Here is a 72,089-nt window from a genome sequence, read left to right as displayed (position 1 = left end):
GTAAATAACTATTTAATAGCTATTGTACCTGGTTAAAATAAATACAAAGTTGCCTGTAAAATAAATATTAATCCTAAAATAGTTACAATATAATTATAATTTATATTGTAGCTATATTAGGGTTTATTTTACAGGTAAGTATTTAGCTTTAAATATGAATAATTTATTTAATAAGAGTTAATTTATTTAGTTAGATTTAAATTATATTTAAGTTAGGGGGGTGTTAGTGTTAGGGTTAGACTTAGCTTTAGGGGTTAATACATTTATTATAGTAGCGGTGTGGTCCGGTCGGCAGATTAGGGGTTAATCATTGTAGGTAGGTGGAGGCGACGTTGGGGGCGGCAGATTAGGGGTTAATAAATATTATGTAGGTGTCGGCGGTATTAGGGGCAGCAGATTAGGGGTACATAGGGATAATGTAGGTGGCGGCGGTGTGCGGTCGGCAGATTAGGGGTTAAAAAATTTTAATAGAGTGGCGGCGATGTGGGGGGGCCTCGGTTTAGGGGTACATAGGTAGTTTATGGGTGTTAGTGTACTTTAGAGCACAGTAGTTAAGAGCTTTATAAACCGGCGTTAGCCCAGAAAGCTCTTAACTACTGACTTTTTTCTGCGGCTGGAGTTTTGTCGTTAGATTTCTAACGCTCACTTCAGCCACGACTCTAAATACCGGCGTTAGAAAGATCCTATTGAAAAGATAGGAATACGCAATTGACGTAAGGGGATCTGCGGTATGGAAAAGTCGTGGCTGCAAAGTGAGCGTTAGACCCTTTCCTGACTGACTCTAAATACCAGCGGTAGCCCAAAACCAGCGTTAGGAGCCTCTAACGCTGGTTTTGACGGCTAACGCCAAACTCTAAATCTAGCCGTTAGTTTGCACTGATAATAACCTGTTTTCCAAGTCCACACAAAAAAAAAAAAAAAGAATTTCTATCCGATAAAATAACTCATAATTTCCCATGGCCTAGATTTAGAGCTGGGCGGTAGCCGTCAAAACCAGCGTTAGAGGCTCCTAACGCTGGTTTTTACCGCCCTCTGGTATTTGGAGCCAGTCATTAAAGGGTCTAACGCTCACTTTCCAGCCGCGACTTTTCCATACCGCAGATCCCCTTACGTCATTTGCGTATCCTATCTTTTCAATGGGATCTTTCTAACGCCGGTATTTAGAGTCGTGGCTGAAGTGAGCGTTAGAAATCTAACGACAAAACTCCAGCCGCAGAAACAAGTCAGTAGTTAAGAGCTTTCTGGGCTAACGCCGGTTTATAAAGCTCTTAACTACTGTGCTCTAAAGTTCACTAACACCCATAAACTACCTTTGTACCCCTAAACCGAGGTCCCCCCACATCGCCGCCACTCTATTAAAATTTTTTAACCCCTAATCTGCCGACCGCACACCGCCGCCAGCTAAATTATCCCTATGTACCCCTAATCTGCTGCCCCTAATACCGCCGACCCTATATTATATTTATTAACCCCTAATCTGCCCCCCTCAACGTCGCCTCCACCTACCTACACTTATTAACCCCTAATCTGCCGACCGGACCGCGCCGCTATTATAATAAAGTTATTAACCCCTAATCCGCCTCACTCCCGCCTCAATAACCCTATAATAAATAGTATTAACCCCTAATCTGCCTTCCCTAACATCGCCGACACCTAACTTCAAACATTAACCCCTAATCTGCCGACTGGAGCTCACCGCTATTCTAATAAATGTATTAACCCCTAAAGCTAATTCTAACCCTAACCCTAACACCCCCCTAAGTTAAATATAATTTTTATCTAATGAAATAAATTAACTCTTATTAAATAAATTATTCCTATTTAAAGCTAAATACTTACCTGTAAAATAAACCCTAATATAGCTACAATATAAATTATAATTATATTATAGCTATTTAAGGATTAATATTTATTTTACAGGCAACTTTGTATTTATTTTAACCAGGTACAATAGCTATTAAATAGTTAAGAACTATTTAATAGCTAAAATAGTTAAAATAATTACAAAATTACCTGTAAAATAAATCCTAACCTAAGTTACAATTAAACCTAACACTACACTATCAATAAATTAATTAAATACAATACCTACAATTATCTACAATTAAACCTAACACTACACTATCAATAAATTAATTAAATAAAATACCTACAATTATCTACAATTAAACCTAACACTACACTATCAATAAATTAATTAAATAAAATACCTACAATTATCTACAATTAAACCTAACACTACACTATCAATAAATTAATTAAATAAAATACCTACAAATAAATACAATTAAATAAACTATCTAAAGTACAAAAAATAAAAAAGAACTAAGTTACAAAAAATAAAAAAATATTTACAAACATTAGAAAAATATTACAACAATTTTAAACTAATTACACCTACTCTAAGCCCCTAATAAAATAACAAAGACCCCCAAAATAAAAAAATGCCCTACCCTATTCTAAATTAAAAAAGTTCAAAGCTCTTTTACCTTACCAGCCCTGAAAAGGGCCATTTGCGGGGCATGCCCCAAAGAATTCAGCTCTTTTGCCTGTAAAAAAAAACATACAATACCCCCCCAACATTACAACCCACCACCCACATACCCCTAATCTAACTCAAACCCCCCTTAAATAAACCTAACACTAAGCCCCTGAAGATCTCCCTACCTTGTCTTCACCTCACCGGGTCCCGATCTGTCCAGAAGAGGGTCCGAAGTCTTGATCCAAGCCCAAGCGGGGGGCTGAAGAGTGACGTCCATCCTCGGGCTGAAGTCTGGATCCAAGCGGCGGCTGAAGAAATACATCATCGGGAACAGCCAATAGAATGCGAGCTCAATCTGATTGGCTGATTGGATCAGCCAATCGGATTGAACTTGATTCTGATTGGCTGATTCCATCAGCCAATCAGAATTTTCCTACCTTAATTCCTATTGGCTGATAGAATCCTATCAGTCAATCGGAATTCGAGGGACGCCATCTTGGATGACGTCATTTAAAGGCACCGTCATTCGGCTAGTAGGCGTCGCTTGAAGAGGTTGGATCCGCGTCGGCTGGGAAGAAGATGGCTCCGCTCCGCTCCGGAAGAAAGTAGATTGAAGATGCGGCTTGATAGAAGACTTCATCCCGATGATGGACTTTCGACTTCAGCCCGATGATGGATTTCTTCAGCCGCCGCTTGGATCCAGACTTCAGCCCGAGGATGGACGTCACTCTTCAGCCCCCCGCTTGGGCTTGGATCAAGACTTCGGACCCTCTTCTGGACAGATCGGGACCCGGTGAGGTGAAGACAAGGTAGGGAGATCTTCAGGGGCTTAGTGTTAGGTTTATTTAAGGGGGGTTTGAGTTAGATTAGGGGTATGTGGGTGGTGGGGTTGTAATGTTGGGGGGGGGGTATTGTATGTTTTTTTTTACAGGCAAAAGAGCTGAATTCTTTGGGGCATGCCCCGCAAATGGCCCTTTTCAGGGCTGGTAAGGTAAAAGAGCTTTGAACTTTTTTAATTTAGAATAGGGTAGGGCATTTTTTTATTTTGGGGGTCTTTGTTATTTTATTAGGGGGCTTAGAGTAGGTGTAATTAGTTTAAAATTGTTGTAATATTTTTCTAATGTTTGTAAATATTTTTTTATTTTTTTGTAACTTAGTTAGTTTATTTAATTGTATTTATTTGTAGGTATTTTATTTAATTAATTTATTGATAGTGTAGTGTTAGGTTTAATTGTAGATAATTGTAGGCATTTTATTTAATTCATTTATTGATAGTGTAGTGTTAGGTTTAATTGTAGATAATTGTAGGTATTTTATTTAATTAATTTATTGATAGTGTAGTGTTAGGTTTAATTGTAGATAATTGTAGGTATTGTATTTAATTAATTTATTGATAGTGTAGTGTTAGGTTTAATTGTAACTTAGGTTAGGATTTATTTTACAGGTAGTTTTGTAATTATTTTAACTATTTTAGCTATTAAATAGTTCTTAACTATTTAATAGCTATTGTACCTGGTTAAAATAAATACAAAGTTGCCTGTAAAATAAATATTAATCCTAAAATAGCTATAATATAATTATAATTTATATTGTAGCTATATTAGGGTTTATTTTACAGGTAAATATTTAGCTTTAAATAGGAATAATTTATTTAATAAGAGTTAATTTATTTCGTTAGATAAAAATTATATTTAACTTAGGGGGGTGTTAGTGTTAGGGTTAGACTTAGCTTTAGGGGTTAATCCATTTATTACAGTAGCGGCGAGATTCGGTCGGCAGATTAGGGGTTAATAATTGAAGTTAGGTGTTGGCGATGTTAGGGAGGGCAGATTAGGGGTTAATACTATTTATTATAGGGTTATTGAGGCGGGAGTGAGGCGGATTAGGGGTTAATAACTTTATTATAGTAGCGGTGCGGTCCGCTCGGCAGATTAGGGGTTAATAAGTGTAGGCAGGTGGAGGCAACGTTGTGGGGGGCAGATTAGGGGTTAATAAATATAATATAGGGGTCGGCGGTGTTAGGGGCAGCAGATTAGGGGTACATAGGGATAATGTAGGTAGCGGCGGTTTACGGAGCGGCAGATTAGGGGTTAAAAAAAATATGCAGGTGTCAGCGATAGCGGGGGCGGCAGAATAGGGGTTAATAAGTGTAAGGTTAGGGGTGTTTAGACTCGGGATACATGTTAGAGTGTTAGGTGCAGACGTAGGAAGTGTTTCCCCATAGAAAACAATGGGGCTGCGTTAGGAGCTGAACGCTGCTTTTTTGCAGGTGTTAGGTTTTTTTTCAGCTCAAACTGCCCCATTGTTTTCTATGGGGATATCGTGCACGAGCACGTTTTTTAAGCTGACCGCGTCCGTAAGCACCGCTGGTATCTAGAGTTGCAGTGGCGTTAAATTATGCTCTACGCTCCCTTTTTGGAGCCTAACGCACTGAAAACCCAGCCATTCTGTGAACTCTAAATACCAGCGGTATTTAAAAGGTGCGGGAGAATAATAGATTTTATTAATTAAGATGTAAGAACGCTTATGTTACAATATCAACACCATAAAGTAATACTAGAAATGTACCAATTGTTTTCATGTTTTTCATTAAATTTAAAACAACAATATTATATTTTTAAGATTATGTTGATTAAAAAATAAATAAAAAATGTAATGATGTAATTTATGATTAAATAATTTAATATTTTTGTTGCATTCATTTGTTAAATTATTAAAACAGCTATAATGGGTGAAAGTATCTAATATAGAAAAGAATGCTCAAACATTAAAATCTGTAGCATGTCATAAATTATTTATTAAAGCTTGAAAAGGGATATTTGTGGCAACAACATTATTAATAACAACTAATTAAAACAATAATATGTTGATCTTGGCAATGTTACATAATTCCTGTATTCTTTCTCCCACTTCAGGTCTCTTCATCCTTCCTTTTCTTTCTCCTTCTCTTCCACCTTTACTCTCTGCTTATTAAATGCCTTATGCTTGTGGTATCACTGTTGGTGAGCTTTAATATTGTTTGGGCATCACAAAAGATATGATTTAATTCTTGTACTTTAGAGAATGATAGCTTATCTACCAACAGGGAGAATATTGTTGAATTCATGCAACCCTAATCCAGGAAGAAGTAGCTTAAAATGATGCACACTAGGGAGCGGAGCCGGAACGCCGTCTAAGATGGCCGCACCTCACTGAGCTCCTGATAGTGGTGAGACGTAAGGCACTAATTACATATGTTCAGATGAACATTGTGCTCCGGATGAGGTGAATTTTAACACAGCTACACCAGCTCTATCTATTGGTATAACCCGATCACACAAACTCACTGGCAAATCACTGCGACAGCTGCAGCCTACATCAAGTGAACATCTGCGATGTAATGGAGGCCTGAATCCCAACGCAGCTCGAAATCAAAGCCTAGAATTTCAGAGTCGGTAAGATCTACATATCAGCATAAAACTCCAACATTGCAGATATACACCCAACTTTGCAACAAAGCATCAATAACAGTTTATAAGTTGATAGCAGCGAAGAGACACTCATAAAACGAAAGCACACCAACATGACTGCAGTGCTTTTCTTTAAACAAATATTGCATTTTGCACAGCCAATTTAGTGAAACAAAAGTAAGAGAACCAAAAATAACAGCATAAGACATATGTGACGCAGCAAGATAACACTAAAAAGGGAATACAAGTAAGACCATATTACCCTCACAGGTTTCCTAGGCTACCTCTTACATAAATAAAATGTGTAACCAGGTTTATAAAACAAAACATAGAGGCTTAAAGGTGACAAAGCAAACTGTACTTGATGCAGTAAAAGAGTTTTACAAAAGAGGAACAAGATTTATCCATTCCTGCTGCAGAATGATGTAGATTCACATCTTTTAAGAAATACAACAGATATAACAATGCCTCCTTGTAACCTTTGTGCTGCATTTTAAATTAGCAAAGCGCCTATTACAGCCAGAATAAATGGGTTAAAACTAGAGGACCCAAGTGAAACAAAGCAAGATATATTATAAGAGAAAATAACGAAGCACACATTTTTGTGGGAGGGTGCAGCGGACCCACAATTCTATTATACAGGCTAACATTACACAATCATCACGTAACCTCTATGAGATGGCCTCTAGGAGACTGACAAAACAAGACAAAACTAATAAATCTGCTACAAACAACGTTAGCACCTTTTTTAAAATCTGTAGATAAGCAGAAAGCCATTGAAGAGCTCCTAGAGCCAGCCGCAGATAGAACACAAGCAGACAGTTGCACTATGTCACAAACCACAGAGAGTGAAATGGAATCAGACACGGGGGCCCTATTACATATAAAGCTATGGAAACACTCATAAACCAGGTAAAATCCTGTATAAAAGAAGAATGCGCAGAATTAAAGAAAGAAATCACAGACCTAGGTCACAGAGTAGAAACCCTTGAGGGAGACAGAGAAGACATTGACAGCAGAAATCTTGACCATGTCAAATAAAATGTGATCCCACAGAAGCAAATAACAGAAATGGAAACAAAACTAGATGAAATTGAAAACAGGACGCGACGCAACAACATAAGTATCAAAGGAATCCCAGAAACAGTACTGGGCTCACACCTAAGAAACTATTTAGATGGACTGTTTCGATCTCATATTGAAGAAGAACACCCAGATACTTCAACTATACAGTTAGAAAGAGCACACCACTCCCTAAAACCGAAACCTCCAGAAACAAGCCCGCCCAGGGATGTGATTATTTGTTTTACAAAATTCCAGGAGAAAGAACTCATTCTACAACAAGCACGTAAGCAACAGAACTTTAAATACCAAGGAGTCGCAATAAAATTCTTTGCAGCCTTATCCATTATGACAGAAGAGAATTTGCAAACCTCACACAACACCTGAGAACACTTAACATCCCCTACAGGTGGGGCTTTCCAGTACATATCCAAGTGATGAAGAATGGGAAAATATACAAATGCTCACATGTATTGGATATTAATTCCTTCTGTATCAAACTGGACATCTGCACTACCAACGAGTACGGCAATTCAATCTGAGAACGATGTCCTACAAGAGAAAAGACACTCTCCAGCCCACCAAACATAGATCATGGAGTGAGGTCACCAAAAACACCTCCATTCAAGAAAACATCAATAACTAGACCTTCAACGAGCAAACCATAAAAATCAAACCCTACAGGCATGAGAAGACATGGGGAAATCACCACATATGCTCCCTAATTTGACATGGGCCCAACATTCTATATCGGATAGAAAACCTCAAGACGTCTGACCTTCAAACCTACAAAGTACACCCAAGAGTGTTGGTAATTATATTCTTCCAGAATGTAAATTACTTGTGGGAACTTGAGAAAAACTTCTTGTACCTTATTGGTTTGTTTCAGATATGTTCCACTATTACACTCCTCAGCTTTGTAGAGTTCCTAACTTTGCATTCCACGCTGAATAGATTCAATTAGAAAGACTTTTGATTGCAGATTGTGATTTCGCAGGAGTAAAGAGGAACACTTAAAACAGAAATGAAAAGTTAAATGTTTGTATGTTTTGTTTATGTTTACAACAGTTTATTAGCCCACTGGTCTCCTCTGCTTTGTATGGTCCCTAACTTTACATTCCACGCAGATCAGTCTCAAACAGAAAGACTTGTGATCGCAGGCTGCGATCTGCAGGAGTACAAAGTAACGCTTAATACAGAAATGAAAAGAAAATTGTTTATATGTTTTGTTTATGTTTACAACAATTTATTAGTCCACTAGTTTACCCACAATACTCAACAGGTTCATGTATTGTTATTAAATAGAATGCTCATACGACTCAAGACAGGAACAATGGGAGAATAATCATTATAGAAAAGTTAAGTAATTTGTTTATTTGTCTTGTATGTGTTTACAATAATTAAAATGTCCATTAGGATTTCCGTAATCTATGTTAGTTTTGTTTATTTTTATTGAATAGAATGTTCAAACAATACAAAGGTTAAGAACAGCCAACTTGATGACCCCAAACTTATCCTACTTTACTAGGTTGTTATGTTAGTGATGAGGTTAATACCGTTGATTATCATGAGAATCTTCACTAGATCCCTCAAGACATAAAAGTAACGGTACTTTAAAGTTGGTGCTGTATATGTATATAGTTTTTTGAATGTTTTTTCAGTTGTTCACAAAAATTTAAATTTAGTCGATTTGCAGGACTACATCTTTCTTTTATTTTATCTCAACTAAACATCAGCTCCCCTTATAACATCACTTAGTTATGCAACATGCATATCAAAATAGGATACATTGTTTGGAATTAACAGCTACACGCTCAACTACCTATTTAACATTTGTCAGTCTTAACATAACACATAACACCAGAAAAGGCTTATGAACACCTCTCCCGAGCCATCGCAAATAGATTACAGCCTTACCAGACCACTATTGACCCCTTTTAAAACCTCTTTCTTTCTTTTGTATCTCTCCTTCCAAAAGACAGTTTAAATTTAGTAATATTTATTATATCTTCCTTATTATTTTCCCTATCCTATACCCACAACTCATAACCAAGAAAATCCCTAAGTGTTTTTACATTAAGCTCACTCTCCTAACATAAGATTGTAAAACATGTCTAATCAACAAACACCCAACAAAATTAACGGCTAGATTTAGAGTTGGGCGGTAGCCGTCAAAACCAGCGTTAGAGGCTCCTAACGCTGGTTTTTACCGCCCTCTGGTATTTGGAGTCAGTCAGGAAAGGGTCTAACGCTCACTTTACAGCCGCGACTTTTCCATACCGCAGATCCCCCTACGCCATTTGTGTATCCTATCTTTCTATGGGATCTTTCTAATGCCGGTATTTAGAGTCGTTGGCTGAAGTGAGCGTTAGAAATCTAATGACAAAACTCCAGCCGCAGAAAAAAGTCAGTAGTTAAGAGCTTTGTGGCTAACGCCAGTTTATAAAGCTCTTAAACTACTGTGCTCTAAAGTACACTAACACCCATAAACTACCTATGTACCCCTAAACCGAGGTCCCCCCACATCGCCGCCACTCTATTAAATTTTTTTAAACCCCTAATCTGCCGCTGCCGTACACCGCCGCCTAGCTAAGTTATCCCTATGTACCCCTAATCTGCTGCCCCTAATCCCGCCGACACCTATATTATATTTATTAACCCCTAATCTGCCCCCCCAACGTCGCCGCCACCTACCTACACTTATTAACCCCTAATCTGCCGAGCGGACCGCACCGCTACTATAATAAAGTTATTAACCCCTAATCCGCCTCACTCCGCTCTCAATAACCCTATAATAAATAGTATTAACCCCTAATCTGCCCTCCCTAACATCGCCGACACCTAACTTCAAGCATTAACCCCTAATCTGCCGACCGGAGCTCACCGCTACTATAATACATTTTTTTAACCCCTAAAGCTAATTCTATACCTAACCCCTAACACCCACCCCCCTAAATTAAATATAATTTTTATCTAAAGAAATAAATTAACTCTTATTAAATAAATTATTCCTATTTAAAGCTAAATACTTACCTGTAAATAAATCCTAATATAGCTACAATATAAATTAAAATTATATTGTAGCTATTTTAGGATTAATATTTATTTTACAGGAAACTTTGTAATTATTTTAACCAGGTACAATAGCTAAAATAGTTAAAATAATTACAAAATTACCTGTAAAATAAATCCTAACCTAAGTTACAATTAAACCTAATACTACACTATCAATAAATTAATTAAATAAAATGCCTACAATTATCTACAATTAAACCTAACACTACACTATCAATAAATTAATTAAATAAAATACCTACAAATAACTACAATTAAATAAACTAACTAAAGTACAAAAAATAAAAAAGAACTAAGTTACAAAAAATAAAAAATATTTACAAACATTAGAAAAATATTACAACAATTTTAAACTAATTACACCTACTCTAAGCCCCCTAATAAAATAACAAAGACTCCCAAAATAAAAAAAAATGCCCTACCCTATTCTAAATTAAAAAAGTTCAAAGCTCTTTTACCTTACCAGCCCTGAAAAGGGCCATTTGCGGGGCATGCCCCAAAAATTCAGCTCTTTTGCCTGTAAAAAAAAACATACAATACCCCCCCCAACATTACAACCCACCACCCACATACCCCTAATCTAACCCAAACCCCCTTAAATAAACCTAACACTAAGCCCCTGAAGATCTTCCTATCTTATCTTCACCATGCCAGGTTCACACGATCGCTCCAGGCTCCGAAATCTTCATCCAAGCCCAAGAGGGGGCTGGCGATCCATAATCCGGCTGAAAATCTTCTATCAGCGGCGGCTGAAGAGGTCCAGAAGAGGCTCCAAAGTCTTCATACTATCCGGGAAGAAGAGGAGATCTGGACCGGCAACCATCTTGATCCAAGCGGCATCTTCTATCTTCATCCGATGAGGAACGGCTCCATCTTGAAGACCTCCAGTGCGGATTAATCTTCTTATTCCGACGTCCAACTGAAGAATGAAGGTTCCTTTAAGGGACGTCATCCAAGATGGCGTCCTCGAATTCCGATTCTGATTGGATCAGCCAATCGATTGAACTTGATTCTGATTGGCTGATTCCATCAGCCAATAAGATTTTTCCTACCTTAATTCCGATTGGCTGATAGAATCCTATCAGCCAATCGGAATTCGACGGACGCCATCTTGGATGACGTCATTTAAAGGAACCGTCATTCGGTCGAGTAGGCGTCGGTAAAGAGGGTGGATCCGCGTCGGCTGGAAGATGATGGCTCCGGAAGAAAGAAGATTGAAGATGCCGTTGATAGAAGACTTCAGCTGGATCATGGACCTCTTCAGCTCCCGCTTGGATGAAGACTTCAGCCGGATCATGGACATCTTCAGCCCCCCGCTTGGGCTTGGATCAAGACATCGAGCCAGGACGGATCAGTGTGATACCCGGCGAGGTGAAGATAAGGTAGGAAGATCTTCAGGGCTTAGTGTTAGGGTTTATTTAAGGGGGGTTTGGGTTAGATTAGGGGTATGTGGGTGGTGGGTTGTAATGTTGGGGGGGGGTATTGTATGTGGGGGGTTTTTTACAGGCAGATGAGCTGAATTCTTTGGGGCATGCCCCGCAAAGGGCCCTTTCAGGGCTGGTAAGGTAAAAGAGCTTTGAACTTTTTTAATTAGAATAGGGTAGGGCATTTTTTTATTTTGGGGGTCTTTGTTATTTTATTAGGGGGCTTAGAGTAGGTGTAATTAGTTTAAAATTGTTGTAATATTTTTCTATGTTTGTAAATATTTTTTTATTTTTTGTAACTTAGTTCTTTTTTATTTTTTGTACTTTAGATAGTTTATTTCATTGTAGTTATTTGTAGGTATTTTATTTAATTTATTTATTGATAGTGTAGTGTTAGGTTTAATTGTAGATAATTGTAGGTATTGTATTTAATTTATTTATGATAGTGTAGTGTTAGGTTTAATTGTAACTTAGGTTAGGATATATTTTACAGTAATTTTGTAATTATTTTAACTAGGTAGCTATTAAATAGTTAATAACTATTTAATAGCTATTGTACCTGGTTAAAATAAATACAAAGTTGCCTGTAAAATAAATATTAATCCTAAAATAGCTACAATATAATTATAATTTATATTGTAGCTATATTAGGGTTTATTTTACTGGTAAGTATTTAGCTTTAAATAGGAACAATTTATTTAATAAGATTTAATTTATTTTGTTAGATAAAATTTTATTTAACTTAGGGGGGTGTTAGTGTTAGGGTTTAGACTTAGCTTTAGGGGTTAATACAGTTTATTATAGTAGCGGTGAGCTCCGATCGGCAGATTAGGGGTTAATTATTGTAGGTAGCTGGCGGCGACGTTGTGGGGGGCAGATTAGGGGTTAATAAATATAATATAGGGGTCGGCGGTGTTAGGGACAACAGATTAGGGGTACATAACTATAATGTATGTTGCGGCGGTGTACGGAGCGGCAGATTAGGGGTTAATAATAATATGCAGGTGTCAGCGATAGCGAGGGCGGCAGATTAGGGGTTAATAAGTGTAAGGTTAGGGGTGTTTAGACTCGGGGTTCATGTTAGAGTGTTAGGTGCAGACATAGGAAGTGTTTCCCCATAGAAAACAATGGGGCTGCGTTAGGAGCTGAACGCTGCTTTTTTGCAGGTGTTAGGTTTTTTTTTCAGCTAAAACTGCCCCATTGTTTTCTATGGGGGAATCGTGCACGAGCACGTTTTTGAAGCTGGCCGCGTCCGTAAGCAACGCTGGTATCAAGAGTTGCAGTGGCGTTAAATTATGCTCTACGCTCCCTTTTTGGAGCCTAACGCACTGAAAACCCAGCCATTCTGTGAACTCTAAATACCAGCGGTATTAAAAGGTGCGGGGGAAAAAAAGCATGCGTAGCTAACGCACCCCTTTGGCCGCAGAACTCTAAATCTAGCCGTAATATTGCAACACAAAATGTTAAAGGGTTTTTATCAGCCCAAAAACGTTCCATTGCGCTCTATGATTTCTACAAAAAACATATAGATATTGTATTCATACAAGAAACCCATTTTAAAAAAAGACACAAACCCACACTCCCTTCACGCTACTATGATAAACACTACACTAGCTCAAATACAACAAAGAAAAATTGTGTCAGTATACTACTTAGGAAAGGCCTTCCCTTTGAAATGTTACAGTGTAAACGTGATGATGAAGGTAGATTTTTGCTACTGGTGGGTACTTACTATGGTAGACCCCTAACATTACTTAATCTCTATGCCCCGAATCACCCTAAGCCCACTTTTTTTTAGAAAAGTGATGAACTTATTACTTGATTCGGCAAAGGGGACCTATATTTATAGCAGGAGATCTGAATTTCCAGTAGATCCGTCACTAGATGTATCTTCGGGGGAAAAACATATATGCCCCTTAAAATGATTAAATCAAATTGGCTAGCATTACAATCTATACCAACATTTGACGTCTGGCGAATGACTCACAGCGCAACAAAAGATTATACCTTCTTTTCTCATCCACAGAAAATCTACACAAGGCTGGATTACATTCTATGTGATCAGTCTTCCCTACAACTATTAATAGACGCCAAGATATCCCAAACCCCCTGGTAAGATCATGCAATGGTGATAAGCTCGTTAACATGGCCACAGAAACCAGGTATAAGGAATACTTGGAAACTAAACAATACTATCTTTACAGACCCTATAATATTATAACATATTATAGATAAAACCTCCCTTTTTTATATAAATGATCCAAATGACACTTCAAACATCAATAATTTGGAAACATATAAGTGCTTTATTAGAGGAGAAATAATTAAACAAATGACACAACACCGCAAACAAATTGAAATAACTTACAAATCACTTCTCAACTCACTAAACTCAGCAGAAAAAGATCATAAGAAAAACCCAACCTCTGAAGACTCACTAAATAATTTAAATAACGCTAGGGAAGAAATTAATCAATATCTTAACAAAAATGCTCATAGACGTGCATTGGCATTAACCGCAAAATACTTCGCTGAGAACAACAAAGCAGGCAAATTATTGGCTAGATCATTAAAAAGGAAACTATATAAATATTTTATCAGTTCAATAAAAGATGAAAACAATCTAGTTCACAATAAAAGTGAAGACATCACAAATAATTTTTCAACGTATTATAGCAAACTATACAATTTAGACAATCCCAATCCCTCCTATAAGAAAGAACAAATCAAAAAATATCTATCGCAACTAGAACTTCCTTCTTTGACAGAACTTGATAGAGCAGATTTAGAATCCCCCATTACATTAAAATAAGTACAAGACACCATTAAAAAATTAGCCCCAGAGAAAGCACCAGGACCAGACGGGTTCACTCCGAAATTCAACAAATTACTATCACCACAAATCGGCACACATCTCTTACGACTCTTTAATACTATTGATAAAAACTCCTCCTTCACTAGTCGCATGCTAGAAGCGAATATAACCGTTATTCCCAAACCAGGGAAAGACCCCGACCAAATAACAAACTATAGACCAATATCACTCTTAAACATTGATGTCAAAATATACGCAAAAATCCTGGCGAATAGGCTGAAACATTACCTCCCTCACTTAATAAAAGCTGATCAAGTGGGATTTATTCCCACTCGTGAGGTCAAATATAATACCACTAGACTTCTCCAAATTCTACATTACACCTCAATAGAACAACTCCCTATTACCTTATTATTAACAGACGCAGAGAAGGCGTTTGATAGGGTGGACTGGCAATTTTTGTGGTCCACCCTATAAAAATTTGGCCTACCCCAATCATATATAGAATTTTTTTAGCAATATACTCCACCCCCAATGCAAAAGTCATACACCTAGATTTAGAGTTCTGCGTTAGCCGTCAAAAGCAGCGTTAAGGGGTCCTAATGCTGCTTTTTACAGCCCGCTGGTATTTAGAGTCAGGCAGGAAAGGGTCTAACGCTCACTTCCCTACCGTGATTCCAGGCTACCGCAGATCCCCTTACGCCAATTGTGTATCCTATCTTTTCAATGGGATCTGCCTAACACCGGTATTTGGAGTCTTGGGAGAAGTGAGCGGTAGACCCTCTATCGACAAGACTCCTACCAACAAAAAAAGTCAGTAGTTAAGAGTTATATGGGCTAACGCGTGAATATAAAGCTCTTAACTACTGTGCTATAAAGTACACTAACACCCATAAACTACCTATGTACCCCTAAACCGAGGCCTCCCCACATCGCCGCCACTAAAAAAAAAATTTTTTAACCCCTAATCTGCCGACCAGACACCGCCGCCACCTACATTATACCTATAAACCCCTAATCTGCTGCCCCTAACATCGCCGACCCCTATATTATATTTATTAACCCCTAATCTGCCCCCACAACATCGCCACTACCTAACTACACTTATTAACCCCTAATCTGCCGACCTGACCTCGCCGCCACTATAATAAATGTATTAACCCCTAAACCACCGCACTCCCGCCTCGCAAACACTATAATAAATAGTATTAACCCCTAATCTGCCCTCCCTAACATTGCCGCCACCTACCTACAATTATTAACCCCTAATCTCCCGCCCGCACCGTCGCCGCTACTATAATAAAGTTATTAACCCCTAAACCTAACTCTAACCCTAACCCTATTACCCCCCTAACATAAATATAATTTAAATTAAATGAAATAATATTCCTAAAATTAACTAAATTAATCCTATTTAAAACTAAATACTTACCTATAAAATAAACCCTAATATAGCTACAATATAACTAATAATTACATTGTAGCTATTTTAGGATTTATATTTATTTTACAGGCAACTTTGTATTTATTTTAACTAGGTACAATAGCTATTAAATAGTTAAGAACTATTTAATAGCTACCTAGTTAAAATAAGTACAAAATTACCTGTAAAATAAATCCTAACCTTAGTTACAATTAAACCTAATACTACACTATCAATAAATAAATTAAATTAATTACCTACAATTAGCTAAATTAAAATACAATAAAATAAACTATTCTATAATACAAAAAAAACCCAAAGACTAAATTTCAAAAAATAAAAAAGAATTACAAGAAGTTTAAACTAATTACACCTAATCTAAGCCCCCTAATAAAATAAAAAAAGCCCCCCAAAATAAAAAATGCCCTACCCTATTCTAAATTACCAAGTAACCAGCTCTTTTACCAGCCCTTAAAAGGGCTTTTTGCGGGGCATTGCCCCAAAGTAATCAGCTCTTTTACCTGTAAAAAAAAAAATACAATACCCCCCAACATTACAACCCACCACCCACATACCCCTACTCTAACCCACCCAAACCCCCCTTAAAAAAACCTATCGCTAACCCCCTGAAGATCTCCCTACCTTGAGTCGTCTTCACCCAGCCGAGCCGAATTCTTCATCCAAGGTGTGCAGAGGAGGTCCTTGATCGGTAGAAGTCTTCATCCAAGCGGCAAAGAAGACGTCCTCCATCTGGTAGAAGTGTTCATCCAGGCGGCGTCTTCTTCAATCTTCATCCATCCGGAGCGGAGCCATCTTCAACGGAGTCGACGCAGAGCCATCCTCTTCAACCAACGACTTCCCGACGAATGAAGGTTCCTTTAAGGGACGTCATCCAAGATGGCGTCCCTTCAATTCTGATTGGCTTTTCCGATCAGCCAATAGAATGCGAGTTCAATATGATTGGTTGATTGGATCAGCCAATCGGATTGAACTTCAATCTGATTGGCTGATTGCATCAGCCAATCAGATTTTTTCTACCTTAATTCTGATTGGCTGATAGAATTCTATCAGCCAATCGAATTGAAGGGGACGCCATCTTGGATGATGTCCCTTAAGGGAACCTTCATTCGTCGGGAAGTCGTCGGTTGAAGAGGATGGCTCCGCATCAGCTCTGTTGAAGATGGCTCCGCTCCGGATGGATGAAGATTGAAGACGCCGCCTGGATGAACACTTCTACCGGATCAAGGACCTCCTCTGCGCACCTTGGATGAAGAATTCGGCTCGGCTGGGTGAAGACGACTCAAGGTAGGGAGATCTTCAGGGGGTAAAAGAGCTAATTACTTTGGGGCAATGCCCCGCAAAAAGCCATTTTAAGGGCCGGTAAAAGAGCTGGTTACTTGGTAATTTAGAATAGGGTAGGGATTTTTTTATTTTGGGGGGCTTTTTTATTTTATTAGGGGGCTTAGATTAGGTGTAATTAGTTTAAACTTCTTGTAATTCTTTTTTATTTTTTGTAATTTAGTGTTTGTTTTTTTTTTGTATTATAGAATAGTTTATTTTATTGTATTTTAATTTAGCTAATTGTAGGTAATTAATTTAATTTATTTATTGATAGTGTAGTGTTAGGTTTAATTGTAACTTAGGTTAGGATTTAATTTACAGGTAATTTTGTACTTATTTTAACTAGGTAGCTATTAAATAGTTCTTAACTATTTAATAGCTATTGTACCTAGTTAAAATAAATACAAAGTTGCCTGTAAAATAAATATAAATCCTAAAATAGCTACAATGTAATTATTAGTTATATTGTAGCTATATTAGGGTTTATTTTATAGGTAAGTATTTAGTTTTAAATAGGATTAATTTAGTTAAATTTAGGAATACTATTTCGTTTAATTGAAATTATATTTATGTTAGGGGGGTGTTAGGGTTAGGGTTAGAGTTAGGTTTAGGGGTTAATAACTTTATTATAGTAGCGGCGACGGTGCGGGCGGGAGATTAGGGGTTAATAATTGTAGGTAGGTGGCGGCGATGTTAGGGAGGGCAGATTAGGGGTTAATACTATTTATTATAGTGTTTGCGAGGCGGGAGTGCGGTGGTTTAGGGGTTAATACATTTATTATAGTTGCGGCGAGGTCCGGTTGGCAGATTAAGGGTTAATAAGTGTAGGTAAGGTAGCGGCGACATTGGGGGGGCAGATTAGGGGTTAATAAATATAATATAGGGGTCGACGGTGTTAGGGGCAGCAGATTAGGGGTTCATAGGGATAATGTAGGTTGCGGCGGTGTCTGGATCGGCAGATTAGGGGTTAATAATAAAATGCAGGTGTCAGCGATAGTGGGGGCAGCAGATTAGGGGTTAATAAGTGTAAGGTTAGGGGTGTTTAGACTCGGGGTTCATGTTAGGGTGTTAGATGCAGACTTAGAGAGTGTTTCCTCAAAGGAAACAATGGGGCTGCGTTAGGAGCTGAACGCTGCTTTTTTGCAGGTGTTAGTTTTTTTTTCAGCCCAAACTGCCCCATTGTTTCCTATGGGGATATCATGCACAAGCATGTTTTAGCTGCTTACCGCTACCGTAAGCAACGCTGGTATTGAGCGTTGAAGTGGAGCTAAATTAGGCTCAACGCACCCTTTTTTGAGCCTAACGCAGCCCCTCAGACAACTCTAAATACCAGCGTTGTTGGAAGGGTGTGTTGGGAAAAAAAGCAGCGTTAGCTACGCGGGTCTTTACCGACAAAACTCTAAATCTAGGCGATAGTTAACAACACATTCTCACGTAGTTTTTAAATACACAACGGTACACGTCAACGTTGCCCCCTATCCCCTTTGCTATTCGCCCTTTCGGTAGAAATTTTAGCTGCAAAAGTACATGCTTTATCTGAAATCAGAGGATTAAATATGGACCAATGCAACACCAAGTGTCTGCTATTTGCGGATGATATTTTGTTTACACTAACTAATCCTAAAAAATCACTCCCAGTGCTTATCGAAGCCCTGACGGCATACACAAAATTGTCTAATTTCTCTATAAACATGGGAAAATCCATGATCATGCCAGTGCGGACCAATCCAGACGATAACCTTTATATCAAAACGCAAACAACATTTGATACAACAAATTATATCACATATTTAGGACTAACTATTAAGCCTACCATATACGAAACAATAGAACTGAACTACAAAACGTTAAGCAAAAGATAGAAATAGAACTAAATACCTGGCATAGATCGGGACACTTATCATGGCTAGGGAGTGTTAATGCAATTAAAATGTCAACTCTACCTAAGGTATTATACCTACTACAAATGTTAATAATTATTCTGAAACAATCGTACCTATTAAACTTGCAGAAACTTATTAATAACTTTATTTGTTCCTATTCTAAACCAAGGATTGCAACTCATACCCTCTACCTCCCCAAACAACAAGGAGGTTTGGGAATATCAAATGTAATGAATTATTACAAGCAAACCACCTAGCACGTATCATTACATGGAATCAAATAACAAATCCTAAACCTTGGGTAACACTATACTCTCAACCGTTAACCGACACCACTCTACGTGACATATGTTGGATTACAAACAAACACCGACCAACAGAAATCAGACAAAATGTGGTTATATTTGTTAATTCAATTTTATATATCTGTTTACATGTATTCCAGACTATCTTTTATTTATCAATAAAAAAAAAATATTGAATTTTAAAAAAAATGATGCACACTATTTAATTCAATATCAGAGAATAGTGCAGAGGAATACAGATGGCTACATAATGGGCATGGCCCATGGAAGTCATGAGGCAAAACTCTGTACTAAGACATAATGCAAATAAAATGAACTGTAGAGACCTGCACAATGTCCTGGACTGATATGTTGCATAGGAATAAATACGTTGGTGTGTAAAGTTGAGATATCAGACACACAACAATTATAATTATTGAATTGCCAATTACAAGCATTAGATACATGAGGACAATTTTAAACAAATATTTCAATCTGGCTTAGTGGTGAAACTGAAAATGCCATGAGGTGGAAAATAACCAACATGGTGCTTTGTTTGTATCTGCCAGTTTTGCTATATGTTTACCTTTTCTCCTTGACTTAAGACCTAGATGTCAACCTCTCTGTTTTATTCTCTCCCGTTCTTATGGCATTGACCCCTTAACAGCCGACAAACCCTATATGTCGGCTTTCATTTTCAATCTGACCGCTTTATTTTTGAATGACTCCTGGAGTATGGCATGTAGTAGTAGCTTGTCTCAAGACTTACGCTATTACAGGGTGGAAAACCCCTTAACCACATGGATGTAGTTAAGGGGTTAAAATGTGATATTATAGGGACATGCCTGGGCAACGGTCATGCTAGGTTGCAATATCTGAGGTTCTCGGTGTGACTTAGTTAATCTGCCAATTAGCGTGGGGAGTTTACAGTATCTTTATACGGAATCCTCAGTTTGAAGTGCACTGCAAACTACTGACTTGATTGATAACAAAATTACTGTGATCATGATCCGTGAGCCATGATACAGACCATTGAGGCCTCAGGCAGCGGCCTTTCTTTGAGGCTTTGGCACCCTTTCAGGAACCGGGTAATAGTCATATTTTGACTACTTTCTATTTCTATTATTTAACAACCCACTTACACTTCAAACAAAATCATCTTTAGAAGAAGTGTTGCTGTGGTGAGTCTAGCCTTATTTTACTTGTTGTTTTCAAAGGAGGCTCTAGACAAATGAGAATCTGTAGTGACTAAGCATCACAATGACCACTTCTGAAGCCTGGAACAATGATTGGGTGAGATCTTTGAAGGGCTACTAGCATGCTCAAATAATCAAATGGAAGCTGGAGATCTGCCTAATGACTATCACTCTGAACACCCTGAATCTACTACGCTGCATGATATTTGTGGGGAGACATATAAACCAAGTGACTGGAAGAGCCTTAAAAATGACTTTCCTGAAGAGAGATCTCAAGCCGGCATTGCAGATAAAACTTTGCATTTCAATGCGGGTACTGCGGATGGACTAAATAAATCTGGCCAATTTCTAAGGGGTATAATGGATCCAGGACAGCTGCAAGTAATTTTTAAGGAGCTCATGAAGCAATCCATCAGGAACCGTTTTATGTCACCTTGCTTATGCATGAATGTAAGATCCTCCATTGATTATTAGTGATTGGGACATCCTTCTTACCATGGTCCTGCGATTTTCTTACCTATATACTGTATACAATGCTTTCTGAATTCTCAGAAGTGGTGTTGGGTAGCTATGTGTGTGTCTTTTTACACTTACCTGGAGATTTTGATGTATTCTTGGCGATCTCTGCAAGAGCCCTTATGCTACAACCATCTTATTTTTCATCTTTACGGGATATAGAAATATAAGACTTTTTATATTGTTATCAATCGGCAGGGTTTAACAATGTTATTTTAGCAAGTTATTTTTGCCCTGCATAGTATTAATGTTATTACTATGAATCTAGTTGTTCATGTTGGTTATTGCTTTTAGGGTACATAAAGTTTTAGAGAGCTGGGTTTTATACTTGTGACATACTCTTATCTGCTTATTTACTATGATCTTACTACAAAGGTACATAATGAGGCAAAATGAATATTTAGATTTCATAGAGTTTGTGCTTTTTACCCGTCCCCCCCCCCCCTCTAAAAATGTTACTTTCAGGTGACACCTATTTAGGTGTTATTTAGGTGTTGTCAGATTAAAGGTAAAGGTAGGGTAGAGCTCAGGTAAGATTACTTATTAAAATATCATATTAGTAGAGCACATGGTGTCCTATTTGTATAGGTAATATCCTTTGGTGCCTATTTTCTTCATTATTTATTTAGCTATTAAATGACATGCTGTTGCAACTGTATGACCTAATCAGTTATCCAAACAGCTTTCTATACATGGGTAGTTTTCATTTGCCCTTATACAACAGAGATCTAGTAAAGGCTCTCTCCTACATTTTGTATGCTAGACTTGCATAATAATATTAATACTGATTCTTTTCTTGATTGTTTAGTTGTGGGCATGACACATATTCATTTTTATAATTTTCTAGATAAAAAAATACATTTCCCAATCCTATTGCTATATTATTTCCTATTGACTGGAAGGTCCAATATTGGCCCATTGAGTATTCTGGGAGGTTCCCAGTTTAGAGAGTACTCTAGCAAAACAGAAACTTGAGTTTCTTTTCTTTTGTTCTGTTTGATCAATAGATATGTTTTACTGTCAGATCACTTACCTTAGTTATAAGTAATTTTTGCTTATTATGTTGTGTGTATTATATGTATTGTTAAATTGTATTGCCTGTACCCTTAAACCTTAATAAAAATATATTTAAAACAGTGATATTATTCTAAAATGTAATGATTTTTGTGAAGCATGTTTCCATGGCTTTCATAACATCTCTATTTCTTAAGCTGTAGACTAGTGGATTTAACACTGGAACTACAGCAATATACAGTAAGGAGAGGATTGTATCTGGTTTCTGTGAATTTTCAGACTTTGGTTTCATGTTCATACTTAGAGAGGTCCCATAAAATAAAATAACAACCATGAGATGTGAGGAACAGCTGGAGAACATCTTACTTCTTCCTCCTGAGGTCTGAATCTTCAGGATGGTCGATATGATGTAGATATAGGAGGTTATGATGAGTACAAAAGGACAACATCCCACTAACACACCAGCAATACTGGTAAACATTATAATGTCTGTGGTGTCACTGCAAGAGATCTTTATCACAGTTTGGGGATCACAAAAGAAATGGTTAATGTCTTGTACATCACAGAATGTCAAGTTAGTCACCATCAAACTAAAAATTAATGATAAAATGGCTCCAAGAAACCAGGAGGAAACGGTTATAAGGATAGACACCATTTTGTTCATAATGAGTATATAATGCAGAGGAATACATATAGCCACATAGCGATCATAAGCCATGAAAGCCAGTAATACAAATTCTACAGCAACACATAATGAAAAGAAAAAGATCTGTACAATACAGCTTGACAAAGAAATTCTGGTATCTCCGGTGATAGTGGTGACCAGTAGTTTTGGCAAAACCGTAGAGACGTAGACAATGTCTTCAACTGACAGATTGCACAGGAAGAAATACATTGGTGTGTGAAGTTGAGATACCAGGCACACAGCTGTAGTAATCATTAGGTTACTAAGCACAGCCAGCAGATACATGAGAAAAACTCCTGTAAATACTACAGCTTGGTTGTTTGTGGTAGCAAAAAATGACACAAGGGAGAATTCTGTTAGTGATGTGTTCTTTGTTACAATTACACTTGGGGTATTTCCTTTGGTAAAAGATAAATATATATTGTTATTTGTCATGGAAATTTTATTTTTTTTCATGCTGTCGGTTTATTACTGTTAGTTTTTTTTGGTGGGGGAGGTTTGGTGGGTAAGAGGCTTTATTGTTAGGGGGACTTTGTTTATTTTTAATGTAAAAGAGCTGATTACTTTAGGGTAATGCCCTACAAAAAGCCCTTTTAATAGCTATTGGTAGTTAATTCTTAGATTAGGGTTTTTTTTATTTTGGGGGACTTTTTATTTTCTAACGGCTAGATTTAGAGTTTTGTCGATAACGACCCGAAAATCTAACGCCGGCTTTTTTCTGGCCGCACCATAAAAATAACTCTGGTATTGAGAGTCCACATAAAGGCTGCGTTAGGCTCCAAAAAAGGAGCGTAGAGCATATTTAACGCAGCTTCAACTCTCGATACCAGAGTTGCTTACGCAAGCGGCCAGCCTCAAAAACGTGCTCGTGCACGATTCCCCCATAGGAAACAATGGTGCTGTTTGAGCTGAAAAAAAACCTAACACCTGCAAAAAAGCCGCGTTCAGCTCCTAACGCAGCCCCATTGTTTGCTATGGGGAAACACTTCCTAAGTCTGCACCTAACACCCTAACATGTACCCCGAGTCTAAACACCCCTAACCTTACACTTATTAACCCCTAATTTGCCGCCCCCGCTATCGCTGACACCTGCATTTTATTATTAACCCCTAATCTGCCGCTCCGTAAACCGCCGCTACTTACATTATCCCTATGTACCCCTAATCTGCTGTCCCTAACACCGCCGACCCCTATATTATATTTATTAACCCCTAATCTGCCCCCCACAACGTCGCCTCCACCTGCCTACACTTATTAACCCCTAATCTGCTGACAGGACCGCACCGCTATTATAATAAAGTTATTAACCCCTAATCCGCCTCACTCCCGCCTCAATAACCCTATCATAAATAGTATTAACCCCTAATCTGCCCTCCCTAACATCGCCGACACCTAACTTCAATTATTAACCCCTAATCTGCCGACTGGAGCTCACCGCTATTCTAATAAATGTATTAACCCCTAAAGCTGTCTAACCCTAACACTAACACCCCCCTAAATTAAATATAATTTTAATCTAACGAAATTAATTAACTCTTATTAAATAAATTATTCCTATTTAAAGCTAAATACTTACCTGTAAAATAAATCCTAATATAGCTACAATATAAATTATAATTATATTATAGCTATTTTAGGATTAATATTTATTTTACAGGTAACTTTGTATTTATTTTAACCAGGTACAATAGCTATTAAATAGTTAAGAACTATTTAATAGCTAAAATAGTTAAAATAATTACAAAATTACCTGTAAAATAAATCCTAACCTAAGTTACAATTAAACCTAACACTACACTATCAATAAATTAATTAAATAAAATACCTATAATTATCTACAATTAAACCTAACACTACACTATCAATAAATAAATTAAATACAATACCTACAAATAACTACAATGAAATAAACTATCTAAAGTACAAAAAATAAAAAAGAACTAAGTTACAAAAAATAAAAAAATATTTACAAACATAAGAAAAATATTACAACAATTTTAAACTAATTACACCTACTCTAAGCCCCCTAATAAAATAACAAAGCCCCCCAAAATAAAAAAATGCCCTACCCTATTCTAAATTACTAAAGTTCAAAGCTCTTTTACCTTACCAGCCCTGAACAGGGCCCTTTGCGGGGCATGCCCCAAGAAGTTCAGCTCTTTTGCCTGTAAAAAAAAACATACAATACCCCCCCCCAACATTACAACCCACCACCCACATACCCCTAATCTAACCCAAACCCCCCTTAAATAAACCTAACACTAAGCCCCTGAAGATCTTCCTACCTTATCTTCACCATACCAGGTTCACCGATCGATCCAGAAGAGCTCCTCCGATGTCCTGATCCAAGCCCAAGCGGGGGGCTGAAGAGGTCCATGATCCGGCTGAAGTCTTCATCCAAGCGGGGCAGAAGAGGTCTTCCATCCGATTGAAGTCTTCATCCAAGCGGGATCTTCTATGGTCATCCATCCGGAGCGGAGCGGCAGGATCCTGAAGACCTCCGACACGGAACATCCATCCTGGCCGACGACTGAACGACGAATGACGGTTCCTTTAAATGACGTCATCCAAGATGGCGTCCCTCGAATTCCGATTGGCTGATAGGATTCTATCAGCCAATCGGAATTAAGGTAGGAATATTCTGATTGGCTGATGGAATCAGCCAATCAGAATCAAGTTCAATCCGATTGGCTGATCCAATCAGCCAATCGGATTGAACTTGATTCTGATTGGCTGATTCCATCAGCCAATCAGAATATTCCTACCTTAATTCCGATTGGCTGATAGAATCCTATCAGCCAATCGGAAATTCGAGGGACGCCATCTTGGATGACGTCATTTAAAGGAACCGTCATTCGTCGTTCAGTCGTCGGCCAGGATGGATGTTCCGCGTCGGAGGTCTTCAGGATCCTGCCGCTCCGCTCCGGATGGATGACCATAGAAGATCCCGCTTGGATGAAGACTTCAATCGGATGGAAGACCTCTTCTGCCCCGCTTGGATGAAGACTTCAGCCGGATCATGGACCTCTTCAGCCCCCCGCTTGGGCTTGGATCAGGACATCGGAGGAGCTCTTCTGGATCGATCGGTGAACCTGGTATGGTGAAGATAAGGTAGGAAGATCTTCAGGGGCTTAGTGTTAGGTTTATTTAAGGGGGGTTTGGGTTAGATTAGGGGTATGTGGGTGGTGGGTTGTAATGTTGGGGGGGGGGGTATTGTATGTTTTTTTTTACAGGCAAAAGAGCTGAACTTCTTGGGGCATGCCCCACAAAGGGCCCTGTTCAGGGCTGGTAAGGTAAAAGAGCTTTGAACTTTAGTAATTTAGAATAGGGTAGGGCATTTTTTTATTTTGGGGGGCTTTGTTATTTTATTAGGGGGCTTAGAGTAGGTGTAATTAGTTTAAAATTGTTGTAATATTTTTCTTATGTTTGTAAATATTTTTTTATTTTTTGTAACTTAGTTCTTTTTTATTTTTTGTACTTTAGATAGTTTATTTCATTGTAGTTATTTGTAGGTATTGTATTTAATTTATTTATTGATAGTGTAGTGTTAGGTTTAATTGTAGATAATTATAGGTATTTTATTTAATTAATTTATTGATAGTGTAGTGTTAGGTTTAATTGTAACTTAGGTTAGGATTTATTTTACAGGTAATTTTGTAATTATTTTAACTATTTTAGCTATTAAATAGTTCTTAACTATTTAATAGCTATTGTACCTGGTTAAAATAAATACAAAGTTACCTGTAAAATAAATATTAATCCTAAAATAGCTATAATATAATTATAATTTATATTGTAGCTATATTAGGATTTATTTTACAGGTAAGTATTTAGCTTTAAATAGGAATAATTTATTTAATAAGAGTTAATTAATTTCGTTAGATTAAAATTATATTTAATTTAGGGGGGTGTTAGTGTTAGGGTTAGACTTAGCTTTAGGGGTTAATAGATTTATTAGAATAGCGGTGAGCTCCAGTCGGCAGATTAGGGGTTAATAATTGAAGTTAGGTGTCGGCGATGTTAGGGAGGGCAGATTAGGGGTTAATACTATTTATTATAGGGTTAGTGAGGCGGATTAGGGGTTAATAACTTTATAATAATAGCGGTGCGGTCCGCTCGGCAGATTAGGGGTTAATAAGTGTAGGCAGGTGGAGGCGACGTTGAGGGGGGCAGATTAGGGGTTAATAAATATAATATAGGGGTCGGCGGTGTTAGGGGCAGCAGATTAGGGGTACATAAGTATAACGTAGGTGGCGGCGCTTTGCGGTCGGCAGATTAGGGGTTAATTATTGTAGGTAGCTGGCTGCGACGTTGTGGGGGGCAGGTTAGGGGTTAATAAATATAATATAGGGGTCGGCGGTGTTAGGGGCAGCAGATTAGGGGTACATAAGTATAACGTAGGTGGCGGTCGGCAGATTAGGGGTTAAAAAAATTTAATCGAGTGGCGGCGATGTGGGGGGACCTCGGTTTAGGGGTACATAGGTAGTTTATGGGTGTTAGTGTACTTTAGAGTACAGTAGTTAAGAGCTTTATGAACCGGCGTTAGCCCAGAAAGCTCTTAACTACTGACTTTTTTCCTGCGGCTGGAGTTTTGTCGTTAGATGTCTAACGCTCACTTCAGACACGACTCGAAATACCGGAGTTAGAAAAATCCCATTGAAAAGATAGGATACGCAATTTACGTAAGGGGATCTGCGGTAAGGAAAAGTCGCGGCTGAAAAGTGAGCGTTAGACCCTTTTTTTAATGACTCCAAATACCGGAGGTAGCCTAAAACCAGCGTTAGGAGCCTCTAACGCTGGTTTTCACGGCTACCGCCCAACTCTAAATCTAGGCCATAGGGATTAGGTTTATTTTTTTATTTTAAATAGTGTTGTTCATTTTTTTTTTTGTATTTTTACTTTTTTATTTTTTGGAGTTTAGGGGGTTACATTAATTGCCCTCTGGGCAGGCGTATCAAGTAGTACACTCATAAAAAGTGAAGTGAAAAAATACAAATATAACCAGAATTGTGTGTTTTTATTTAGGTCTGTGAAAATCCATGATAAAATCCTCATGCAAAACCTGTGCTAAATAAGTTTCTTGTAGATCTTTTGTGTATTTAAGTACATTTGAACATATAAGGTTTCCTACTTCAAGTGTTTTGTTTTTTTCTAATTCAAATGGCAGCACTTATTATGGTTTGACATGCCTTTGAAAAGAATGCAAAGAATGAAAATCAGTGCCATACACTATTTTCAAATGGATACACTGATGGTTTGGAATTGGACTGCTGATTATAATTATATTTATATTGTTAACAACTAATATAAAGCTGGCAGCACCAGTATTTAGTGACTACACAGTTCATGGTTATAATTGTCAGATTTCAGCACCACCAGTTTACGGACAGCTCCCTGCAGTTGTACATCATCATATAGGAATATACAGAGATAGAGCCATATGAAAGGGCAGCATTTTACAGCCAGACTAAGCTTAATAATTCACATTAACTCTAGAATTTAGAAATATTTGTTTTGACTCAGAATCCACTTGACCTGTATGTTTATTTGTTAATGTGCAGAAATAAATATATATCTTTGTAATATGTCAGTACTGGGCTTCTTCTTATTCTATACTATAAAAGACCAGGTATGTATGTCCGAAGCTGTCATGCGAAGTAGAGACAAACATACATAGCCTTCAGTAATAGAGCAATGACAGAGGCGTGCGTGAGGCAAAACAGAGGCGTGCGCGAGGCAAAGCAGCTTTGATACACACATTGGTTAGAGACAGACTGTGTGTGAGGCGGGCGTGAGGAGGCAAAACAGCTGTGATCCAACATCAGTGACAATTACCTGGCCATATAAGTGGGCATAGAGGGTGGGATGCAGAGGGCCTGACTAGGCAGGAGTGACGTGATGGTGGCGTGGTTGGGTGGGAGTGGGTGTGGCCGAGAGTGGACGTGGCCATGAGAGAGTGCAAAAGAGGGGGGAGAGAGAGCAAAAGAGAGGGGGAGAGAGAGCAAAGGAGAGGGGGAGAGAGAGCAAAGAAAAGGGTAGAGAGAGCAAAAGAGAGGGTAGAGAGAGCAACAGAGAGGGGGAGAGAGCAAAAGAGAAGGAGAGAGAGAGCAAAAGAGAGGGTAGAGAGAGCAAAAGAGAGGGGGGGAGAAAGCAAAAGAGAGGAGGGAGAGAAAGCAAAAGAAAGTGGAGAGAGAAAGCAAAAGAGAAGAGAAGAAGCAAAAGAGAGGGAAGAGAGAGAGCAAAAGAGAGAGAGAGCAAAAGAGAGGGGGAGAGAAAGCAAAAGAGAGGGGGGAGAGTGAGCAAAAGAGAGGTGGATAGAGCAAAAGAGAGGGGAGAGAGCAAAATAGAGGAGTGAGAGAGCAAAAGAGAGGGGAGAGAGAGTAAAAGAGAGGGGGAAAGAGAGCAAAAGAGAGGGGGGAGAGAGAGCAAAAGAGAGGGGGGAGAGAGAGCAAAAGAGAGGGAAGAGAGAGCAAAAGAGAGGGGGAGAGAAAGCAAAAGAGAAGGGACAGAGAGCAAAAGAAAGGGGGGAGAGTGAGCAAAAGAGAGGGGGAGATAGCAAAAGAGAGGGGAGAGAGCAAAAAAGAGGGGTGAGAGAGCAAAAGAGAGGGGAGAGAGAGCAAAAGAGAGGGGGAGAGAGAGCAAAAGAGAGAGGGGAGAGAGAGCAAAAGAGAGGGGGGAGAGAGCAAAAGAGAGGGGGGGAGAAAGCAAAAGAGAAGGGGCAGAGAGCAAAAGAAAGGGGGGAGGGAGAGCAAAAGAAAGGTGTGAGAAACAGCAAAAGAGAGGGTCGAGAGAGAGCAAAAGAGAGGGGGGAGAGAGAGCAAAAGAGAGGGGGAGAGAGAGCAAAAGAGGGAGGAGAGAGCAAAAGAGAGTGGGGAGAGAGAGCAAAAAAGAGGGGAGAGAGAGCAAAACAGAGAGAGGAAAGAGAGCAAAACAGAGGAAGGAAAGAGAGCAAAACAGAGGAAGGAAAGAGAGCAAAACAGAGGGGGGAGAGAGAACAAAAGAGGGGGGAGAGAGAGAGAGCAAAAGAGGGGGGAGAGAGCACAAAAGTGAAGGGGAGAGAAAGCAAAAGAGAGGGGGGAGAGAGCAAAAGAGTGGGGGGAAAGAGAGGGCAAAAGAGAGGAGGGAGAGAGAGCAAAATAGTATAGTATTATACACTGTGTTATATATGTTACTGTAATTGTCAGTATTCCTATAGCATTATAGTATATTACAGTATAATATTACACTATAGTATCATACACTGTGTTATATATGTTACTGTAATTGTCATTATTCCTATAGCATTGTAGTATATTACAGTATAATATTACATTATAGTATTATACACTGTGTTATATATGTTACTGTAATTGTCAGTATTCCTATAGCATTATAGTATATTACAGTATAATATTACACTATAGTATTATACACTGTGTTATATATGTTACTGTAATTGTCACTATTCCTATAGCATTATAGTATATTACAGTATAATATTACACTATAGTATTATACATTATGTTATATATGTTACTGTAATTGTCAGTATTCCTATAGCATTATAGTATATTACAGTATAATATTACACAATAGTATTATACACTGTTATTTATGTTACTGTAAGTGACAGTATTCATATAGCATTATAGTATATTACATTATACTATTACACAATAGTATTATACACTGTTATATATGTTACTGTAATTGTCAGTATTCCTATAGCATTATAGTATATTACAGTATAATATTAAACTATAGTATTATACACTATGTTATATATGTTACTGTAATTGTCAGTATTCCTATATCATTATAGTATATTACAGTATAATATTACACTATAGTATTATACACTGTTATATATGTTACTGTAATTGTCAGTATTCCTATAGCATTATAGAATATTGCAGTATAATATTATACTATAGTATTATACACTGTTATATATGTTACTGTAATTGTCAGTATTCCTATAGCGTTATAGTATATTGCAGTATAATATTACACTATAGTATTATACACTGTGTTATATATGTTACTGTAATTGTCAGTATTCCTATAGCATTATAGTATATTACAGTATAATATTACACTATAGTATTATACACTGTGTTATATATGCTACTGTAATTGTCAGTATTCCTATAGCATTATAGTATATTACAGTATAATATTACACTATAGTATTATACACTATGTTATATATGTTACTGTAATTGTCAGTATTCCTATAGCATTATAATATATTACAGTATTATATTACACTATAGTATTATACACTGTGTTATATATGTTACTGTAATTGTCAGTATTCCTATAACATTATAGCACATTACAGTATAATATTACACTATAGTATTATACACTGTGTTATATATGTTACTGTAATTGTCAGTATTCCTATAGTATTATAGTATATTGCAGTATAATATTACACTATAGTATTATACACTGTGTTATATATGTTACTGTAATTGTCAGTATTCCTATAGCATTATAGTATATTACAGTATAATATTACACTATAGTATTATACACTGTGTTATATATATTACTGTAATTGTCAGTATTCCTATAGCATTATAGTATATTACAGTATAATATTACACTATAGTATTATACACTGTGTTATATATATTACTGTAATTGTCAGTATTCCTATAGCATTATAGTATATTACAGTATAATATTACACTATAGTATTATACACTGTGTTATATATGTTACTGTAATTGTCAGTATTCCTATAGCATTATAGTATGTTACAGTATAATATTACACTATAGTATTATACACTGTGTTATATATGTTACTGTAATTGTCAGTATTCCTATTGCATTATAGTATATTACAGTATAATATTACACTATAGTATTATACACTGTGTTATATATGCTACTGTAATTGGTAGTATTTATATTGCATTATAAAATATTACAGTATCATATTACACAATAGTATTATACGCTGTTATATATGTTTATTTCAGGGTTTTTTTATTTTGTTTTCATCTGACATCTTAACTAAGAGAATCTTGTTTATCCACTAAATTAATTTCTCACTCTCCAGCTGCAGATCATCACCTCTTGTTCTATCATATATTTATATAAGACAAACATGACCTAATTAGTATAATAAAAATGCCAGTCATATCCTTGTTACAAAGTAAGAGGTGCCTAGACAGAGCATAGCATTACATCTGCTATCAATATAGCGGACTATAAATGCAGATTGTTATTACAATATATAACATTTGTGAGAAGAAAAATATCCATCAATTTTTCTAATGCAAAAGATGATTTTTATTAATTATTTTTTCAATATTAGGGCAGCTTCTATTATAGCTAAATACAGAGAGCTTTATATATATAAATACAGTTTTTGTTAAACATGTAATTAAATTACTTTATGCCCAAGGCACTAATAATATAACCTTCCCTATGATTTTTATATTATTTTGCAGTCTTTTCAATAGTATAACAGTGTAAGATATATGTGAATGTGTGATATGCTGGATAATTACAAAACATATGCAGACATAATTCAGTTTCCTTTCCTTTTCACCAAAACAATATCTATCTATTCGTCTATCATCTATTTGTCTGTCTTTCTGTCTAACTAACTAACTAACTAACTAACTAACTAACTAACTAACTAACGATATATGTATGTCTATTCTTGCATGGCACATAATTAAACATTCCCTATTAATCGAGTAAATTTTGCCATAGCTGATAGAATCCTTGTCTGTGAGAGACCTACAAAGCTAGTAGATATATTAAGCTTTACTTTTATCTATCTATCTATCTATCTATCTATCATCTATCTATCTATTATCTACTGTTTGACTTGCTCTCTGTCTATACTTTATGACATATAATTATCCTCTACATTAAAAGAAACATTACCTTTTAATCCTGCAGATGCTACATAGCTGATAGAATCCTTGTCTATGAGAGACCTAGAAAACTGGTAGATATATTAAGCTTTTCTTACCTTCTCCAGCATCTATCTATTTATCTATCTATCTATTTATCTATCTATCATCTATCTATCTATCTATCTATCTATCTTTCTGTTTATCATCTATCTATCTATCTGATCTATATATTTACAGTATTTATCTATTTATATATTTTTCTATCTATCATCTATTGATCTTTCTATCATCTATCTATATATCTATCATCTATCTATCATCTATCTATCATCTATCTTTCTATCTATCTATCTATCTATCTATCTATCTATCTATCTATCTGTCTGCCTATTCTTTCATGGCACATAATTATATTTTGCATTAAAAGAAACATTACCTTTTACGAATTCAGATTTTGCCATAGCTGATAGAATCCTCGTCTGTGACAGACCTATAAAACTAGTAGCTATATGAAGCGAGCGATAAAACTAGTAGCTATATGAAGCGAGCGATAAAACTAGTAGCTATATGAAGCGAGCGATAAAACTAGTAGCTATATGAAGCTTTTCCTCAGATCTCTAGAGAGGATCCCAGAGGAGACTTTACAAGTTAGACTCACATCTGCCTGTAGAGTTTTTATAACTGATGAAACTTTTTATAACTTAGAGATAATAAAGATCACATATTGTTATGTTTACAGGACTTTATGTTTTTAAACAAACTTGAGAAGCAAACTGAAAAGTATTAAACTGTACTAATATATAATGGTTACATATTACTATTTATTATATAGGCCTAGAATAAAAGTGAAGCACAATCGTTAGCATGTGGTGCGTTACATAGTACTATTTATTATATAGGTCTAGAATACAAGTGACGCACAATCGTTAGCATGTGGTGCGTTACATAGTACTATTTATTATATAGGTCTAGTATACAAGTGATGCACAATCATTAGTATGTGGTGCGTTACATAGCACTATTTATTATATAGGTCTAGAATACAAGTGACGCACAATCGTTAGCATGTGGTGCGTTACATAGTACTATTTATTATATAGGTCTAGAATACAAGTGAAGCACAATCATTAGCATGTGGTGCGTTACATAGTACTATTTATTATATAGGCATAGAATACAAGTGACGCACAATCATTAGCATGTGGTGCGTTACATAGTACTATTTATTATATAGGTCTAGAATACAAGTGATGCACAATCGTTAGTATGTGGTGCGTTACATAGTACTATTTATTATATAGGCCTAGAATACAAGTGAAGCACAATCATTAGTATGTAGTGCGTTACATAGTACTATTTATTATATAGGCCTAGAATACAAGTGACGCACAATCGTTAGCATGTGGTGCGTTACATAGTACTATTTATTATATAGGCCTAGAATACAAGTGACACACAATCATTAGTATGTGGGGCGTTACATAGTACTATTTATTATATAGGCCTAGAATACAAGTGTAGCACAATCTTTAGCATGTGGTGCGTTACATAGTACTATTTATTATATAGGTCTAGAATACAAGTGATGCACAATCGTTAGTATGTGGTGCATTACATAGTACTATTTATTATATAGGCCTAGAATACAAGTGACGCACAATCGTTAGCATGTGGTGCGTTACATAGTACTATTTATTATATAGGCCTAGAATACAAGTGAAGCACAATCATTAGCATGTGGTGCGTTACATAGTACTATTTATTATATAGGTCTAGAATACAAGTGACGCACAATCGTTAGCATGTGGTGCATTACACTGTACTATTTATTATATAGGTCTAGAATACAAGTGACGCACAATCGTTAGCAAGTGGTGCGTTACATGGTACTATTTATTATATAGGCCTAGAATACAAGTGAAGCACAATCGTTAGTATGTGGTGCGTTACATAGTACTATTTATTATATAGGTCTAGAATACAAGTGACGCACAATCGTTAGCATGTAGTGCGTTACATTGTACTATTTATTATATAGGCCTAGAATACAAGTGTAGCACAATCGTTAGCATGTGGTGCGTTACATAGTACTATTTATTATATAGGCCTAGAATATAAGTGATGCACAATCGTTAGTATGTGGTGCGTTACATAGTGCTATTTATTATATAGGTCTAGAATACAAGTGAAGCACAATTATTAGTATGTGGTGCGTTACAGAGTACTATTTATTATATAGGCCTAGAATACAAGTGACGCACAATCGTTAGTATGTGGTGCGTTACATAGTACTATTTATTATATAGGCCTAGAATACAAGTGACGCACAATCGTTAGCATGCGGTGCGTTACATAGTACTATTTATTATATAGGTCTAGAATACAAGTGTAGCACAATCATTAGCATGTGGTACGTTATATTGTACTATTTATTATATAGTCCTAGAATACAAGTGACGCACAATTGTTAGCATGTGGTGCGTTAGTACTATTTATTATATAGGCCTAGAGTACAAGTGACGTACAATCATTAGCATGTGGTGCGTTACATTGTACTATTTATTATATAGGCCTAGAATACAAGTGAAGCACAATCGTTAGCATGTGGTGCGTTACATAGTAGTATTTATTATATAGGCCTAGAATACAAGTGAAGCACAATCATTAGCATGTGGTGCGTTACATAGTACTATTTATTATATAGGTCTAGAATAAAATTGACGCACAATCGTTAGTATGTGGTGCATTACATAGTACTATTTATTATATAGGTCTAGAATACAAGTGTAGCAAAATCGTTAGCATGTGGTGCGTTACATAGTACTATTTATAATATAGGTCTAGAATACAAGTGTAGCAAAATCGTTAGCATGTGGTGCGTTACATAGTACTATTTATTATATAGACCTAGAATACAAGTGTAGCAAAATCGTTAGCATGGGGTGCGTTACATAGTACTATTTATTATATAGACCTAGAATACAAGTGACGCACAATCATTAGCATGTGGTGCATTACATAGTACTATTTATTATATAGTCCTAGAATACAAGTGACGCACAATCGTTAGTATGTGGTGCGTTACATAGTACTATTTATTATATAGGCCTAGAATATAAGTGAAGCAATCGTTAGCATGTGGTGCGTTACATAGTACTATTTATTATATAGGTCTAGAATACAAGTGAAGCACAATCGTTAGTATGTGGTGCGTTACATAGTACTATTTATTATATAGGCCTAGAATACAAGTGAAGCACAATCGTTAGCATGCGGTGCGTTACATAGTACTATTTATTATATAGGCCTAGAATACAAGTGACGCACAATCATTAGCATGTGTTGTGTTACAATTTACTATTTATTATATAGGCCTAGAATACAAGTGAAGCACAATCGTTATCATGTGGTGCGTTACATAGTACTATTTATTATATAGGTCTAGAATACAAGTGACGCACAATTGTTAGTATGTGGTGCGTTACATAGTACTATTTATTATATAGGCCTAGAATACAAGTGAAGCACAATCGTTAGCATGCGGTGCGTTACATAGTACTATTTATTATATAGGCCTAGAATACAAGTGACGCACAATCATTAGCATGTGTTGTGTTACAATTTACTATTTATTATATAGGCCTAGAATACAAGTGAAGCACAATCGTTATCATGTGGTGCGTTACATAGTACTATTTATTATATAGGTCTAGAATACAAGTGACGCACAATTGTTAGTATGTGGTGCGTTACATAGTACTATTTATTATATAGGTCTAGAATACAAGTGACGCACAATCGTTAGTATGTGGTGCGTTACATAGTACTATTTATTATATAGATCTAGAATACAAGTGACACACAATTGTTAGTATGTGGTGCGTTACATAGTACTATTTATTATATAGGTCTGGAATACAAGTGACGCACAATCATTAGTATGTGGTGCGTTACATAGTACTATTTATTATATAGGACTAGAATAGAAGTGAAGCACAATCGTTAGCATGTGATGTGTTACATAGTACTATTTATTATATAGGCCTAGAATACAAGTGAAGCACAATCGTTAGCATGTGGTGCGTTACATAGTACTATTTATTATATAGGCCTAGAATACAAGTGACGCACAATCATTAGCATGTGGTGCGTTACATTGTACTATTTATTATATAGGCCTAGAATACAAGTGACGCACAATCGTTAGTATGTGGTGCGTTACATAGTACTATTTATTATATAGGCCTAGAATACAAGTGACGCACAATCGTTAGCATGTGGTGCGTTACATAGTACTATTTATTATATAGGCCTAGAATACAAGTGACGCACAATCGTTAGCATGTGGTGCGTTACATAGTACTATTTATTATATAGGCCTAGAATACAAATGACGCACAATCGTTAGCATGTGGTGTTTTACATTGTACTATTTATTATATAGGCCTAGAATACAAGTGACACACAATTGTTAGCATGTGGTGCATTACATAGTACTATTTATTATATAGGTCTAGAATACAAGTGAAGCACAATCATTAGCATGTGGTGTGTAACATAGTACTATTTATTATATAGGCCTAGAATACAAGTGACGCACAATCGTTAGCATGTGGTGTGTAACATAGTACTATTTATTATATAGGCCTAGAATACAAGTGACGCACAATCGTTAGCATGTGGTGTGTTACATAGTACTATTTATTATATAGACCTAGAATACAAGTGATGCAAAATCGTTAGCATGTGGTGCGTTACATAGTACTATTTATTATATAGGCCTAGAATACAAGTGAAGCACAATCATTAGTATGTGGTGCGTTACATAGTACTATTTATTATATAGGCCTAGAATACAAGTGAAGCACAATCGTTAGCAAGTGGTGCATTACATAGTACTATTTATTATATAGGCCTAGAATACAAGTGACGCACAATCATTAGCATGTGGTGCGTTACATAGTACTATTTATTATATAGGTCTAGAATACAAGTGATGCACAATCATTAGCATGGGGTGCGTTACATAGCACTATTTATTATATAGGCCTAGAATACAAGTGACGCACAATCACTAGCATGTAGTGCGTTACATAGTACTATTTATTATATAGGCCTAGAATACAAGTGACGCACAATCATTAGCATGTGGTCCGTTACATAGTATTATTTATTATATAGGCCTAGAATACAAGTGACACACAATCGTTAGCATGTGGTGCGTTACATAGTACTATTTATTATATAGGCCTAGAATACAAGTGACGCACAATTGTTAGTATGTGGTGCGTTACATAGTACTATTTATTATATAGGCCTAGAATACATGTGAAGCACAATCGTTAGCATGTGGTGCGTTACATTGTACTATTTATGATATAGGTCTAGAATACAAGTGACGCACAATCATTAGCATGTGGTGTGTTACATAGTACTATTTATTATATAGGCCTAGAATACAAGTGATGCACAATCGTTAGCATGTGGTGCGTTACATAGTACTATTTATTATATAGGCCTAGAATACAAGTGATGCACAATCGTTAGCATGTGGTGCATTACATAGTACTATTTATTATATAGGCCTAGAATACAAGTGAAGCACAATCGTTAGCATGTGGTGCATTACATAGTATTATTTATTATATAGGTCTAGAATACAAGTGACGCACAATCGTTAGCATGTGGTGCGTTACATTGTATTATTTATTATATAGGTCTAGAATACAAGTGACGCACAATCATTAGTATGTGGTGCGTTACATAGTACTATTTATTATATAGGTCTAGAATACAAGTGACGCACAATCGTTAGCATGTGGTGCGTTACATAGTACTATTTATTATATAGGTCTAGAATACAAGTGACGCACAATCGTTAGCATGTGGTGTGTTACATAGTACTATTTATTGTATAGGGCTAGAATACCAGTGAAGCACAATCGTTAGTATGTGGTGCGTTACATAGTAATATTTATTATATAGGCCTAGAATACAAGTGAAGCACAATCGTTAGCATGTGGTGCATTACATAGTATTATTTATTATATAGGTCTAGAATACAAGTGACGCACAATCGTTAGCATGTGGTGCGTTACATTGTATTATTTATTATATAGGTCTAGAATACAAGTGACGCACAATCATTAGTATGTGGTGCGTTACATAGTACTATTTATTATATAGGCCTAGAATACAAGTGAAGCACAATCGTTAGCATGCGGTGCGTTACATAGTACTATTTATTATATAGGCCTAGAATACAAGTGACGCACAATCATTAGCATGTGTTGTGTTACAATTTACTATTTATTATATAGGCCTAGAATACAAGTGAAGCACAATCGTTATCATGTGGTGCGTTACATAGTACTATTTATTATATAGGTCTAGAATACAAGTGACGCACAATTGTTAGTATGTGGTGCGTTACATAGTACTATTTATTATATAGGCCTAGAATACAAGTGAAGCACAATCGTTAGCATGCGGTGCGTTACATAGTACTATTTATTATATAGGCCTAGAATACAAGTGACGCACAATCATTAGCATGTGTTGTGTTACAATTTACTATTTATTATATAGGCCTAGAATACAAGTGAAGCACAATCGTTATCATGTGGTGCGTTACATAGTACTATTTATTATATAGGTCTAGAATACAAGTGACGCACAATTGTTAGTATGTGGTGCGTTACATAGTACTATTTATTATATAGGTCTAGAATACAAGTGACGCACAATTGTTAGTATGTGGTGCGTTACATAGTACTATTTATTATATAGATCTAGAATACAAGTGACACACAATTGTTAGTATGTGGTGCGTTACATAGTACTATTTATTATATAGGTCTGGAATACAAGTGACGCACAATCATTAGTATGTGGTGCGTTACATAGTACTATTTATTATATAGGACTAGAATAGAAGTGAAGCACAATCGTTAGCATGTGATGTGTTACATAGTACTATTTATTATATAGGCCTAGAATACAAGTGAAGCACAATCGTTAGCATGTGGTGCGTTACATAGTACTATTTATTATATAGGCCTAGAATACAAGTGACGCACAATCATTAGCATGTGGTGCGTTACATTGTACTATTTATTATATAGGCCTAGAATACAAGTGACGCACAATCGTTAGTATGTGGTGCGTTACATAGTACTATTTATTATATAGGCCTAGAATACAAGTGACGCACAATCGTTAGCATGTGGTGCGTTACATAGTACTATTTATTATATAGGCCTAGAATACAAGTGACGCACAATCGTTAGCATGTGGTGCGTTACATAGTACTATTTATTATATAGGCCTAGAATACAAATGACGCACAATCGTTAGCATGTGGTGTTTTACATTGTACTATTTATTATATAGGCCTAGAATACAAGTGAAGCACAATCGTTAGCATGTGGTGCATTACATAGTACTATTTATTATATAGGTCTAGAATACAAGTGAAGCACAATCATTAGCATGTGGTGTGTAACATAGTACTATTTATTATATAGGCCTAGAATACAAGTGACGCACAATCGTTAGCATGTGGTGTGTAACATAGTACTATTTATTATATAGGCCTAGAATACAAGTGACGCACAATCGTTAGCATGTGGTGTGTTACATAGTACTATTTATTATATAGACCTAGAATACAAGTGATGCAAAATCGTTAGCATGTGGTGCGTTACATAGTACTATTTATTATATAGGCCTAGAATACAAGTGAAGCACAATCATTAGTATGTGGTGCGTTACATAGTACTATTTATTATATAGGCCTAGAATACAAGTGAAGCACAATCGTTAGCAAGTGGTGCATTACATAGTACTATTTATTATATAGGCCTAGAATACAAGTGACGCACAATCATTAGCATGTGGTGCGTTACATAGTACTATTTATTATATAGGTCTAGAATACAAGTGATGCACAATCATTAGCATGGGGTGCGTTACATAGCACTATTTATTATATAGGCCTAGAATACAAGTGACGCACAATCACTAGCATGTAGTGCGTTACATAGTACTATTTATTATATAGGCCTAGAATACAAGTGACGCACAATCATTAGCATGTGGTCCGTTACATAGTATTATTTATTATATAGGCCTAGAATACAAGTGACACACAATCGTTAGCATGTGGTGCGTTACATAGTACTATTTATTATATAGGCCTAGAATACAAGTGACGCACAATTGTTAGTATGTGGTGCGTTACATAGTACTATTTATTATATAGGCCTAGAATACATGTGAAGCACAATCGTTAGCATGTGGTGCGTTACATTGTACTATTTATGATATAGGTCTAGAATACAAGTGACGCACAATCATTAGCATGTGGTGTGTTACATAGTACTATTTATTATATAGGCCTAGAATACAAGTGATGCACAATCGTTAGCATGTGGTGCGTTACATAGTACTATTTATTATATAGGCCTAGAATACAAGTGATGCACAATCGTTAGCATGTGGTGCATTACATAGTACTATTTATTATATAGGCCTAGAATACAAGTGAAGCACAATCGTTAGCATGTGGTGCATTACATAGTATTATTTATTATATAGGTCTAGAATACAAGTGACGCACAATCGTTAGCATGTGGTGCGTTACATTGTATTATTTATTATATAGGTCTAGAATACAAGTGACGCACAATCATTAGTATGTGGTGCGTTACATAGTACTATTTATTATATAGGTCTAGAATACAAGTGACGCACAATCGTTAGCATGTGGTGCGTTACATAGTACTATTTATTATATAGGTCTAGAATACAAGTGACGCACAATCGTTAGCATGTGGTGTGTTACATAGTACTATTTATTGTATAGGGCTAGAATACCAGTGAAGCACAATCGTTAGTATGTGGTGCGTTACATAGTAATATTTATTATATAGGTCTGGAATACAAGTGACGCACAATCATTAGTATGTGGTGCGCTACCTATTACTATTCATTATATAGGGCTAGAACAGAAGCACAATCGTTAGCATGTGGTGCTTTATATAGTACTATTTAGGTGGCCATGCAACGAAGTTGCAGGACAACCTATTGTTATTGTCAGGATTATTATTATTATTATTATTTTTTTTATTATTATTATTATTCCGACAAACTTATTCTATTGCCTATAACTCTTGAACTGCTAAAGCAAAGCTCTTGAAATCAGGTATGCTGATACAGCCTATTGCTTTGCTACATCTCATGCAATATTGAACTCATAGGTCATAAGGTTACGCAGCCATATTGTTCTTTGCGACAAATTTCGAGAACTGCTTAATAATCTTTAGCTCTGGAACTGCTTATGTTACAACTTTGAAACTTGCTGTGCTCAGTACTGCTATGACCTAGATTTGCAATTTACTCAACAGAAGTGCCTTGGTTACATGATGTAGCAGCCATTTTGCATTTTGCGAAAATATTTAAACATCATCTTCTCTTAAACCGCTTAGTGCAATAAAGCGTAATTTTGCACATATGCTCCTTGCAAGGTACTCTACCAAGTTTGTTAAAATTGCAATTTTTCCTTAATCTTAATGGCTGCTATGAGCCATTCGCCTTTTTATCGCTGTTTAATTGCGTAAATTTGCACCTTATGCATTATGTTTACACTATTTAATTATATTACAGTGTAGCAGACACATGAGTACACATAGTCATGATCCCTTAAGGCAATATTGCAGTAAAAATTTGCACTGCGCAGTCGCCTTCGTGAAATGAAACATTTGCAAATTTTCATAAAACTTCTGCAAATTGTAGAGGTCTATATTGAGCATTAGTATGTACAATTTGAAAGCCATGCAATGCATAGCTTGGTGGCCATTTTGTTTCGTATGCGCTGTTTTTAAAAACAATAAAAATCTTCTTCTCCGAAACCGCTTAAGGCACAAACTTGAAAATTGTTTACAGAGTTATCTTATGACTAACATTCAGATTCAGATTTGTTCAAGAGAAGTTGATAGATCATGTGGTTTGGCAGCCATTTTGAATTGTTCAAAAACGCTTAACAATATTTTTAAATCAATAATAAAACAAAAACCGTATTACAAAAATGCTTATTTTTGCCATGTTTATTGACATCTATGGTAACAATTATTGTGCATAATATGGAGGCTGTATATCATATGATCTGGCAGCCATTTTGTTTTATGCGAATATTTCGAAAATCTATTTTCTCTGCAACTGCTTATGTTAGACCTGTGAAACGTGCTGTATAACCTTATATTGTGATCTAGAGTCACAGTTGTTCATGTTGAAGGAATTGGTCACAAGCTGTGGCAGCCATATTGGTTTACGCGAAAATTTTGAAAATGTGTTTACTTTTCAACCACTTATGTTAAAGCTGTGAAATTTGCTGTATAACCATATATTGTCACCTAGAGTTACATCTGATCGTGATGAAAGTATTGGTCATATGGTGGGGCAGCCATCTTGAAAAACGCAAAAATTTCGAAAATGTGTTTTCTTTCCAACTGCTAATGTTAGAATTGTAAAAACTTCTATGAAGCTTTATATTGTGACTTTTCTGCTTGTATGCCATTGCCATGTCGATGCGCATGGCCACCTCTATCACTGCTTGCAGCTATATTTATTATATAGGTCTAGAATACAAGTGTAGCACAATCATTAGCATGTGGTGCGTTACATTGTCCTATTTATTATATAGACCTACAAGTGACGCACAATCGTTAGCATGTGGTGCGTTACATAGTACTATTTATTATATAGGCCTAGAATACAAGTGACGCACAATCGTTAGCATGTGGTGCGTTATATTGTGCTCAGCACTGCCCAAACAAAAACGCTCAATATGGTATTTCACGTGGTTGGTTAAAACTTTAGCCAAAGTATTGTAACGTGACTGATAGTTATTTAGTGTACCCTGTACTTTTAATGAATAATGCCAAGTGGTAGTAGCACCCTCATTGTCCTTGTATTATAAGTCCTTGGTTAAGTTTTGCACCCGTGCGTAATCCAAAAAATACCTCTTTCAAACCTGGTATTAAATACTATGGCTTGTTACTGTACATAAAAAAACAATGAAATGCTATGGAAATATATTAATGAAGGTGAATTTAGACATAATACACTGGGTTAATGAAGAAAAAAAAATTGTAGATTTACCGGGATAAGTTTTATAGCAAGGTGCAGGACCGGGAAGGAATGAGAGGTGCATGTGTGTGTATGTACGTATGTGTATGTACGTATGTGTATGTACGTATGTGTATGTGTATGTACGTATGTGTATGTGTGTGTATGTGTATGTACGTATGTGTATGTGTGTGTATGTGTATGTACGTATGTGTATGTATGTGTATGTACGTATGTGTATGTGTATGTACGTATGTGTATGTACGTATGTGTATGTGTGTGTATGTGTATGTACCTATGTGTATGTATGTATGTGTATGTACGTTTGTGTATGTGTGTGTATGTGTATGTACGTATTTGTATGTACGTATGTGTATGTGTATGTACGTATGTGTATGTGTATGTACGTATGTGTATGTATGTGTATGTGTATGTACGTATGTGTATGTGTGTGTATGTGTATGTACGTATGTGTATGTACGTTTGTGTATGTGTGTGTATGTGTATGTACGTATTTGTATGTATGTATGTGTATGTGTATGTACGTATGTGTATGTGTATGTACGTATGTGTATGTGTATGTACGTATGTGTATGTACGTATGTGTGTGTATGTGTATGTACGTATGTGTATGTGTATGTACATATGTGTATGTGTATGTACGTATGTGTATGTGTGTGTACGTATTTGTATGTGTGTGTATGTGTATGTACGTATGTGTATGTACGTTTGTGTATGTGTGTGTATGTGTATGTACGTATTTGTATGTACGTATGTGTATGTGTATGTACGTATGTGTATGTGTATGTACGTATGTGTATGTGTATGTACGTATGTGTATGTACGTATGTGTGTGTATGTGTATGTACGTATGTGTATGTGTATGTACATATGTGTATGTGTATGTACGTATGTGTATGTGTGTGTACGTATTTGTATGTGTGTGTATGTGTATGTACGTATGTGTGAAGTCTTTTATGTACAATTACCATTAAAATCATATAGCACAGAGCTAAATAACAAACTCCACTACTTAAAGGGTCATTATACACTAGATTTTTCTTTGCATAAATGTTTTGTAGATGATCCAGTTATATAGTCTATACAGGGTTTGTTTTTTAAAAAAAAGCATAGTTCTGCTTATTTTTAAATTACATAGCGCTGATTTTCAGACTGCTAACTAAGCCCAATGCAAGTGGTTCTATCGCAATAAAAGCAGATCCTCCCCCTTCCTCTGCATATGAAAAGATTATTTACACAAACAGGAGCAAGCTGGAGTAGGCATACATCAGTATTCTCCTAAAACCTTGGGGCTTGGTTAGGAATCTGAAAATCAGAGCAATGTTTTAAAATTTAAAAATAAGCAAAACTATACATTTAAAAAAAAAAAAAAAAAAAGCTGTATAGGCTATGTAACTGTATCATCTACAAAACCTTTATGCAAAGAAAAATCTAGTGTATAATGTCCCTTTAAGCTAACTTTTTACTGCCCATGGAGTTAGCTCCCGACCATTATCTGACATGAATTTTAGTGCTCACCCCATAGAAATCTATTATCTGAGAGAAATCTGACATTAATATTTTAGAATACAATATATTACCACGCGTACAATTTATATTAACCATGAAGTTGTAATACAAACACAAAAATGGAAGCGGCAGGAGTTGCGCTCTTGCAATGGTAAACACCACACCACTTGTACTTTTAAGCTCTACTTGTTTTCTAAGCCATAATTACTAACTCTGGCCCCTATTCCGCACCATAAGAATTCTTGTACAATGACAGCTTTTGGCTATAATATCCATTTTAATTCAATTAGATGGTAATGCTAATGATGGACACATGAATTTTAATGGCAGATAAGAACCATAGGCCCAACAAGTCTGCCCATATTCCCTATAAAGTTTAAGCTTAATTAGCTTTAGGACAGCCTTATGCTTATCCCAGGAATTAATTAGTACATAGGATAGTCTTATGCTTATCCCAGGCATTAATGAGTAGGTAGGATAGTCTTATGCTTATCCCGGGCATTAGTTAGTAGGTAGGATAGCATTATGCTTATCCCAGGCATTAATTAGTACATAGGATAGTCTTATGCTTATCCCAGGCATTTATTAGTATGTAGGATAGCCTTATGCTTATCAAAGGCATTAATTAGCATGTAGGAAAGCCTTATTCTTATCTCAGATATTAATTAGTATGTAGGATATTCTTATACTATCCTAGGCATCATTAGTACATAGTATAGCCTTTTGCTCATCACATGCATTAATTAGTACATTGAATAGCCTTATGATTATCCCAGACATTAATCAGTATGTAGGATAGCCTTATGGTTATTACAGATATTAATTAGAATGTAGGATAGCCTTTTGCTCATCCCAGGCATTCATTAGTATGTAGGATAGCCTTATACTTATCCCAGGCATTTATAAATACTTAGGGTAGCCTTATGCTTATCACAGGTATTAATTAGTATGTAGAATAGCCTTATGCTTATCCTAGGCATTAATTAGTACGTAGGATAGCATTATGCTTATTCCAGGTATTAATTAGTATATAGGAAGGATAACCTTATGCTTATCCCAGGCATTAATTCGTATGTAGGATAGCCTTATTCTTAACCCAGTCATTCATTAGCACGTAGGATCGCCTTATGCTTATTGCAGGTATTAATTAGTTTGTAGGATAGTCTTATGCTTATCATAGTAATTGATTAGTACATAGGATAATCTTTTGCTAATCCAAGGCATTAATTAGTAAGTAGGATATCATTATGCTTATCTCAGGTATTTATTAGTATGTAGGATAGCTTTATGCCTATCCAAGGCATTAATTAGTATGTAGGATAGCCTTATACTTATCCTAGGCATTCATTAGTATGTAGCCTTATGCATATGCAGGCATTCATTAGTACATAGGATAGCCTTATGCTTATACCAGGCATTCATTATTATGTAGGCTAGCCTTACGCTTGTCCCAGGTATTAATTAGTAAGTTGGATAGACTTATGCTTATTCCAGGTATTTATTAGTATGTAGGATAGCCTTATGCTTATCCCAGGCATTGATTTGTATGTAGGATAGCCTAGCCTTATGCCTATGCCAGGCATTAATTAATTTGCAGGATAGCCTTATGCTTATCGCATATATAAAAAAAATTAGTATGTAGGATAGCCTTATGCTTAACCCTGGCATTCATTTGTACGTAGGATAGACTTAGGCTATGTGCAGAATGTTGGAATGACAAACATTTACAGTAAATACACACTATAACACTTTATTATATATGAATATTGCATAAATATGATTTACCATGTTTTCATCTACTTAACTGCAAACAGCTCCAATGCACTTATTTATATATGTCTATATATTTAAACATATCTATTTATGTGTATATATATCCGTAAATATCTTTGAGCACTTATACATTTTTTGTGCATTTCTTTTATTAAATATTTTTTTATTAGATAGTTTGACTGTACTTTGTAATGCATTTTTTTATGTATTTTTGACACTTATTTGTTTCTTGAAACAGTTAAACAGGGCAATGAGAATGCGCTATCCTGCCGAACGTTAACTTCAATGCAGTTAAAACTTATGAAGCAGCAATCATAAGACCACAGCTTTCTAGCCAGTACACCAGCTATTAACAGGTGGATTAACCCCTTAGTGACCACACCATTTTTCATTTTTTTTTTTACGTTAAAGACCAGGGTTGTTTTTACATTTCTGCTGTTTTTTTCTTTTTCTAACTTTCACCCCAAAAAAACACCCATGCTAAATAGTTTCTAAATTTTGTTCTGAGTTTAGAAATACCCAATGTTTTGCTCTTTGCTTTTTTTTTTGCAAGTTATAGGGCAATAAATACAAGTAGCACTTTGCTATTTCCAGACCACTTTTTTTTCCTCAAAATTAGTGATAGTTACATTGGAACACTGATATCTGTCAGGAATCCCTGAATAACCCTTCAAATGTATATTTTTTTTTAAGTAGACAACCCAAAGTATTGAACTATCATCTATTTATTTATCAATTATCTATCTTTCTATCTATCAATCTATCTATTTATCTACACACTATGCATATCTGCATCTCCGGACCAAAGAAAAAAGAGTTAAAAAAATGATTACAACTTTATTATAAACAAAAATATTAAAATCTTTTGCATGTAAAAACATGAGAATTCAGTTACAAGCCTGTAACCAAGTACAAACAGCAACAGCCAAACATGTTTCGGGCGTAATGTCTGCCCTTGTTCATTGGCATAACTTGTGCTGTACCTGAGAGCTCTATTTAAAGGCATGGTTAATTAACAATTACATGCACCTGTTACAAAATTTAACCCCTGACCTCCTCTTTAGTCAAGGTGAATGTTTCTTCCTTTATGCCATATTAAGGCCATAAGATATACACCATAGAAAATGTATATAGATATAAAGACTATCATTGAAGGAAAATAGAAATAGTATGCTACTAAAAGTATGTAAGTGTATACTCTTATATGTCAAAATATAATTTAATTTAATATTAAACTGCTATATATATCTTTTAGTAAAATAAATCAACATCCATTATTGAATTTAGACCAAAGGGGTGCTTGGTCTTGAGATTAAAACTAAAAAACACTTCCCTCTGGTCTAAAAGTCTTTCTCTGTCTCCTCCCCTCCGGTTCCTAAGGACATGGTCTATGCCCTGTACTGTCAAAAGGGAATCATGTTCCTGCCTGAAATGTTTAGCTATAGGCGTAGTACTATCTGGGTTGCCTATATCCCTTAAATGTTGAAATATCCTGTCACGTAAGGCACGTTTCGTGTGCCCTACGTACTTTTTCCTACAACCTTGACATGTTAACAGGTAGATGACAAAAGTGGTATTACAAGAAATACTGAAGCGTATGTCAGACTCCCTGTTGGACATGTGTGCAAGTTTTGCTAATTTTTCCTTGACATTTAATACAACCTATTCTCCTCATTAACCAAGACTGGTTCTTGTTAGATTGTAATATAGAAGGAGCTAATAGGCTTCCTAAGGTCTTGGCTTTACGGGCTGAAAAATTGCATCCTTCTGAAATGATTTTGTTTAGTTTAACATCACGCTTTAGGATTAGTAAACAACTACGTATAATACCACAAATTTTCTTATAGTCTTTACTGTAATTTGTTACAAAGTAAGGTTTGTTGTTATTTGTCTTGTTCTGGGGATTTTTGTTACTTTTTACCACTAATAAATCCTCTCTTTTCAGTTCGTCCACTTTCATTTTGGTTTCTGCCAATAATTTACTATCATAGCCTCCCGCTTCCAATCGCTGGCTGGTATTGGATACATGTAACTGATATTTGTGTTCCATGGTGTCATTTATTTTAGTTCTAATCATTTGGCCATAAGGTATAGAATTATTAGTGTGTTTGGGGTAACAAGAGGAAGAGTGAACAATGGTATTTCCTGATGTGCTCTTTCTGTAAAGTTCAATCTCCAAAGAGTGTGTATCAATGTGGGATGTAAGTGTGACGTCCAAAAAATTGAGATTGTCCACACTGTCCATCATAGTGAACTTCAGGTTGAAATCATTGCTGTTAGCATGGTCAAGAAACCAGTGAACAAGAGAACCGTCCCCATCCCACACCAACAGCAAATCATCAATATATCTACCGAAGTAGACAATATTATCACAAAAGGGATTAGTATCTCCAAAAATGTGGCACAGCTCCCAAAATCTCATATACAAATTAGCATAAGATGGTGCAAATTTAGCACCCATAGCTGTGCCACGCTTTAGGAGATAGTACTTGCCCTCAAACATAAATCTACCTAGCTATATATATATCCAAATTATAACACAAGCACTCACTGGACTTGCTACAGGTAAAATAAAAAGTGCTTTATTCCATATAAACAAGTGAAATTTAAGGGTATTCACCCCTTCATCAGACAAACGTTAGTGTTTGTGTTATAACTTGGATATTTGAACTTTCTGTAGCATCCTGGCAGAATTGAAACTTACTGTTCATGGGAGTGCACTTATTTCAGTGGATTATATATATATATATATATATATATATATAAATATATATATATACTGTATATATATATATATATATATATATATATATATATAGTGAAGATTGGATTAGCCGTGTTAGTCCAGTAGATAAGATGCTCAAATAACAAAGTATTGCAGTATGCAGTAATACCATTTTTACTGGACTAACATACGGAGAGATTACGAGTCTTGCGTTAGCCTTAAAAAGCAGCGTTGAGAGGTCCCAACGCTGCTTTTTAACGCCCGCTGGTATTACGAGTCTGGCAGGTACAGGTGTACCGCTCACTTTTCTTCCGCGACTCGAGCTTACCTCAAATCCCCTTACGTCAATTGCGTATCCTATCTTTTCCATGGGATTTGCCTAACGCCGGTATTACGAGTCTTGGAAGAAGTGAGCGTTAGACCCTCTCCTGTCAAGACTTCTACCGCATTTAAAAGTCAGTAGTTAAGAGTTTTATGGGCTAACGCTGTAAAATAAAACTCTTAACTAAAGTGATAAAAAGTACACTAACACCCATAAACTACCTATTAACCCCTAAACCGAGCCCCCCCTCCCCCCCACATTGGAAACACTAAAATAAATATATTAACCCCTAATCTGCCGACCGGACATAGCAGCCACTTTAATAAATATATTAACCCCTAAAGCGCCGCACTCCCGCCTCGCAAACACTAGTTAAATTTTATTAACCCCTAATCTGCCGTCCCTAACATCGCCGACACCTACCTACATTTACTAACCTCTAATCTGCCACCCCCAACGTCGCCGCTACTATATTAAAGGTATTAACCCCTAAACCTAAGTCTAAACCTAACCCTAACACCTCCTATCTTAAATATAATTTAAAATAATCTAAATAAAATTACTACAATTAAATAAATTACTACAATTAAATAAATTATTCCTATTTAAAACTAAATACCTATAAAATAAACCCTAAGCTAGCTACAATATAACTAATAGTTACATTGTAGCTAGCTTAGGGTTTATATTTATTTTACAGGCAACTTTGTATTTATTTTAACTAGGTACAATAGTTATTAAATAGTTATTAACTATTTAATAACTACCTAGTTAAAATAAAGACAAATATACCTGTAAAATAAATCCTAACCTAAGTTACAATTACACCTAACACTACACTATCATTAAATAAATTACCTAAACTAACTACAATTAATTACAATTAAATTCAATAAACTAAAGTACAAAAAAACCCCACTAAACTTGTAACATATCTCAGCCTAATGTCACTATCCCTTTAAGAAATCCTTCTCTGACTGCTGCATTTGGGCAGTATTCACATTCAGCTTGCCTGCCTGCCTGATTAATCATTCATGCACCTGATTACCTCAGCCTCTTTTTAAGCCTTCTCAGGTCTAATGTGCCTGGCATTAACATTGAAGTTGTGATCCTGAACAACAGAGGTCTGTGACTTTTTCCTGTATGAATTTACCAACTATTTCAACCTACAGCATTTTCTATTCCAATGCCTAAAATCATCAAATCGCAAGTATCCAAATAATTCCATTTTCTGTTTCCTGGACACTGCTACTTAACAAACTCAGAACTTTATTATAAATCGAGCATACTTTTGGTTATCATCACTCTCTAATTACAACAGCATCTTACTCAGAACTTTATAACTATTTCTCTGCTACAAGTTGTCATTGCTGAAATATCCTGCTGCAAATATGTTAACATATTCTGAACTCTGCATCTATGTGTTCAATTAAAAGCTTTCATGTGATTCTCCAAAATATGCTCAAACAGTAATTGATGCCTTAAACTTAACTTTCACCTGTGCTGCTCTGCTAATTACTGACATACAGCTCTTTATAATAATATGTACTGTGAACCTGCAACAAACCAAGTTTGCATCTAAATGCACAAACAGTAATTAATGCCTAAACTTGCAGCTTGTCTAAGTACCTGTGCAGCTGTGCTTTAACTCTGACATACAGCTTTATATAATATTATGTACTGTGAACCTGCAACAAACCTTAGTTTGCATCTAAGTGTCAATCTTTTACCAGATTACTCTGAAGCCTGAACATTCCACATTGCTAGATTTTTCTCTCATTGAATCCTGCAGTTACTTCTATTAACTAACTATAAGTCACAGTGAACTCAGAATATATTGTATACAAATGTTGCACTCTCCATTTATTCTACAATAACTTCTAGCAACTATGAATCACAGAATATCATCTATCCACGTCCAGGATACTCTTCCCCGGGTCAGGGGTCGGTGTCTTCAAATCCCTACCACTGCCCCGAGGGTCTGTGTCCTGAGCGCATGTACACCGGATCATGACAAAACTACAGAAAAAAAAAAAGAATTACAAGAATTTTAAACTAATTACACCTAATCTAATCCCCCTAATAAAATAAAAAAGCCCCCCAAAATAATAAAATTCCCTACCCTATACTAAATTACAAATAGCCCTTAAAAGGGCCTTTTGCCGGGCACTGCCCCAAAGTAATCAGCTCTTTCTCCTGTAAAAAAAATACAATACCCCCCCAACATTAAAACCCACCACCCACACACCCAACCCTACTCTAAAACCCACCCAATCCCCCCTTAATAAAACCTAACACTACCCCCCGGAAGATCTCCTTACCTTGAGCCGTCTTCACCCAGCCGGGCACAAGTGGACCTCCAGAGGGGCAGAAGTCTTCATCCGATCCGGGCAGAAGAGGACATCCAGACCGGCAGAAGTCTTCATCCAAGCGGCATCTTCTATCTTCTTCTATCCGGAGTGGAGCGGGTCCATCTTCAAGCCAGCTGACGCGGAGCCATCCTCTTCAAACGATGTCCTAACACTGAATGAAGGTTCCTTTAAATGACGTCATCCAAGATTGCGTCCCTTGAATTCCGATTGGCTGATAGGATTCTATCAGCCAATCGGAATTAAGGTAGGAAAAATCCTATTGGCTGATTGGATCAGCCAATAGGATTGAGCTCGTATTCTATTGGCTGATTGAAACAGCCAATAGAATGTGAGCTCAATCCTATTGGCTGATCCAATCAGCCAATAGGATTGAACTTCAATCCTATTGGCTGATTGGATCAGCCAATAGGATTTTTCCTATTAAAAAACTATTTGCACAATAGAGGGAAAATTAAAGTTTTTGAGATAAAATGGAGCACTTTTGTCCCCACTTTCATACAATATACAAATTTAAAACATACAAATATGCAGTAGCAAATCACAAGTATAAAAACCTTTTAAAAAACTAAAAATCATATAGTACTCTGATAAATGAAGAGCGAGAGAAACTGTAAACACTTGCCTGGCCAGACCCTGTGTATACGTTACCACTACTAGTTTCAGGGACACGCCCCTTCCTCAGGTGTAACTGACAGAGTCAATCGCTCCTATTTAACAGACAGCACTTGCCTAAATGACCAATAGGCTTCTACTGAGCAAGAGAATCACCTTTTCAAGTCTTCAAATACTTATGTGTTCTTAAATGTTATTAAAGGCATAGCTCTACTATATACATATATTCTCATAATAGAGTAACAAATAATAATAAAAAAAAAATTATAGCTCTATTTTACGGAGCCCCAGAGGTGTCACACAAGATTTTTTTTATAAATCGTGAGCACATTTTGCTAAATTGTGCTGACAATTTAGCTAAATCGTGCACACAATTAAGCTATATCGTGCGCACAATTTAGTTAAATCGTGCTCACGATTTAGCTAAATCGTGCGCACGATTAAGCTATATCGTGCGCATGAATTAGTTAAATCGTGCTCACGATTTAGTTAAATCGTGCTCACAATTTAGCTAACTCGTGCGCATGATTTAGTTAAATCGTGCTCACAATTTAGCTAAATCGTGCTCACGATTTAGCTATATCGTGTGCACGATTTAGCTAAATCGTGCTCACTATTTAGCTTAATTGTGAGCACGATTTAGCTAAATCGTGCGCACGATTTATATAAATTGTGAGCACGATTTAAAATCATAATAAGAACAATTTTCAAACATATATTTGTTTATAAAAATGACACCAAATCAAAATTCTCATTTAGTCCCTTCGGTTGTAGGGTGTCCAAATTCAGGATCCAGAATGTTTCTCTCTGGTTTAGTCTCCTTTCTCTGTTACCCCTTCTCCTATCCACCGGTATGTGCTCTATTCCTAGGAACTCCAGACTCTTAGGATCTTTATTATGTACCTGGTTGAAATGTCGAGAAACAGAATGTTTAGCAAAGCATGTTTTTATATTATATATATGCTCATACATTCTTTTCCGGAAGGGGTGTGTAGTACGCCCTATATAATACAAATTGCAGCTACATTTTAACATATAAATCACATATGTTGAATCATAATTAATACAATTCTTTATTTTGAATTCTTTCCCTTCAAAGTTAAAGAATAATTTTCTATTTGGACAATATATGCAATAGTCACATCTTCCACACCTATGCCAGCCCATAATAGGTTGTTTTTTTGTCAATAATATTTTCTGTTTTAAACTAGAATCTGTTTCCTGTTGTTTCTTATCCCATTCTACAAACTTCAGTGTAAGGTGAGAGGGGGATAATATAGTTTTCAAATGTTTTCCTTTTTTGCAGATTGTTTTGTTCTTGTTGGTTACAACTGGGCCTAGTAAAGGATCTTTACACACCAGATGCCAATGTTTATTTATAGCCTGTTCTATTTTATTTTTATCTTGGTTATATGTGGTTAGCATTCTCTTACTATATTTGTTTTCTTCTGTTTTAACCGGCAAATTGTATTCATTATTCTTATTTATACAATGTTTCTTTGTTTTTAGTTTTGTACTCACTGAATCACTGTTTTTTCGTAGCATATCTTCCCGGTTCATGGCACTTACTTCCATCAAATTTTCTTCCAGTATTGTTGGTTTAAAGCCCTTTTCTATAAATCTGTTCTTTAATATTTCAGCCTGAGAGTCAAAATCGAATTCGTCAGTACAGTTTTTCTTAACTCTAATAAATTGTCCCTTAGGAATATTTTCTAGCCATTTTCTATCATGACAGCTATTGTTGTTTAAATATGTATTTTGATCTACCGACTTAAAGAAAGTTTTTGTTTTTATTCTATTATTTTGTATTTCTATACATAGATCTAAAAATTCGCATTTTAATTTATTAATTTTATATTCAAAAATGAGTCCCAAGTTATTTTTATTTAGATGTTCTAGGAAAGACATTAGTGATCTATATTCATTCTTCCAAATTAAAAACACATCATCAATATATCTTTTATATGTCTTTATACCTTCCATATATTTATTTTGACTCCATATATATTCATTTTCCCAATTTGATAATACCAAATTGACATAACTTGGGACAAAGCATGTCCCCATTGCGGTTCCCTGTATTTGCCTGTAATATGTTCCATTGAAACAAAAATAGTTATTTTCTAGTATAAAATATATACCCTTTAGCAGAAACTCTCGTTGTATTTGGTTTGGAAAATCATATTCCTTGAATGTATTCTGGATTCTGTTAATACCTTCTGCATTATCAATTACTGTGTAAAGAGACTTGATGTCGGCTGTCACTAAATACCAATTGGGGTCCCAATCTATTGTTTCAAGTATATTTATTAATGCAGTACTATCTTTTAAGCATGATTTAGTTCTTGGAACCAAAATCTGTAAAAATAAATCGACATATAAAGATAAATTGGATTTTAAACTATCTATTCCGGAAATTATAGGTCTTCAGGGTGGATTGGTGATACTTTTATGTATTTTTGGTATATGATAGAATATAGGAATTCTAGGTTCCTTTACCAATAAAAATTCGGATTCTTGTTTGTTTAACACCTGAGTTTTAACTCCTATGTCTAGTAATTTAGAAAGCTCTTCAATTAACATTCTTGTTGGATCTTGTCTAATTTTTAAATAACTTGTATTATCTGACAAGAGTCTAAGGGCCTCTTTTTTGTACTCATCTGCATTTGAATAACCACTCCTCCTCCCTTATCAGCTTGGCGAATTACGATATCTATATTGTCCCTTAGTTTTTTCATGGCCTGTAGTTCATATATACTTACATTTTTCCTATTGTCATTTCTATTTTTTTCAATCTGCCAATATATTGAAAGATTCTAAATAGCCACCCCTGTTTTGCACAGGGTTAAATTAAGAAGGTTTTTTTAAATTTTTATTCAATGTAACCATACTTGATTGCCCTGTACTTTCTTTATTTAATCCCTCTATGGTGTATAAATCAAATATGTCTATATGGTCTTTTCCTTCTATATCCCAAATGATAATATTCTCCATAATAGGATTTTTCTTTTTTTGAATTTCCATGTATCTATCTATTGATAGTTTTCTTATAAATTTTTGAAAATCTATAAGAACACCAGTAGTTTTGGAATATGCAGTGGGGGCAAAATTGAGTCCTTTTCTTAACAGATTTATTTGACTGACCGTGAGGCAGACAGAAGACAGATTGAATATACCAAACTGCTTTAAATCCTCATTCTTTAGTTCTTTAATCATTCTATTATATTCTCTAGAGTGTTCCCTTCTTCCTCCTCGCTTACCTCTGAATCTGCGATTGTTTCTAATTCGAATTTCCCTTTCTCTTTTAAGTATAGTACTTCTGTCCTCTTTCTTTTTGAATTTCCTCGATTGCCAAACCAGTTGTTTGATCCAATTCCTTCATTTTGTAACTCTAAAGGACTTTGTCCTCCTTCTACTGCTAAAATAGGAGGGTCATCATTAGTAAGATCTTCTAAAATGTTATAACGATTAACCATATTAGTATTCTCTTGTTGTTTTGGAATTTGTCTTAGTGGAATCATGTGTTGTGACGCTTTTGTGTCTGTATTTATATGTGTGTTGATCGATTGTGATTTTTTGTGCTCTTTCTTTTTTTGGTAAACTAGCTCCCACTCACTGTCTGAGTCTACCACTGGGGAATCAAATATATTACCACTTTTTTTGTGTGAATATGTGTTTGTCCTATTGTTTCCTTTGTGCTCATTGTGATGTTTCTTTATATCCCTTGTGTGACCTATAGTGTCCTTTGTTTCATATGTGAACTGTTTTTTATCATATGTCATTTTTTTATGCTGATTCCATTCTTTTTGTGCATTTTGTGCCTTATTTTTATGTGTTTTCTTGATTAGACCAATTTTTTTTTATGTAGGGAATTTTATTAGTGAAATTGTTTCTATCTTTATTATATATACAATTGTGTCTTTTCCAGTTGTTTTTTTATTTTCATTATAGTCTCTAATATCTCTATTGTATTTAGACTGTTTTTTTACCATGATTTCATCTTCAAATTCATCCATTTTTCAATAAGTGTTGTATATAAAGTATTAAATTCATCTTTGTCTTTAAATTGTTCTAAATATTTATCTAGCGATTCCAATTTATTTTCCAATTCACATAGATAAAGTTTCCTTTTCTTAATTAATATCTCCATTAGTTTTTTTAGTATTGAGATCATTCACCCACTCAGCCAGAATGTCAGGCGTACTGCTCCAAACCAAAAACACATCGTCTATGTACCGACAATAAAATTTCAGGGGCAATTGTTTCGAAAAGATATTTTGTTTCTCATACATCGACATATAAATGTTAGCGTAAGATGGGGCCATATTGGACCCCATCGCAGTACCCATGGTTTGAAGATAGTAAGCCTCTTCCAAACGGAAAAAGTTTTTTTTCCAGACAAAATTCCACTAGATGTAGTAGGAATTTGATAGGGGGGCCCACATAGTGTATATTGTTTATGAGGGCTTGTCTGATCATTTCTATCCCATGAGCATGGGGAATGACCGTGTATAAACTCACCACGTCCATGGTTACCAAAATGTCAGTGGGGTTAATATCATCAATGTTTCTCAGCAGATTAATCAATTCAAATGAATCTTTAAGATGCGCTTGGGTGTTTTGGACCACAGGTTGCAAATAAAAATCTACAAACTAAGCTAAGGGTTGTAAGAGTGACCCCCTTGCCGACACTATGGGTCTACCTGGGGGGTTTTCCACTGATTTGTGGATTTTGGGAAGTAGATACAGAATCGGACATATAGGGTAATCCACAGTCAGGTAACCCAATGCGTCCTCATCAATAACGCCAGCCTGAAAATCCAGGTTAAGAAATCCATCAATTTCTTTTTTATACGTTCTGGTGGGATTCGTGTGTAGTCTATGATAGGTAGTTGTATCGTATAGTTGCCTCATGGCCTCAGTTCTATATTGGGAATAATCCAAAATAACTGTAGCTCCTCCCTTGTCCACTGGCCTGATCACTATGTCCCTGTCAGTAGACAGGGACTTAATCGCTAGTCTCTCAGATTTATTTAAATTGTCCCTATAGCGTGGTAGGGACCGGTGAAGCTCTGAGACAGTGGAAGTACAGATATGGTGAAACGTCTTTATAGATGAGTGTGTGTTGGGAGGTTCAAAGGTGCTTACAGCCTTGAAAGGTTTATGTACATATTCACCTTTATCCTTAAATAAATCTCTAAGTTTAAGTTGTCTTTGAAAACGTCCCATGTCCACACACAAATCAAATAAGTCGCACTTCGGGGTAGGTACAAAGTATAAGCCTTTGTTAAGTACACTGGTTTCATCAGTTGTGAGAGGGCGTGAACTAAGGTTATAAACTATTGTTTCATTTTCTTTTGATTCTTTCTTTTTGTAGCCCCTCCCCCTCCTGAGGCGTCTGCGTCCGGAGCCTGGGATAAAGGGGGCTTCTGGGAAGATCGAGTAATAACCCCACTAGCTGTGGGATTCTGTGTGGTTTGAGTGTCCCCGTCAGAGGAGTCACCCCACTACTGTCAACGGTCTAAAAATTAACCCTTCTGGTCTTATTAAACAGTTGTTTCCTACGTCCGACCCAAGGATTATGGTCTCTGCCAAAGAGCCAACTGTAAACCTTTTTATCCGTGTAGTCGTTCTCTACTGTTGTGAATTTTTTGTTCCTAAATGCTAACAGGTCATGCTTGTATTTATCATTTTGTGTGCGAAGTTTAGTGATCCAGTCAGTGGACGTGTCCGTAGTAAGAATAGTCAGTAATGTATCCTTGACAGGTGCAATTTCTATCTTAACAGTCTGCTTTAGTCTAGAGACCTCCTCTATAACTAGAAGCATCAGATTGTGTGAACATTTACCAAGTATACCACACCACCTCCTACAAAAATCAATATTGTTGCGGTCTAATGTGGGGATGTTCCTTACCCTAAACCCCCTAGGGATAAATTTAAGTTTGTGATACTTAGATTTCCATTTGCCCGCAGTATATTTATCTATCTCCTTTTTCTCAAGGTATAACAGCTTATGATAAATGTTAGTGGGGTTCTCACCTTTGGTTTCCTGCAGCTCCTGCAAGTCTGCCTCACAATGAATGCGTGCTGCATCTGCTTCAGTAAACGCAAAATCTTCTATATTCCCATATGGGTCCTCAATGGAAACGGTTTGTTGTGTGGAGTATGATGTTTCCATGCCACTCCAAGAAGAAATAGGGTAATAAATATCTAATGTTTAAGCCCTTGCAAAATAAGAGCAGTCCTGAGTAGAGATGCCAAAGGCCAGTATAATACAGTCAAAAGTGATACAAGTCTAAATCACAAATAAGGTGGGTGCACGTTTCAGTAATGTAGTAGACACGAATCAGTGTGGAAACGGCACGCTTCACTTCAGCAATCACCTGGTGCACTGCCATAAACACATGCAGCAACGAGTAGTGAAGAGTCCAAATGGATGGGATCCGTGTCCAGAAAAACCTCACAAAGCAGGCACAACAGGAATTTGAAATCCGTTTTAATGTGTACAAAAAAACAAACGTTTCAGCCCTCACATGGGCTTTTGTCAATGGTAGTGGTTTCAGAAGGATAGGGTAAGTTCCTCGCAGCTCCTGCGGGTGGTCCGCAATAACACGGATGATACACGCAAAGAATTGCAGCTTGCAGAAATGTCTCAAAGATTTCTTAAACGGGGGTATCTCTTGTCTCTTATCAAACAACAACGTCTGAAAGCCAGCGAATGAACACAGGATACAGTGATTTCTAGGAAAACTACCACTGAAATCCCTGATCGACTAAATTTTCTCACCACCTATACCCCTGGGTCTGAGCTGATGAGTACCACCATTAAGAGAAACTGGCTGATGCTGTCCAAGGACTCTAGTTTACCTTTTCCGGATGCTCCTACACCACGAATGGTGTATAGGAGAGCTAGTAATCTACGAGATTTACTAGTACTAAACGATCCAGTACATTGCTATGCAAGACAAGGTTGGCTACCCAAGGGTAAGCCGGGATGTTACAGATGTGGTAATTGTGTGACATGCAGTAGCCTCATCATTGGGAATTCTTTCCAGCACCCGCACACTAATAAGCGGTTCAGGATCAACCACAGGCTGACATGTACTTCTGACTTCGTTATCTATGCCATTATCTGTTCGTGCTCCATGTACTATATTGGAAAGACGGGGACATCCGTCAGAGAGAGATTTGCCAACCACAAGTCAGCTATACATCAGGCACTTGACAAAGGACGATCAGACCAGCCGGTAGCACGTCATTTTTATTTTTTTTTTATTTTTTTTTAAAGCAAATTTTTATTGAAGTCATACACAGGTACAATATACAGAGAGTGTCCCAAAACAGTAACAGAAAATGCATATACAGTGTTATTAGATAGATGGAAATTATATATCCATATGTTTCAAACATTATTATGAATTCGGGCGTTCCATATTAAGACTTCAGTTTTGTAATAAAGGTAGTGAGATAACGAAAACAAGAGTGGTCCTCTCTGGGTTGTGTAGAAAATAAGTTAGAGTATCTATTCAGGAGAAATTAAGGCCAGGGGGGAGTTAGCTTGATAGTTTTATGGGGGGGGGGGATGCAGCGGGCGAGAGCCGCTCGAAATAGAGTAGGGAAAGAGGGATAGTTTAATAATATGAACCGGTTTTCTTAGGAAAAGTAATTGAGGGTAGATGTAACGACTGGAGATTGTCAACAGGGGGACCTAGTTCAGTAGAGTTGGCTATGTGGGGTCATGGGGGCCAAGGAGGAGTATATAGAGGTGGGAGTTTGATAACATGAGTGAGCCCTGCTCGGTATAAAATATCTAATAAAATATCTAGGTTAAGCCATACAGGGCGTAAGAGGGAGGGAATACAACGCAGCAAGCTGCTGAGTAGAGCAATAATTCCTCAACGAGGGTGCCGAGTTATTCTAAAACTTGCAAATACCTGATAGCGGGCTATGATTATAAAACATATTCTTAGGAGTAAAAACATAACTGAGAGGGGGTTTCTCTGGTAATGTAGAGCTAGCTTAACTTGGTATGTAGTAGCCGAGGGGTGAAGCCTAAGTATGGGTAAGAGATTGACCTGATGCGACTAGAGAGCGGAATAGGTACAGCACGCTAAAGATAGATTTATGGGAGCCAAAACAAAGGTCAAGTGAGTAACAAATACCATAGGCTAAAATTTGAGGTACTAGATGAGGATAACTTCCCAAGCTAATCAGAGGCTATATATATATATGTTAAATGAGTGGGACCTTGGGATAGGGTGTTATGCAATGGGTACTCTATGCAATACCTGTAGAAAAAAAATAACAATATATATAACATTAAGCGTGTGAGTTAATCAACAAACCTGTTGTGGAAACATATAAAGTAAACATAAAAGTGTCTATAGATCCTCATTAAGGGGAAAACCCCTAGGAAAAGAAGCATAAAGAGTGCTGGAGTGAGAGTTATATAAAAATAAACAACAAGCAATGTGACATTTTAGATCAAAGCAAGAGTCTGCTATAAACCTATGCAGGGATTATCTAAATGCAACACATTACAATGCAGATTTTATTAGGTATCTAGCTTCTGGAATAAAATCTATGCTAAATGTTTGCTATGGGCTTCCGGTGAGGTTTTTTGTGGGCTAAACACCGGCACTATATGTTAAGTATATGCATAAGGTAGTGGCGTTTCAGAAATAAGGCTCTGTATAAACTGCACTAAGGAAACCAATAACCAAGCATCTTACAATATAGAACAGAGGTTGCCCGCTCTGTAGCCCCGCAAGTGACTCAAATAAAGGCTCTTGGAGGAGAGTAAATAACTGTTACATTGTTCCTTAGCTGTCCAACATGGGGTTGAAGATATAGGGGATTTAATAAAGCTAACAATACAACCATATGTAACCTACTGTCAAGACCCATATTTCGAACTGTTACGTTGTCATGAGAGGCTGTACAGACTTGTTGTGCCATTATGAGGAGGACAGGCAAAAGTCGATCCAGACTAGAGGGTTCAGGACCCGCTATGGGGAAGCACGGCTCATCCGACACCAGTCCGTGTGCAGAGGCAATCATAGAGGCGTGTATGCAAAATGGGCTCCATTCTCAAATGCCCAGGGAACTGAGGCAGACAGGAGCACGAAGAGGATCCACCCGGCGACTCCATCAGGACATGCAAAAGACAGTGCGCTCCAGAGCGCTGCAGGAACTGACCCAGCTGCGACCCATTCCTCAATGACCGTGTCTCCAGGGGATCAGGCATCCGCTCGGCAGTATCGGGTAAGTCTTTTCTGGCTGGGTGGGTACCGGCTTCTTGTGGAGGCTGAGATAGGATCTTCACAGTATTCCTCGTGAGTCCCTTCAGACTATCAGCTCTGCCCCAACAGGGAAGGGAGTCTCTATGGACAACTCCTACTAGATGTTCCATCGTAGCGGGTAGGGTCTTACCCAAGTTTAGAATTAAGTTTTCTTGCTCTGCGCTGGGTCTCTCTAATCTCAGATCCATTCTGAGAGAGGCGAGATGGCTGTCCATTTTTAGAGCAAGTAGATGTAAGAGGGTTTGAATATCTTCCTCCATGGTGAAGTAGAGCAGTCGTGCTGGCTGTCTGTTATTAAATCGCTGAAGTTACTCCTCCCGGCTTCTCAGAGGTGCCCCTGGATACATTAGAGTTCAAAATATAAGCTCTCTACCCGGGAAGCAAGGAACCGGTGGGGGGAAGATAATAGAACAGTTAAATAGGCCGCAGCCTGCCATCTGAGTCATTTTGGATCTCCGTTTGAGGGAAAGTAGATAAAAAAGTCATCGCTTGATCACTAATCCCTTCTTTGATAATAAAAAAGACAATAGTGCAAGATGTAGGTTGTAGATGATCCAAATATTTAGCATTATCAGAGAGCAACTAAAAAACACGTCTGGACATGGCTGCGGCTGAGACACGCCCCCGCACGTCATTTTTTTAATGCTGGGCATCCAATTTCCTCGCTTTGCACTATCTTAAAAATGATGTTTCTTATCCCCTTAAAATATTGTGGTCTGTTATGGTCCCTATCCATTGATATTATGTATTTTTAATACTTTCTATGGATACGCATTTATTATGTAATATGTTGGGGTTTGATGCTGTGTCACTTTGTGTTTTCACCCTGATACCTTAGGGTATAGAGGGTGGTGCACACAGATTTCGACTTGTACTTATATATGTTTGATGTGCCCTTGCAATCTCTGATCCTCTTATTACTCAAATTGAAATTTGTGATTTTTGTGTTTATATGTTTTCACGTTAGTCTCCTTATTTATAACTTGTCATTGACCGCAGCTTGAGGTACCGCCCACATCCTTTGTGCCATGACATTTGGTTATTTCATTAGTGCGTGTCACTTTATGGGTGGAGCCGACAGACCCGTACTTGTGTGACGCATCCTGACAGCGCTTCCTTTACAGCTGTCTTGGCCGCACGTTATATGTGGGTGTGTGCCGCTTGGGCGTTCTGATTGGTTGAGACATAGGGGAGGTGGGTATTTAGAGGTGGAGGGTAGTAGTGTGTGTTATGTCCATCCTGGCTTCTGACTACCATTGACAAAAGCCCATGTGAGGGCTGAAACGTTTGGTTTTTTTGTACACATTAAAACGGATTTCAAATTCCTGTTGTGTTTTTCTGGACACGGATCCCATCCGTTTGGACTCTTCACTACTCGTTGCTATATATATATATATCATGTATATGCCTTTTTATTTGCGGTGTATGTTATTATTATTTTTTTATCATTATTATTTTTTTATTATGAGAGTATTTGTATAAAATAGAGCTATAATTCTTTAATTTTTTTTTATTATTTGTTACTCTATTATGAGAATATATGTATATATAGTAGAGCTATGCCTTTAATAACATTTAAGAACACATAAGTATTTGAATACTTGAAAAGGTGATACTCTTGCTCAGTAGAAGCCTATTGGTCATTTAGGCAAGTGCTGTCTGTTAAATAGGAGCGATTGACTCTGTCAGTTACACCTGAGGAAGGGGCGTGTCCCTGAAACTAGTAGTGGTAACGTATACACAGAGTCTGGCCAGGCAAATGTTTGCAGTTTCTCTCGCTCTTCATTTATCAGAGTATTATATGATTTTTTGTTTTTTAAAAGGTTTTTATACTTGTGATTTGATACTGCATATTTGTATGTTGTAAATTTGTATATTGTATGAAAGTGGGGACAATAGTGCTCCATTTTATCTCAAAAACTTTAATTTGCCCTCTATTGTGCAAATAGTTTTTTAACCTATGAGTTAGGATTATGTACAATAGCATCATTAAATACTATTGCTTTGTGAATAGGTATATGTTATATCTTTTTAAATGTTCTAAGACATGGTCTGTCAGTAAAATAATGTTCTTTTTTTTACACATTGTGTATTTCTAGTTTATATTTGCTGTATACAGGGCTGTTTATATGCTCTCATATTAACTATTGCATATGTTAATTGTCTATGCACACCCCATCATAACAAAAGCTAGCAGTTTTAACCCCCAAACACACATATAAAAAATACATCAAACGAAAATTCCTGAAGATGTTACCACTAGAGATGTCCCGAATAGTTCGCCGGCGAAAAGTTCCCGGCGAACATAGCTTGTTCGCACTCGCGGGGCCGGGCGAACATATGCGATGTTCGGTCCGCCCCCTATTCATCATCATTGAGTAAACTTTGACCCTGTACCTCACAGTCAGCACACACATTCCAGCCAACCAGCAGCAGACCCTCCCTCCCAGACCCTCCCACCTCCTGGACAGCATCCATTTTAGATTCATTTGGAAGCTGCATTCTTAGTGAGAGGAGGGACAGTGTAGCTGCTGCTGATTTAATAGGGAAATTGATAGCTAGGCTAGTGTATTCAGTGTCCACTACATCTGATCTCTGCTGTAAGGACAGCTCCCCGAAAAGCCCTTTTTAGGGCTAGAACATCAGTCTGCTTTTTTTTTTTTTCCTGTGTAATCTAATTGCAGTTGCCTGCCTGCCAGCGTGTGTGTCAGGCTCACAGCGTATACTGTGCCCACTTGCCCAGTGCCACCACTCATATCTGGTTTTTTGACTGTGAAATAATAGCAGTCAGTTTCCTTCACACGTTTGCGTTTCAGGGCCTTCCAGGGCACAGTGTCACACCAGTGCAACTCATATCTGGTGTAACAGTAGTGTACATTAAAAAAAAAACTAGAAATTTGACTGTGAAATAAAAGCAGTCAGTTTCCTTCACACGTGTGTGTTTCAGGGCCTGCCAGGGCACAGTGTCACACCAGTGCAACTCATATCTGGTATAACAGTAGTGTACAATAAAAAAAACAACACTTTTTTGACTGTGAAATAATAGCAGTCAGTTTCCTTCACACATGTGCGTTTCAGGGCCTGCCAGGGCACATTGTCACACCAGTGCAACTCATATCTGGTGTAACAGTAGTGTACATTTAAAAAAAACAACACTTTTTTGAATGTGAAATAATAGCAGTCAGTTTCCTTCACACGTGTGCGTTTCAGGGCCTGCCAGGGCACAGTGTCACACCAGTGCAACTCATATCTGGTGTAACAGTAGTGTACAATTAAAAAAACAACACTTTTTTGAATGTGAAATAATAGCAGTCAGTTTCCTTCACACGTGTGCGTTTCAGGGCCTGCCAGGGCACAGTGTCACACCAGTGCAACTCATATCTGGTGTAACAGTAGTGTACATTAAAAAAAAAACTAGAAATTTGTCTGTGAAATAATAGCAGTCAGTTTCCTTCACACGTGTGCGTTTCAGGGCCTGCCAGGGCACAGTGTCACACCAGTGCAACTCATATCTGGTGTAACAGTAGTGTACAATTAAAAAAACAACACTTTTTTGACTGTGAAATAATAGCAGTCAGTTTCCTTCACACATGTGCGTTTCAGGGCCTGCCAGGGCACAGTGTCACACCAGTGCAACTCATATCTGGTGTAACAGTAGTGTACATTAAAAAAAAACTAGAAATTTGACTGTGAAATAATAGTAGTCAGTTTCCTTCACACGTGTGCATTTCAGGGCCTGCCAGGGCACAGTGTCACACCAGTGCAACTCATATCTGGTGTAACAGTAGTGTACAATAAAAAAAAAAATAGAAATTTGCCTGTGAAATAATAGCAGTCAGTTTCCTTCACACGTGTGCATTTCAGGGCCTGCCAGGGCACAGTGTCACACCAGTGCAACTCATATCTGGTGTAACAGTAGTGTACATTAAAAAAAAACTAGAAATTTGACTGTGAAATAATAGCAGTCAGTTTCCTTCACGCGTGTGCGTTTCAGGGACTGCCAGGGCACAGTGTCACACCAGTGCAACTCATATCTGGTGTAACAGTAGTGTACATTAAAAAAAAAACTAGAAATTTGACTGTGAAATAATAGCAGTCAGTTTCCTTCACACGTGTGCGTTTCAGGGCCTGCCAGGGCACAGTGTCACACCAGTGCAACTCATATCTGGTGTAACAGTAGTGTACAATAAAAAAAAAACACTTTTTTGACTGTGAAATAATAGCAGTCAGTTTCCTTCACACGTGTGCGTTTCAGGGCCTGCCAGGGCACAGTGTCACACCAGTGCAACTCATATCTGGTGTAACAGTAGTGTACATTTAAAAAAAACAACACTTTTTTGACTGTGAAATAATAGCAGTCAGTTTCCTTCACACGTGTGTGTTTCAGGGCCTGCCAGGGCACAGTGTCACACCAGTGCAACTCATATATGGTGTAACAGTAGTGTACATTTAAAAAAAACAACACTTTTTTGACTGTGAAATAATAGCAGTCAATTTCCTTCACACGTGTGCGTTTCAGGGCCTGCCAGGGCACAGTGTCACACCAGTGCAACTCATATCTGGTGTAACAGTAGTGTACATTAAAAAAAACACTAGAAATTTGACTGTGAAATAATAGCAGTCAGTTTCCTTCACACGTGTGCGTTTCAGGGCCTGCCAGGGCACAGTGTCACACCAGTGCAACTCATATCTGGTGTAACAGTAGTGTACAATAATAAAAAAAAACTAGAAATTTGCCTGTGAAATAATAGCAGTCAGTTTCCATCACACGTGTGCATTTCAGGGCCTGCCATGGCACAGTGTCACACCAGTGCAACTCATATCTGGTGTAACAGTAGTGTACATTTAAAAAAAAAAACACTTTTTTGACTGTGAAATAATAGCAGTCAGTTTCCTTCACACGTGTGCGTTTCAGGGCCTGCCAGGGCACAGTGTCACAGCAGTGCAACTCATATCTGGTGTAACAGTAGTGTACATTAAAAAAAAACTAGAAATTTGACTGTGAAATAATAGTAGTCAGTTTCCTTCACACGTGTGCGTTTCAGGGCCTGCCAGGGCACAGTGTCACACCAGTGCAACTCATATCTGGTGTAACAGTAGTGTACAATAAAAAAAAAAATAGAAATTTGCCTGTGAAATAATAGCAGTCAGTTTCCTTCACACGTGTGCATTTCAGGGCCTGCCAGGGCACAGTGTCACACCAGTGCAACTCATATCTGGTGTAACAGTAGTGTACATTTAAAAAAAACAACACTTTTTTGACTGTGAAATAATAGCAGTCAGTTTCCTTCACACGTGTGCGTTTCAGGGCCTGCCAGGGCACAGTGTCACACCAGTGCAACTCATATCTGGTGTAACAGTAGTGTACATTAAAAAAAAAAAAAAACTAGAAATTTGACTGTGAAATAATAGCAGTCAGTTTCCTTCACACGTGTGCGTTTCAGGGCCTGCCAGGGCACAGTGTCACACCAGTGCAACTCATATCTGGTGTAACAGTAGTGTACATTAAAAAAAAAACTAGAAATTTGAATGTGAAATAAAAGCAGTCAGTTTCCTTCACACGTGTGTGTTTCAGGGCCTGCCAGGGCACAGTGTCACACCAGTGCAACACATATCTGGTGTAACAGTAGTGTACATTAAAAAAAAAACTAGAAATTTGAATGTGAAATAAAAGCAGTCAGTTTCCTTCACACGTGTGTGTTTCAGGGCCTGCCAGGGCACAGTGTCACACCAGTGCAACTCATATCTGGTGTAACAGTAGTGTACAATAAAAAAAAAAACACTTTTTTGACTGTGAAATAATAGCAGTCAGTTTCCTTCACACATGTGCGTTTCAGGGCCTGCCAGGGCACATTGTCACACCAGTGCAACTCATATCTGGTGTAACAGTAGTGTACATTTAAAAAAAACAACACTTTTTTGAATGTGAAATAATAGCAGTCAGTTTCCTTCACACGTGTGCGTTTCAGGGCCTGCCAGGGCACAGTGTCACACCAGTGCAACTCATATCTGGTGTAACAGTAGTGTACAATAAAAAAAAAAAAATAGAAATTTGCCTGTGAAATAATAGCAGTCAGTTTCCTTCACACGTGTGCATTTCAGGGCCTGCCAGGGCACAGTGTCACACCAGTGCAACTCATATCTGGTGTAACAGTAGTGTACATTTAAAAAAACAACACTTTTTTGACTGTGAAATAATAGCAGTCAGTTTCCTTCACACGTGTGCGTTTCAGTGCCTGCCTGCCTGCCAGGGCACAGTGTCACACCAGTGCAACTCATATCTGGTGTAACAGTAGTGTACAATAAAAAAAAAATAGAAATTTGCCTGTGAAATAATAGCAGTCAGTTTCCTTCACACGTGTGCATTTCAGGGCCTGCCAGGGCACAGTGTCACACCAGTGCAACTCATATCTGGTGTAACAGTAGTGCACATTTAAAAAAAAACCACTTTTTTGACTGTGAAATAATAGCAGTCAGTTTCCTTCACACATGTGCGTTTCAGGGCCTGCCAGGGCACAGTGTCACACCAGTGCAACTCATATCTGGTGTAACAGTAGTGTACATTAAAAAAAAACTAGAAATTTGACTGTGAAATAATAGTAGTCAGTTTCCTTCACGTGTGTGCGTTTCAGGGCCTGCCAGGGCACAGTGTCACACCAGTGCAACTCATATCTGGTGTAACAGTAGTGTACATTAAAAAAAAAAAAAATAGAAATTTGACTGTGAAATAATAGCAGTCAGTTTCCTTCACACGTGTGCGTTTCAGGGCCTGCCAGGGCACAGTGTCACACCAGTGCAACTCATATCTGGTGTAACAGTAGTGTACAATAAAAAAAAAACACTTTTTTGACTGTGAAATAATAGCAGTCAGTTTCCTTCACACATGTGCGTTTCAGGGCCTGCCAGGGCACATTGTCACACTAGTGCAACTCATATCTGGTGTAACAGTAGTGTACATTTAAAAAAAACAACACTTTTTTTAATTGTGAAATAATAGCAGTCAATTTCCTTCACACGTGTGCGTTTCAGGGCCTGCCAGGGCACATTGTCACACCAGTGCAACTCATATCTGGTGTAACAGTAGTGTACATTTAAAAAAAACAACACTTTTTTGAATGTGAAATAATAGCAGTCAGTTTCCTTCACACGTGTGCGTTTCAGGGCCTGCCAGGGCACAGTGTCACACCAGTGCAACTCATATCTGGTGTAACAGTAGTGTACATTTAAAAAAAACAACACTTTTTTGAATGTGAAATAATAGCAGTCAGTTTCCTTCACACGTGTGCATTTCAGGGCCTGCCAGGGCACAGTGTCACACCAGTGCAACTCATATCTGGTGTAACAGTAGTGTACATTAAAAAAAAACTAGAAATTTGACTGTGAAATAATAGCAGTCAGTTTCCTTCACACGTGTGCGTTTCAGGGCCTGCCAGGGCACAGTGTCACACCAGTGCAACTCATATCTGGTGTAACAGTAGTGTACAATAAAAAAAAAACACTTTTTTGACTGTGAAATAATAGCAGTCAGTTTCCTTCACACGTGTGCGTTTCAGGGCCTGCCAGGGCACAGTGTCACACCAGTGCAACTCATATCTAGTGTAACAGTAGTGTACATTTAAAAAAAAAAACACTTTTTTGACTGTGAAATAATAGCAGTCAGTTTCCTTCACACGTGTGCGTTTCAGGGCCTGCCAGGGCACATTGTCACACCAGTGCAACTCATATCTGGTGTAACAGTAGTGTACATTTAAAAAAAAAAACACTTTTTTGACTGTGAAATAATAGCAGTCAATTTCCTTCACACGTGTGCGTTTCAGGGCCTGCCAGGGCACAGTGTCACACCAGTGCAACTCATATCTGGTGTAACAGTAGTGTACATTAAAAAAAACACTAGAAATTTGACTGTGAAATAATAGCAGTCAGTTTCCTTCACACGTGTGCGTTTCAGGGCCTGCCAGGGCACAGTGTCACACCAGTGCAACTCATATCTGGTGTAACAGTAGTGTACAATAATAAAAAAAAACTAGAAATTTGCCTGTGAAATAATAGCAGTCAGTTTCCATCACACGTGTGCATTTCAGGGCCTGCCATGGCACAGTGTCACACCAGTGCAACTCATATGTGGTGTAACAGTAGTGTACAATAATAAAAAAAAACTAGAAATTTGACTGTGAAATAATAGCAGTCAGTTTCCTTCACACGTGTGCGTTCAGGGCCTGCTAGGGCACAGTGTCACACCAGTGCAACTCATATCTGGTGTAACAGTAGTGTACATTTAAAAAAAACAACATTTTTTTGACTGTGAAATAATAGCAGTCAGTTTCCTTCACACGTGTGCGTTTCAGGGCCTGCCAGGGCACAGTGTCACACCAGTGCAACTCATATCTGGTGTAACAGTAGTGTACATTAAAAAAAAAACTAGAAATTTGTCTGTGAAATAATAGCAGTCAGTTTCCTTCACACGTGTGCGTTTCAGGGCCTGCCAGGGCACAGTGTCACACCAGTGCAACTCATATCTGGTGTAACAGTAGTGTACAATTAAAAAAAAACACTTTTTTGACTGTGAAATAATAGCAGTCAGTTTCCTTCACACATGTGCGTTTCAGGGCCTGCCAGGGCACAGTGTCACACCAGTGCAACTCATATCTGGTGTAACAGTAGTGTACATTAAAAAAAAACTAGAAATTTGACTGTGAAATAATAGTAGTCAGTTTCCTTCACACGTGTGCGTTTCAGGGCCTGCCAGGGCACAGTGTCCCACCAGTGCAACTCATATCTGGTGTAACAGTAGTGTACAATAAAAAAAAAAATAGAAATTTGCCTGTGAAATAATAGCAGTCAGTTTCCTTCACACGTGTGCATTTCAGGGCCTGCCAGGGCACAGTGTCACACCAGTGCAACTCATATCTGGTGTAACAGTAGTGTACATTTAAAAAAAACAACACTTTTTTGACTGTGAAATAATAGCAGTCAGTTTCCTTCACACGTGTGCGTTTCAGGGCCTGCCAGGGCCCAGTGTCACACCAGTGCAACTCATATCTGGTGTAACAGTAGTGTACATTAAAAGAAAAACTAGAAATTTGACTGTGAAATAATAGCAGTCAGTTTCCTTCACACGTGTGCATTTCAGGGCCTGCCAGGGCACAGTGTCACACCAGTGCAACTCATATCTGGTGTAACAGTAGTGTACATTAAAAAAAAAACAGAAATTTGACTGTGAAATAATAGCAGTCAGTTTCCTTCACGCGTGTGCGTTTCAGGGACTGCCAGGGCACAGTGTCACACCAGTGCAACTCATATCTGGTGTAACAGTAGTGTACATTAAAAAAAAAACTAGAAATTTGACTGTGAAATAATAGCAGTCAGTTTCCTTCACACGTGTGCGTTTCAGGGCCTGCCAGGGCACAGTGTCACACCAGTGCAACTCATATCTGGTGTAACAGTAGTGTACAATAAAAAAAAACCACTTTTTTGACTGTGAAATAATAGCAGTCAGTTACCTTCACACGTGTGCGTTTCAGGGCCTGCCAGGGCACAGTGTCACACAAGTGCAACTCATATCTAGTGTAACAGTAGTGTACATTTAAAAAAAAAACAACACTTTTTTGACTGTGAAATAATAGCAGTCAGTTTCCTTCACACGTGTGCGTTTCAGGGCCTGCCAGGGCACAGTGTCACCCCAGTGCAACTCATATCTGGTGTAACAGTAGTGTACATTTAAAAAAAACAACACTTTTTTGCCTGTGAAATAATAGCAGTCAGTTTCCTTCACACGTGTGCGTTTCAGGGCCTGCCAGGACACAGTGTCACAC

Source organism: Bombina bombina, chromosome 7 (assembly GCF_027579735.1).
Source record: "Bombina bombina isolate aBomBom1 chromosome 7, aBomBom1.pri, whole genome shotgun sequence".
NCBI classification, from domain to species: Eukaryota; Metazoa; Chordata; class Amphibia; order Anura; family Bombinatoridae; genus Bombina; species Bombina bombina.
The sequence above is the reverse complement of the archived record's forward strand: the minus strand, read 5'-3'. Positions refer to the sequence as shown.